The 72089-nt window shown below is 37.9% G+C and overlaps 1 pseudogene; it reads left to right on the top strand.

The window, feature by feature from the left end:
• Window positions 1-40045: 40045 nt before the first annotated feature.
• On the top strand, window positions 40046-66357 carry LOC103228345 (uncharacterized protein NECTIN3-AS1-like; annotated as a pseudogene).
• Window positions 66358-72089: the final 5732 nt, after the last annotated feature.

Here is a 72089-nt window from a genome sequence, read left to right as displayed (position 1 = left end):
TTTTAAATAGTCAGGGAATATATTATGGCAGTTAACATGTATTATAAAAAACTTTATAACAATATATTCTCAATCCTTCACTCTCATTGTACTATTGTCATACATTTTATTTTTACATATGCTATAAGCATAAAATACATTGCCACTATTTTTGCTTTAGGCAGTCAGTTATCTTTTAGAACCAATTAAAAATAAAAAAATAAGTTTATATCCACATTCATTATTCCATTTCTAGTGCTATTCATTTCTTTCTGTATATCCAGGTTTCTGACTGGTATCATACACCTTTGCCTGAAGAACTCTCTTAAAATTTAGTATAATGCATTTCTGCTGGCCATGAATTTATTTATTTATTTATTTATTTATTTATTTATTTATTTATCTCTGAATTTATTTATTTATCTGAGTTTATTTGTTTCAGGAAGGTTTTATTTCTCCTTTAATTTTAACTGATACTTCACTAGATATAGAATTGAGAATTAACAGGTTTTTTTTTGGTGCCTAAGATGTCATTCAGTGTTTTTCCTTCTTGCATTGTTTCTGATGAGAAAGCTGGTGCAATCCTTATATTTGTTCTTCTGTACATAATGTATCTGTTTTCCTCCTCTGGTTGTGTTCAAGATTTTCTCTTTGTTTTTGGTTTTCAACAGTACAAATATGATATACCTAGTTATTTTCTGTTTCATTTTTGTATTTATCCTGCTTGATGTTCTCTGCACATCTTGGATCTATAGTTTGGAGCCTGTCATTAATTCAGAAAATTTTTTTACCCATTGTTTCTTCATTTTTTTGTCCTATTCTATCTCTCTTCTCTTTTTGATATTTTAATTGCACACACTTTAAAAACTGTTCGATATTGCTTCATTACTCTCAGATGCTCTGCTCACTTTTTTCTTTTCTACCCATAGTTCCCTTTGTGTCTTTTTTTTCTTTTGGTTAATTCCTATTGACTTATCTTACTTATCTTACATTTCATCTATTCTCTTCTCTGCTGTGTCAAGTCTATTGCTGAGTCTATTGAAGGCATTCTTCATCTCTATTATATTTTAATTTTTTGGATTTCCATTTGATTTTTTGTTACAGTTTCAGTTCTGTTACTGAAATTACCTATCTGGCTTTGCATGTTGTCTATTTTTTCCACTAGAGCCTTTTATATATTAAAACTGAGAAGTCTTATGCCTTTTCTAGAGGAGAAGACACATCTTGTTGAGACTGCTTGTAAGAAGTGGGAAGAGTGATTTCTGATCTCCTTTAGAGTAGTGACAACACAAAGAGTTGGATTTTACAATTCTTGTTTTCAAGTGCCCTTGATACATGTTTAAACAAAAAGAAGAAAAAAGATGATAAAATGACAACTGAGCTCCGAATAATGCTAAACGTTGCTGGAAAACCTCTTGGCCATCCCAGTTATCTCATATCACAGGATCCATTTACCTGTAATCTTAAAGGTTATTTGACAAATTCAACATGGTTAATATGTAGCAATGATACAGACAGAATGCAGGACAATACTGGGTAGAAGAGGGTGGTTCTCTGACAAAGGCTCCACCCTCAAGCCTGGAGACCCATGACCCTAAATGGGGACAGGCATTCCTGTTTTTGTGCCCCAAAAGTTGCCCTTTAGCCTGCCACACCCACTATCCTGTACCTATACAAATCTGAACCCCAGGCTCCAGAAGCAGACAAACAGACGAGGAGACAAGCAGATATACCATGAAACGACACAGCAGAGAAAGAGAGGAGAAATGTCTGAACACTGAGAGAAATTTGACTGGGGGGTGGTCAGAGAGGAGTTTGGCTGCTGGATGGCCAAACTCCAGGGGAAGATCATCTTCCCACTCCATCACCACTTCTGGCTCCCCATCCATCCTGATGAGAGCCACTTCCACCACTCGATAAAACTCCCATATTCATCCTTCAAGTTCATGTGTGACCCTTTTCTTCTAGGACACTAGACAAGAGTTCAGGATACAGAAGACTGTCACACTGGTCCTCTGCCTTGCAGAAAGACAGAGGGTCCACTGAGCTGGTTAATTGTTGTCTTGCACAGACAAGACTAAAAGAACACACTGTAACACATACCCATTTGGGCTTCTACACCTGTCTGTCTGCGTATTCCCCCTCCCATCAGGGGTTTCAGCAGTGGCAACGATGGAACAGATGAGCCACACCCCTGTCACATGTCCTGTGAGGGGGGCCTGGGAACTCTCCTGTTTCAACAAGACTGGTGACTTTTTGGCATATACATACATACCAGCTGGATAAACAAGCATGGAGCCCTGTTGATTAAAAGACAGTACAGCTATTATTTATTGTGAAATTTAGCCATCTCATTATAGGCCAACGAAACTCAAATTGTCACAGTATCAAGTATACAAAAAGCTTTATCTGCTTTCCTGTCCTTCCTGTCAAATATACACTACGAACACACATTTCACTTTAGGAAAAGACTTAAAAGTACTCTGAAGTGAAAACTATACAAAGGTCTCCAGTTTCTGCAATAAGAACACATAACAGCAAGGCAATTGCAGATCAGACTGATTTTTAAGGTAAAAGGATACTCTTTAAATCCCTTAAACTATGTCTATTTTGTATATTGACACTACAGAAGTATCAGAGAAAAGGACGAAGAATCCCATAGTACCTTTGGATCTTAAGTTTTAAAAATTGAATTCATTTTATATTCAGTCATAAAAAATGTAGGTCCTTAAAACCTAATGTTCTGTACAGTTTACTTGATGGAATTGTATTGTTACTGAACACTGCCAGTGATACTCTTTAAATAGTAGTCTTCTTTGTTCTATTTCTCTGCCTTCTGTCACACCAAGGCCCATCCTTTGTGCCTTAAAATTTCTGCACAAACTCTCCATTTTTATTCAGCTTTCAGATACATGGCCCCAGAGCCGGGTCTCTCAGCGACGGTGCAGCCCTCATGTTTGATCCTTTGCATAGCTGAAACTAGCTGTGTGTTTTTTTCTGTGTTTTTATATACTTACATATTTATGTTTATTTTATCTAGCAGTAAATGATATGCTTTTCAAGTACAGAAGACGTATCTACTCCACAGCTTTCTACAACATCTGTTGTGCTGCTCTAGTATCATATTTTTCCTTGGAATTAGAAATAGATATAAAAATCAAGCTACAAAGTACTGACATTTTGGAAAATCTTACTAGCCAATTATAATTGCAAACGGACTGGCTGGGGTATGCAAAAGAAAGATACCAATGTTTATTGAGCACAGGGTAATGGACAGGCAGTAATTTAACTTAATATTTATTGTTCTTTAAATTCTCCATATGTATATGTGGTGTGTGTGTGTGTACATGTGTATATGGCAGTTTTTGTTATTCTAATCCTTATAGATGGGACAAATGAGCTCAAAGTTAATAAACTTTCTCACGATCACTCATGTAATACTTAGAGAGAATTTAAACAAAGAAGTGTTCACCTATTAATATATAGTTTGTGCTATAGCCATCTACTGCCTGTCTATATAAACTCACCAGTGATTATCTTGAAGTCAAGATGGGAAGCCTATTCAATGAATTACGTATTGACCACTTCCAAGGGTAAGAGCTTGGCATATTAGTTTACGTAGTAATTAGTAATTTTGTAAAGAGCACATGACAGGGTACCAATTGTAGAGCAGCCTCTTTCCTGTTGGTCTTATTGGTAATACCTGATGCGTGAAAAAAATACACCTGGGTTTAGAAATTTCTGCTAAAGTTTATACTTAAAGACATTATTATATTGGGCCTTTGGAAATAAAAGTGTAAATCAACACATTTTACTGAATAGTTGTCTTACACACATGTATAACATTCTATAATTGGGAAGGAAAATTTATGTTTAAAATAAGAGCCAACTACAGAAGTTTTAGTATACAAGGGAAGTTGCAAGATTCTTGTCAGTGAGCTGCTATTGGTTTGGAAATGGAAACGATGACAGATATAACAGACTCACCCTTTCTGAATTCATGGTTTAAAATAAGGATTTGGAAGCACCTATAAAATTTTAAAAATCCTAATATCTGAGGCTGGAAGCCAGACAGCAGTAGTTTCTAAAGATGTCCAGGTGATACTAATGTGGAACAAGTTTGGAAACCACTGGTCTAGAATCTTGCTACTCAAAGTGTGGTCTTGAGTAATTGTTAGAATTGCAGAATCTTGGGCTCCACTCTAGGTCTACTAAATCATAATCTGCCTTTTAACAAGATCCCCAGGTAGTTCTTACGAACACTAAAGCTGAAGAAGCGCTGGGCTAGAAAAGGTTTTTAGCCTGTACATTAGAATCTCCCGGGGAAGTTTTAAAGTATAATGATATTCTGGCCTTCCTTACTGAGACTGTAATTCATTTGATGTACGGTGGGGCCTGGTCTTTGATATGCCATATGCTCCTCAGATGGTTCCAGTGTGTGGTCATGATTGTGAAATAGAGGGCAAAGCTGAATGCTGATTAACTTTACATAAAAAATCTACAGTTTGCTCAGGTAGCCTGGGAGATTGAGGTTAAGGACACTTAAAAAGGAGAAATTTAAGGATGCATATGGTGGGGGATACGGCAATGTATTAGGAAGCTTCACTTGGAGAGAAAATGTTTTCCCATGAAAAATTTCCCTGGGGAGAGGGCTTGGTGGAGGGAGGAAGAGGGGTGGGTTGAAAGACTTTAAAAACACAGAAGTATAATAATGGATTTTAGGTTGTTGGTAGTGCTGTTATGAAGCAGGATAAGAGGTGACTATGAGAGCATTCAACTCCAGAAATTCTCAGATTTTTTGTGAAAAGAGTCCAAATTCTCACAAGATAAAGTAGGATGGAGGCTTGAGTTATTTAAAATATAGCTAAGGGAAGACTGACCCCAGAAGCCAGGAGGACCTAGATTTGGAGGCATTTTGTCATTAGTCATTTGGGAAACAAACATATTGTGTAAGGAGAGTTCTTCCTTTTACCACCCGCTGCTTCTTTAGAATAATGAGTAGTATCTCTCTGACCTGACTCTAGGTTAGTGTCTCATTCTTGTCTGTTGTTATCTAGCCTTCTCTTCTTCGGTTACTCATGCTGATGACTTCTTGAGTACCATGTTGCCCTTTTACTTGGAGGAATTTTCAGAGTTTCATGTCTAGTTATTAAGCCATGATAACTTTTCTATAAATTGAAAACACTTAATGCTGCTCTTTATGGCTCTTTGCTATTACATTCAGATACTTCCTAAGCAATGATGAAACTTGTCTGGCTAAGTTCAGGATACCTCACTTCTAAAAAAGAAGACAAAATAACGCAAAGAAATGACAAACTCAAAATTCTTTCTCTCTAGAATAAAAGGGGTTATTTATCGCTACCTTCTGATTTCAGAAGGAATTGTAAAAATAAAACCTCATCTTGAGGCACTCAAGTCATTTTCCTTAAGTTTGAGTATACATTTACATTGTGTGGCTATATCCTCTAACAAATACTCTTAAACAAAACAAAATAAAACAAAACAAAACAAGAAAGAGAAAAAAGCTGTAGTAGCAAGAGCTCAAATTATTGAGCAAACAGATTTTCAAGTGGGCAAAGGCTTTACCTCATTGCATCTAATTCCTCCTGTCCCCTTCTGAAAGAAGGAAAAATGAACAAGAAATAGGTCTCGGGAAAAATTTTGCATTTACGGTTGTGATATGTTTCCCAATTGTGTTATATTTGTGTAACACCTATCCTGAACTTCATAACAGATCAGGGCTTCCTTGGAGCTTTTGCGTGAACACAGAAGTAGCCATGTGAAAAATAGGAAAATGATCAAGGCTGAGTATGGACAGTTGGAACAAAGTTGAATGCAAGGGGAAAATCAGAGATGAGGGAAAGCAAGGTAACACCAAGGCACACCACCCCTGTAGCTATCAGTGTCAAGTAGTATATAACTTTCATTATCCAAAATTTAGTAGGAAATACCTTTAAATAACAGCCAGTGCACGAAGATATGTTTTGCTACCTAAAGTAAAACCACAGTTTTCCTTTTTTTGAGTCAATACTACATAAGATAAAAACTAATTTTACCACTGTCAATCTTTACTTAATGTGAAGTTACAACCAGAAAGCAAGCAAGGTGGAGGGGGCTTGTCTAGGAAGCCAGCCTGGGGATTAAGGGGAAAAAACTGATTAAATAACTGGAGCAGCAGACAGTCTAATGTCATTGGTGTTGCGAACTGCCCTCTATACCATTGTACTACCACATAGGGAAGAGATACCAAAATTGTCAACTTGAATAGACTTAGTAGGTGGGAGGAATTCGGTGAATCTGGTCTGAAATCCGTAGCCCTCACTGGCGTTGAGATGTTCAGAACAACATGATATGCTCACGATAAGGATTCTGTGTTGCAGGAAAAGGTTAAATCTTATTCTGTATGCTGATTTGAATAGGAAAGAATATTATACTTGGTGAGTTTTGTTTTGAAATATATTTTAAAATTATAAATTTACAAATTATAGTTGTATATATTTATGAGGTACAAAGTGATATCATAAATTATGAATTATGAAACAGAATAATTAAATCAAACTAATTAACATATCTATCACCACAAATACTTAACTTTCTATGGTGAGAAGATTTGAAATTTACTCTCTTGGGAATTTTAAAATGTACAATACCTAATTATTTACTATATTCATCATGCTATGAAGTATATCTCAAAAAAAAAAAGTCTGTCTTCTAATTGAGCCTTTATTGTCTTTGACAATCATCTTTCCACCCCACCCCAGTGGTCTTTCTGGTAACCACCATTATTCTCATTGCTTCTTTGAGTTTGATTGTTTTAGATTCCACATGTAAGTGAGAACATGCAGGAGTATCTGTCTTTCTGTGCCTGGCTTATTTCACTTAGCATAATGTTCTTTAGTTCCATTCAGGTTGTCACAAATGACAGAATTTCTTTCTTTTTTTAAGGCTGAATAAGTGTTCCATTGAGTATATATCACATACTTTCTTTATCTATTCATGTGCTGATGGACACTTAAATTGATTTTATAACTTGGCTATTATGAAGAGTGTTGCAGTGACCATAGGAGAGGAGTGCAGACAACTCTTAGACATACTGATTTTAAATCTTATGGATAAATAACTAGAAGTGGAATTGCTGGATCATATAGTAGTTCTGTTTTTAGTATTTTGAGAAACCACCATACTGTTTTCTGTAATGGCTGTGCTAACCTACCATCTCATCAACAGTATACAAGGATTTCCTTTTCTCTGTATCCTTGCTAACACTTGTTTTTGTTTGTTTGTTTGTTTGTTTTGATAATGGCCACTCTGACAAGTGTGAGGTGCAATCTCATTGCATTTCCCTAATATTTAGTGATGTTGAGCATTTTTTTTTTTTTCATTTAACAGTTGGCCCTTTGTATGTATTCTTTTAAGAAATGCTTACTCAGGTCCCTTACCCATTTTTAATCAGATTGTTTTCTTTCAGTGTTGTTTATATTTTTATTTTTCTTTCTCTTGTCTAATTGCTCTGCTGAGGACTTCTAGTATTATGTTGAAGGAAGTGACAAGAGTGAACATTCTAGTCTTGTTCATGATCTTAAAGGTAAAGCTTTCAACTTTACAGCATACAACTATGAGCTTCTTGTATATGGCCATTATTGTATCGATGTACCTTCCTTCTATACCTAATTTGTTGAGAATTTTTATCATGAATGTATGTTGTATTTTGTTGAATTCCTTTTCTGGATCTATTGAGATGATCATCTATTTTTTTCCTTTGTTCTGTTAAGGTGGTGTATCACGTTTATTCATTTGTTTATGTTGAGCCATCCTTGAATCTTGGGGATATACCCCACTTGAGCATGGTGAATGATCCCTTTAAGGTGACATTGAATTCCATATACTAGTATTTGTTGCAGAATTGTGCATATATATTCATGAGGAATATTGGGACTGTAACTTTCTTTTCCTGTAATGTTGTTACCTGGCTGATATGATTTGTCTGTGTCCCCACCCAAATCTCATCTTGAATTCCCACATGTTCTGGGAGGAACCCTGTGGGAGCTGTTCTCATGATAGTGAAAAAGTCTCATGAGATCTTAAAAGGGGAGTTTCCCTGCACAAGCTTTCTTCTCTTGTCTGCCACCATGTGAGACATGTCTTTCACCTTCTGCCATGATTGTGAGGCCTCCCTAGCCACGTAGAACTGTAAGTCCATTAAACCGTTTTTTGTGTATAAATTACCCAGTCTCAGGTATATCTTTATCAGCAGTGTGAAAACAGACTAATATACTGACTGTGGTATCAAGGCAATGCTTGCCTTGTCAAATGAGTTTGGAAGTATTTCCTTGTATTAGTCCATTCTAACATTGCTATAAGTACGTGAGACTAGGCAGTTTATAAAGAAAAGATGTTTAATTGGCTCATGGTTCCACAGGCTATACATGAAGTATAATGCTAGTATCTGCATGTTTTCTGGGGAGGCTTCAGGAAACTTATGATTGTGGTAGAAGGTGAAAAAGGAGCAGGCACATCACATGACTGAAGCAGGAGCAAGGGGGAGCGGGGAGGTGCCACATACTTTTAAACAACCAAATCTCGTGAGAACTCACTCACTGCCATTAGAGCAGGATGAAGGGGATAGTGTTAAACCATTCATGAGAAATTCACCCCAATGATTGAATTACCTCAAACCAGGTCCCCACCTCCAACACTGGGGATTACATTTCAATGTGAGATTTGGGTGGAGACACATTCAAACTATATCATTTTGTCCTGACCCCTCCCAAATTTTATGTCCTTCTCACATTTTAAGATATAATCATGCCTTCCTAATAATCCTCAAAGTCTTAACTTGTTCCAGCATTAACCGAAAAGTCCAAAGTCTTTTCTGAGACAAAGCTAGTTCCTTTTGCCTATGAGCCTGCAACATCAAAAACAAGTTAGTTACTTCTAAGATACCATGGGGTTATGGGTCTTGGGTAAATATTTCCATTCCAAAAGGGAGAAATTGACCAAGAGAAAGATGCTGTGGGTCCCATGTAAGTCCAAAACCCAACAGGGCAGTCATTAAATCTTAAAGCTCCAAAATAATCTTTGACTCCATGTCTTACATCCATGGCAGCCTGATGCAAGGGGTGGGCTCCTAAGGCCTTGAACAGCTGTGCCCCTGTGGTTTTGCAGTATTCAACCCCTGCAGCTACTCTCACAGGGTGTAGCTGAATGCTTCCAGCTTTCCCAGGCACAGGGTATAAGCTGCTGATGGATCTACCATTCTGGAGTCTGGAGGGTGGTGGCTGTCTTCTCACAGCTCCACTGGGCAGGGCCCCAGTAGGGACTCTGTGTGAGGACTCCAACCCCACATTCCCCCTCTACACTGCCCTAGTAGAGGTTCTCCATGAGGACTCTGCCCCTGCAGCAGGCCTGGGCACCCATGCTTTTCCATACACCCTCTGAAATCTAGGTGGAGACTTCCAAACCTCAACTCTTGCACTCTACATGCCTGCAGGCTTAGCAACACATGGAAACTACCAAGGCTTATGGCTTGCCCTCTCTGAAGCAGCAGCTCGAGCTGTACCTGGGCCCATCTGAGCCATGGCTGGAAGTAGAGTTACTGGGAAACAGGGAGCAGTGTCCCAAGACTGCATAAGATAGTGGGGCCATGGGCCTGGCCCTTGAAACCATTCAGTCCTCCAGACCTTGGGGCCTATGAGGGGCTGGGCTGCCCTGAAGGTCTCTGAAATGCTTTCTAGGCCGTTTCTTCATTGTCTTCGCTATTAGCATTTGGCTCCCATTTGCTTATACAAATTTCTGCAGGCTGCTTGAATTCCTCCTCTGAAAATGGGACTTTTTTCTACCACATGGCCAGGCTGCAACTTTTCAAACTTTTATGCTGTGCTTCCCCTTTAAATATAAGTTCCAACTTTAGATCACTTATTTGCCCAAGCACATGAGCATACATTGTTAGAAGCAACCACATTACAGCTTCAACTACTTTGCTGCTTAGAAATTTCTTCTGCCAGATACCCTAAACCAAACCTCTCAAGTTCAAACTTCTACAGTTCTCTAGGGCAGGGGCACAATGTAGCCAAGTTATTTTGCTATGTCATAACAAAAGTGACCTTTGCTCCAGTTCCCAGTAAGTTCCTCATTTCTATCTGAGCCCTCCTCAGCCTGGACTTCATTGTCCATATCACTATTAGTATTATGGTCACAACCATTTAACCAGTCTCTAAGATGTTCCAGACTGTAACTAATCATCCTGTCTTTTGAGCCCTCCAGACTTTTCCAAACTCTATCTGTTACCCAAATCCAAAACTGCTTCTACATTGATATGGTTTTGCTGTGTCCCCACTCAAATCTCATCTTGAATTTTAGCTCCCATAGTTCCCACATGTTGTGGGAGGAACCCAGTGGGAGATAATTGAATCATGGGGGCGGTTTCCTCCATAATGTTCTTGTGGTAGTGAATAAGTCTCACAAGATCTGAAGGTTTTATAAGGGGAAACCTCTTTTGCTTGACTGTCATTTCTCTCTTGCTTGCTGCTATGTAAGATGTGCCTTTCGACTTCTGCCATAATTGTGAGGCCTCCCCAGCCATGTCTAACTGTGAGTCCATTAAACCTCTTTTTTTCATAAGTTATTCAGTCTCAGATATGGCTTTATCAGCAGCATGAAAATGAACTAATAGAGTAAATTAGTACTGGGAGTGGAGTGCTGCTCTAAAGATACCCGAAAATGTGGAAGTGATGGTGGAACTGGGTAACAAGCAGAGGATGGAACAGTTTGGAGGGCTGAGGAAAATGTTGGAAAGTTTGGAACTTCCTAGACACTTGTTGAATGGCTTTGACCAAAATGCTGATAATAATATGGACAATGAAGTCCAGGCTGACGTGGTCTCAGATGGAGATGAGGAACTTGTTGGGAACTTGAGCAAAGGTGACTCTTGCTGTGCTTTAGCAAAGAGACTGGCAGCATTTTTCCCCAGCCCTAGAGATCTATGGAACTTTGAACTTGAAAGAGATGAATTAGAGTATCTGGCAGAAGAAATTTCTAAGTAGCAAAGCATTGAAGAGGAAGTGGAGCATAAAAGTTTTGAAAATTTGCAGCCTGACAATATGACAGAAAAGAAAAACCCATTTCCTGAGGAGAAATTCAAGCTGGCTGCAGAAGTTTGCATAAGTAACCAAGAGCCAAATGTGAATCACCAAGACAATGGGGAAAATGTCTCCAGGGCATGTCAGAGACTTTTGCAGCAGCCCCTTCCATCATAGGCCTGGAGGCCTAGGAGGAAAAAATGGTTTTGTAGACTAGGCCCAGGGCCCCCCCTGCTGTTACAGCCTAGGAACTTAGAGCCCTGTGTCCCAGACACTTCAGCCATGGCTAAAAGGGGCCAAGGTATGGCTCAGGTCATTTCTTCAGAAGGTGCAAGTCCCAAGCCTTGGCAAATTACATGTGGTATTGAGCCTGTGGGTGCACAGAAGTCAAGAATTGAGGTTTGGGAACTTCTGCCTAGATTTCAGAGGATGTATGGAAATTCCTGAATTCCCAGGCAAAAGTTTGCTACAGGGGCAGGGCCTGCACTTCTGCAAGGGCAGTGTGGAAGGGAAATGTGGGGTTTAAGCTTCCACAGTATCCCCACTGGGGCACTGCCTAGGGGTGCTGTGAGGAGAAAGCCACCATCTTCCAGAATGCAGAATGGTAGATCCACTGACAGCTTGCACCATGTACCTGGAAAAGCTGCAGATACTCAATGCTAGCCCATGAAAGCAGCCAGGAGGAGGCCGTACCCTGCAAAGCCTCAGCAGTCCAAGACCATGGGAACCCACATCTTGCATCAGTGTGACCTGGATATGAGACATGGAGTCAAAGGAGATCATTTTGGAGCTTTAAGATTTGACTGCCCTGTTGGATTTTGGACTTGCATGGGGCCTTCAGCTGCTCCATTTGGCCAACTTCTCCCATTTGGAATGGGTACATTAATCCAATGTTTGTACCTTTATTGTGTCTAGAAAGTAACTAACTTGCCTTTGATTTTAAGGTCTCATAGGTGGAAGGGGCTTGACTTATCTCAGATGAGAATTTGGACTTTGAACTTCTGAGTTAATTCTGAAATGAGTTAATACTTTGTGGGGACTGTTGGAAAGGCATGATTGGTTTTGAAATGTGAAGACATGAGATTTGTGAGGGGCCAAGGGTGGAATGATATGGTTTGGCTGTGTCCCCACCCAAATCTCATCTTTAATTGTAGCTGCCATAATTCCCACATGTTATGGGAGGGACCTGGTAGGAGATAATTGAATCATGGGGGTGGTTTTCCCCATACTATTCTCATGGTAGTGAATAAGTCTCAGGAGATCTGAAGGTTTTATAGGGGGAAACTTCTTTTGACTGACTCTTATTTCTCTTTTACCTGCTGCCATGTAAGATGTCCCTGGCTCTTCCACCATGTTTGTGAGGCCTCCCCAGCCATGTGGAACTGAGAGTCAATTAAACTTCTTTCCTTTATAAATACCCAGTTTCAGGTATGTCTTTATTAGCAATGTGAGAACAGACTAATACACACATTTTCAGATATCTTTATAGCAATTTCCCACTCTTCGTACCAATTTTCTGTATTAGTTCCTTCTCTCGTTGTTGTAAAGCAATATCTGAGACTAGTCACTTTTTAAAGAAAAGTAGTTTAATTGGCTCACATTTCTGCAGGCTGTACAGGTATCATGATGCTGGCATCCTTCAGCTTCTGGGGATGCCTCAGGAAACTTATGACAGAAAGAAAAGGGGAAGCAGGCACATCACATGGCTGGAACAGGAGCTAGAGCGTGGAGAGGGAGGTGCTACACACTTTTAAACAACCAGATCTTATGAGGACTCATTGCCATGAGAGCAACACCAAGGGAATGGTGCTAAAGCATTCATGAGAAATGATCCAGTTGCCTCAAACCAGGTCCCACCTCCAACACTCAGGACTCTTTCTCTTTCTTTCCTCCTTTCCTTCCCTCCTTCCCTCCTTCCCTTCTTTCTTTCTTGCTTTCTTGCTCTTTTCTTTCTCTCTCTCTCTCTCTCTCTCTCTCCCCGTCCCTCCCTCCCTCCCTCCCTCCCTCCTTTCCTTCCTTCCTTCCTTCCTTCCTTCCTTCCTTCCTTCCTTCCTTCCTTCCTTCCTTCCTTCCTTCTTTCCTTCCTTCCTTCCTTCCTCCTTCCTTCTCTGTTTTCACTCCTGTTCCCCAGGCTGGAGTGCAATGACACAATCTCTGCTCACTGCAACTCTGCCTCCCAGGTTCAAGTGATTCTCCTGTCTCAGCGTCCTGAGTAGCTGGGATTACAGGCAAGTGCCACCACACCCAGCTAATTTTTTTTTGTATTTAGTAGAGATGGGGTTTCACCATGTTGGTTGGGCTGGTCTCAAACTCCCGACCTCAGGTGATCCACCCGCCTTGGTCTCTCAAAGTGTTGGGATTACAGACGTGAGCCACAGCACCCAGCCTGGGACTTTTCAATATCAGATTTGGGCAGGTACACACACCCAAAATATATCATCCCTCCTCTTCAATTTTTTGGAAGAGTTTGAGAAAGATTGGTATTAGTTCTTTAGATATTTGGTAGAATTTATCAGTGAAGCTATCAAGTCCTGAGCTTTTATTTAGGAATGTGTTGTTTAATTTTCACATATTTGTGAATTTTTAGAAGTATCTTCTATTGATTTCGAGTTTCATATCATTATGGAAGGAAAATACTTTATATAATTTTAATCTTCTTAAATTTGTTAACGCTTGTTTTATGACCTGAAGCATGATCTATTGAGAATGTTCTGTTTGTGTTTGAGAAGAATGTGTTTTCTGCTGCTGTAAATGTCTGTTAGGTTAATTTTGTCTGAAGTTGAATGTTTCTTTGTTAATTTTTCTGTCTCATTTATTTGTCTAGTGCTGTCAGAGTATTGATGAACCCCACTGTTATTGTACTGCTATGTATCTATTTTTTTAGCTCTAGTAAAATTTGTTTTATGAATCTGGGTGCTCAGGTGTTGGGTTCATATATATTTAGGATTGTTATATTCTTTTGGTGAATTGATCTTTTTGTCATTAAATAATGACTTTCTTTAATTTATTTAACTGTTTTCTTTAAATTTTTTTACTTAAAGTCTCTTTTGTCTGACCTAAGTATAGATACTCCTGCTTGCTTTTGGTTTGTTTGTATGGAATATCTTTTTCCACCCCTTTACTTTCAGGCTATATGTGTTTTTGCCAGTAAGGTGAGTCTCTTGTAAATAGCATATAGTTGTATCGTGTTTTATTTCAATCCAGTTCACCAATCTATGTATTGTAAGTGGAGGATTTAGTCCATTTACATTCAGGGTTAATTTTTATATGTGATGTTTTGTTTCTCTCATATTGTTGGTTGTTATATATTTGTTTTATTAATTTTTTTAAATTTTTCTGTCTTTGTGGTTTGGTGGAGTTCTGTTTTTGTATTGCCATTTGACTCCTTTCTCTTCCTCCTCTGTGTAATTTTTAAATAATATCTGTGAATTTTATTTTATACTTTTGTTTGTTTTAATGATGGCAAACATGAAACTTTTGTCTTCATGTTTATGGCTTCTTTGAGCAGTTGTCAGTCTGGGTGAGTGTTGATTAATTTTCTGTGTTTGCTTGTCCAGGAAAGACTTTATTTCTTCTTCATTTATCAAGTTTATTTTAGCTGGATATAACATTTTTGGCTGACAGTTTTTTTCTTCTTTTAGCACTTTGAAAATAACATCCAATTCTCTTCAGTCATGTAAGGTTTCTGCTGAGAATTCTGCTGTTAGTCTGATTGGGTTTTATTTATAGGTGAGTTCATGCTTTAGACAAACATGAAAGACAAACATGATGATTATATGGTATTGTCGTCTGTTTTGCAATTTATTTTCTCGGTGATTTTTGGGACTGCTGTATCTGGATGTCTAAATCTCCTGCTAGACTAGGGACGTTTTCATCAATTATTTCCTTAAATAGGTTTTCTAAATTTTTTGCTTTTTTTGTTTCCCTCAGGAATACCCATGATTCATAAGTTTGGTTGCTTTATGTAGTCCCATACTTTTCAAAGGCTTTGTTCATTCTTTTTAATTCTTTTTTAAAATTTTTTCCACCTGCATTTATTAAAAAGGCCTGTCTTCAAGTTCTGAGATTCTTTATTCTTTTTCTACTTTGTTATTGAAACTTTCAAATGTATTTTGTAATTCCTTTAATGAATTTTTTATTTTTAGAAGTTCTTTTTGTTTTTGTGAAAGATATATATCTCCTTACTACGTTTCTTCTTCATATTCTGAATTGATTTTCTGATTTCTTCATCCTGGTTTTCAGATTTCTCTGGCATCTCAGTGATCTTTTTAAAATTAATATTTTGGTTTCTTTATCTGGCATTTTTAGAATTTTTTTTTTTTTTTGGGTTAGCATCTATTGCTAAAAAATTACTGTGTTTCTTTGAAGGTGTCATAATATCTTTCTTTCTTATACTTCCAGCGTTATTATGCTGATTTCTTCACAACTGGAGAAACAGTCTTTTTTTTTGGCTGTTTTTTGAATTTACTTTTTTTACAATGGTGTATTTTTTTTTTTCCTGGAAATGTGACTATCGTGTATACTGAATTGGGCTGTTTGACTCTGCTTCTAGATATGTTCAGTGGCAAAGACTCTGTATGATTTTCTTTGTTATAAATAGCCTTAGTGAGATGACTTTTTCAAATGTCAGTTTTAACAGTAGTGTACCAGACAGATGAGCAGGCTCATAGCCTCTTGAATAGCTGAGGTAGCAAGATGCAATGGTTGTAGTAGAAGTTGCAAAAAGCTTATCTTTTTCCCAAGAGGTGTGCACTTGCGTCAGCAGATGTTGTAATTAATGGGCTGTGTGGGTCAAACTCCAGGCCGATAGATGGCATTTGCAGATAGGAAATGGCTGTGGTGGTAGCAGTAGAATTTATATTTGACCTTTGTGATCTCGGAGAAGTGTTTGGGTGTCCCAGGTAATGATTTGGGCCATGGAACACTCTGTGGTCTGGGTCCCACATTCTGTCTCAGTGGAGGGTCAGGGAGGGAGCTGGTTAGAGCTGGACTGGGCAAGCCTGCACTTGGGCCTCCCAATGGCAGGCGCAAGCACTGGCCCTGATGGGGATCTGGGAGAAGTCCTCGGCTCCTGTATAGATGCCTGGGCAAGGAGTGAAACAACTGTAACTGCACCAAGGTCTCAGCCTGGGAAACTAGGGGTGACCCAGGGTACATAGCATAGGTGAGCAAGAGTGGGACATGCTTCCTTCACATGCACCAGACCCAGCAGGGCACATTCCGCTGTCTCAACTGTCGGAGACAGTTAAGTCACACACAGTTTGTTTCAGTTTGCATAGTTGCCTTGAGCTATAAAACTTGCCATGCAGGTCCAAATCATACTTCTCAGGAAAATAGCCTTCTTCTCTGGTTCCTTGAAGGATGGGGCCAAAGTCCAGCACCCATGAGTGGACACCATACTACACTTGTTTTTTCCATTCTGGCAGTGGGATCCTCTCCCCACCTGCCTGCTGATTTGAGACCCAGATCTCCATTCCCTGGCCTGAGATTCTCTAATGCCAATGGCTACTGCTGCTGCTAGTTTTCAGGATCCTGTGCAGCTTGCTCTAAACTGGGATTGAGAATGGCATCCTCGTATCAATGCTTTGGTCTGGGAAAATGTATGAGATACTGGCTAGTGCCATTCCTTCTTACAGTCTCCCAGCCACTCCTCAAGTTAGATCCAGGGATGGGGAAGGTCAAGGTGCTCTCTTGTTGCCTGGATTACATGGTTCCTCTGTAAGAAGTGGATTGCAGAGAGACACTCATTCCCCTTCTTCTGTATTGAGGATTCACTCACAGTTTTCAGCCAGATTGCAACATGTAGTCTGCCTGCCTACCTTCTCTTTTCTGGTATCTGAAGTTTTCTTTTGCTTTGTTGTTGAATTTCTGTGTTCCTTTTTGGATAAAAGGTCACAGTTTCAATCTCTACACACTATTTCACTTCTTCGAAATGAGTGAGGCACAGTGTAAAAGCCTCTAGCCTGCCAGCTTGGGGTCTAGGATTTCTATTTTTTAATTGTTCTTAGATCATTGCCAAACTTTTCATTTTGTGTATTGTTTTCCAAATTCTATTTCATTTTTATCCATATACTCTTACATTAATAGTTCATTAACTTCAAGACAATTATTCTGAATTCTTTGTCATTTCATAGATCTCCATTTCTTTAGCGTTCTTTATTGAAGCTTTGCTAGTTTAGTTTCTTTTGGAGGTGTCATATTTCCTGAGTCTTTTTAATCCTTGTGCCCTTGTGTTGGTTTCTGTGCATTTGAGGACACAGCCACCTTTTCTGGCTTTTACAGATGTTTTTTGACAGGAATAGATCTTCACTATTTAGTCTAGTTTGTGATTCAGGATGGGCCAACTGGTAATGACCCAGGGCAGGTAGAGTTGCTTTTGGGTTCTCTAGATGACTTCAGTAGTTGTCTCCCTCCCTGGTTGGGGTCCTGCAATAGTGTATAAGGCTAGCTATCTAGGGATTCAAGCCAGGCAGAACTTCTTACCACCCACCACCTATGGGAGCAACTGGCTTGGGTTTTTGGGTGGTCATTGCTTTTAGCTGGTACCTTTGATTGGACACTACTGCTGGCAGGTACACAGAGCTGCCACCAAGATCTGCATGCTGTTTGCTATGGGCTTTGCTTCTTTGCTTTATTTCTACCTGATTCCAGGTAGTCTCGCTGTGCTGTTTTCCCCTGCATTCTCCATTTGGTGAGACCAATTTCCTGGAAAGCATCTGGGAATGCTAGGGAATCTGCATATCTGCCTTTGGTTCTTTTTTTCACTCTGTCAAGACCATGGTCCCTGGGGAATCCCCTCTGTGTGATGTTGTGCTGACTTGCAGATGGGAGAAGGAAGACGTGGTCAGACTGAGACCATTTCTTTTACCTTTTCTATGTGGTTTTTATTCTGTTCAGTGGATCATCTATGCAGGTTACTCAGGCTTATTTCCCATTTTTGGAGTTTTCACCAAGGTGTTATTGTCTGTGGATAGTTGCTAGTGGAACTTTCTTCGGGGGATAAGAAAGGCTGATACTTCCTAATTTACCATCTTGCTCTTCAGTTAGATTTTCAACAAAATAATTACATTGTTTTGTAATGAGATTTAAGGGGATAATATTTCATTATATTAATTACTCGCTTGTAAGACCCACTCATCATCTTCTAGGGATGCTACCTTGGATAACTAAGGTGTCATGATACAAACATTTGGTATTGTCTTAGTTACCAAATAGCATGCTTCTTCCTCATCTACTTTGCTACTTGCATCAGTCCATTTTTTTTTTTTTTTTTGAGATGGAGTCTCACTCTGTTGCCCAGTGCAGTGGCACAATCTTGGCTCACTGCAAACTCTGCCTCCCAGATTCAAGCAATTCTCTGACCTCAGCCTCCTGAGTAGCTGGGATTACAGGCACATACCACCACAACCAGCTAAATTTTTTTTGTATTTTTTAGTAGAGATGGGGTTTCACCATGTTGGCCAGACTGGTCGTGAACTCCTGACCTCAGGTTATCCACCTGCCTCAGCCTCCCACAGTGCTGGAATTACAGGCATGAGCCACCGTGCCAGGCCACACTAGTCCTTTTAACCATATTTTAACATCATGATTACAAGTTAACTTGAAATTGTATTTAATTGGTTGCTTAAGAAGAAAGTATGTTGGTATGGGCTTCTCATTCTTGCCTTCTTTTTATCATGCACTTAGCCTACCTTCCTCTCCCCACACATTTCTCAAATACTGGCCAAATATAATTGGTTCAGAACATTTCTCCTATCCTCTCTCTAGCCTCTGGTTCTGTTTCTCATCTCCTATATTGAAACTAACACCTAGACAATTTGTTTCTTGGTCATTGTCATTGTTCACCTCCAATTTCAGATCTTCAAATGATATCACACTTCTCTTTCAACACATATGCTAGTAATTCAGCTGCTCGACATGTTTACTCCTCACATTTATACAAAACACATTTAAACTCTCACTTCTCAATTTCATCTGCATTTCATCCCTTTTAGAAGAAACATCACATAAGAAAAGCATCTGCCAGAGGTCCAGTTCTTGTTTCAATTTTATTGTACTTATCTTTTTTTTTATTTTTTGACTCATTTAGTAACGGGAGAAACTATGCCAAAGTTTTGTAATACTTGGCCCTTACTGTATCAAATTACTAGTATTTCCTTAATAAATTTATACTTGCGTAAATATATTTGGGAGTAATATTTCTATATGTGTGTATGTGTAATGGATGTAATGGATTTCTATATGTGTGTATGTGTGTATGTGCATATGGATGCACATGTCACATATGTAATATGTTATTTGCAACAAGGTTAGAAGATTGGCATCTTAACTGTCAATTTTTATCAGTGAGGAAACAAACCTGCCTCTTCTTTAGCACAAAACCATCACAGAGACAGTTGTATCTTACAGTTGCTTTCAGGCGAGTGACCAGTTGTTCCTTTGCTTCCAGTTCTACTAGTGAAATTTCTACCCTGGACCAGAAATACTCCAAAGCAAGAATTTACTCTTTCAGTACTTCCAGACTATAACCCAGGTCATAGATTTTATCTTAAGAACTCAGTTTTTCTTTCATTTAATTTTATCCGTGTGATAGTTTCTTGTTCTCTACTTCAGCCTCAGAATTCACTCAAGTATATGTAAGTAACTGCTAATGATGCAGCCGGGAATATATGAATAAGAAGACAGGCTATTTTGGTAGCTAAGCAACAGGCCTAGAGTGATACATTATAATCTGCATTACTTTGTGACCCCCAGCCACTTTTTGCCTTATTTCTGGTAAGTAGGGGCTAGTGGGCTGATAGTGGGTATTGACGTGGCTTGTAATAGGCAAAAAGTATTTATTCCTTAAATCACAGAATCCCACTTTCATCTTCAGAAACTTTCTCAGTCTGAATTTTATATTCAAGGCTCCCTCTGTGCTTGAAGAATATCTAAAAATTACTTTGTATGTCATTGTTTTTTTCTCCTTCAGATGTAGGGTTATCCATTGATTCTATCTGCTGTTGTTAACCTCATTGTATGTGACCCCAGGAAATTCATAAACCTATCTACTTCGTTGGGCTACTATGTCTCCTGCACAATAAAATACACAAATCAGTTTGTTTTCTATGTACTTGCTTCTATTATTTTGTCTTTCAAAGCATCTCAGTTTTCCTTCTCCCAGTTCTGCAATTATTTAAGAGTCCTGGGAAACTTATTGGCTTGAAGCTTTAAAAACACTGCTCTCATATGATGTGAAGCAGCTCTCTTGCTTGCTAAGCATACCCTATTAGTAATAATGTTTGTTTGAACTGTCTGTTATACTTATACCCTCATCTTGATTTACAAGAAAAGTTTCCTTTTGGAAATACAGACATCTAATGAATAAGAATTTTAAGTGAGGGAACTTTAACTTTTCAAACCAGTGGTGTGAATAGACCTAGGAGCACCACCTTAGCTAGATGACTATAAAAGCCCTCCAATAGTGCACGCTAAACTTTGCTCCTCAGGAAATTCTTGTACTTTAGCTCACAGTGCCTGTCAAACATGGTAATGTGTCTGTAAATTTCACCTGACAGAAAACATGTCAGTTAATCAGCAACCTCAGAAAGTAAACAAAGCTGAGTTACAGACAACAATTGCGAAGCAGCCAGAGTGTTTCATGAAGGTAGTGTTAGGAAAAACATACCAACACTAGAAGAGAAACCAAACATCATTCTCCTTAGTCTGTGTGAGAAACTGCCCTCCAGTCACTTCCAGATGCTGTGACATTAAATACTTGTCTGTATCCCTTGGCTGGTAATTAGTGGGTAAGATCATGTACCTCGCTATATCACACTTTGTCCTCAAAATCCTTTCCATCTCTCTCTCTCACATTTGATTTTAGAAACTTTAAAACAACAAGATAAGAACACACGTTGTGAAAATACAGAGAGTAATGTAACAAACACACATGTACTCACCTGGAATTTACAAATGTGGCTGTTGTCACATTTTGCATTGGACTTAAAGTGCAGATAAAATTGACATCTTTGGTTCATTTTCTCAGTCCCGTTCTTCTCCCTACTTCTCTCACAGAGGGAGCCATTTTATGAACTGAATGTAATTTTTCCAGTCAGTTTTAAAAACTTAGTTACAAATGTGTCCCTAAAACAACATATAATTTCTTTTGTTATATATGAAAGTTTACATAAATGATAGTCCCATGTACTTCACCCAACCACTTATTTCCTCACTTTGTAAACTTATACTTTTGTATCCCTGTCTTTCATTTTTTTGTTGTATATTCTTTCTCCTCATTTGTACTTATATGTAGCTTACTCCATACACTTCATTTTTTCCCTCCCTCATCTTTGTCCTATTTTCTCACTTCTAAGACAAACACACTTGATCATCTAAACTGTACAGAGGAAAGATCAGCATAGCAGGCTTCATGTATCCTCTTGCTGATAGACCTACCCAGAGATACCTTGGGTGATATAACCTCTACTACCATAGAAAAGAGCACTAAGTCTGCACCAAGAAAGGAGGAGAAGTAGATGAGCATGGAGTCTCTAACCTCTTGACTAACTCAAGTGTCTAATAATCCTCTTATGGAAAATGAGCCATCTGTGGGTGATAGGTAAGCCTTGTGAAACTTGACCAGTGAATGATGATGTGGCTGCTTAATCTTTCCTGCGGATGGAAGTAGCTGGAGTTTCTTACAACTTGTACAGGGATATAAGGGATTTGACACTTAAAAAGATCCCAGGACCCACTTTTCCCCAATAGTTTTGTGCTAGGTCTTAGAATTTCCGTAGAGAATAATAAAATTATCCTCTTTACTATGTATCTACGTATCTATTTATCTATGTATCTATCTGTATTCTGTTGTACTTTTCCAGTCCACTTACTGAACTCCCACTCAGATCAAAGAGCCATATGTATTGACTCACTGCATTCTTGACCAACTCTTGCCCTCTGCTAGGTTACCTGATGCTTTTGCCATGTGGCTTCTTCATCACATGCTCCTACCTTCAGTCAAATACTGACATTTACTAGTATTTCCTTGCATACTTTTGACTTACTTCTTCTTGTAAGATTACCAGAGAGCATACTCATACTCAGACAAATTGTCAACCTCTTCTAAGGAGTTTGAGTTACATGGGGTCCTGTTCTTCATTTTCACAGAACTTCTTTTATAGTTCATAGAGATGCTGAAGAGAGGAGAAAGGGAGGTGAGGTCCCCTTTTCTCTGACTGAATTAATAATCTTTGAACACTTCTTCTCTATGTAGTTAATCCTTGACTGAGTCACATTTTAGTCTTATCTGCCCAAATGAAGTTAACCTCTTTGAGAGGAAGGCTCACAGCTATGTCCATTCAATGTATTTATATGAAGCAGGCCTTATAAGAAGAACTCTCTATGCTCCAGGCATACTGAATGTTTTCTAGTTTCTTGATTAGAGTATGAATATACCATAGGCCCTTAAACATATGGTTACCTTTGCCTGGAACATCCCCAGTAAACCAATTTCCCCACTCTGTTATAATCTATCCCAAATGTTCATCTAAATAACTCACCTTCATATATTATGTCTCCAAAAACTATTCCTTGATATTCCAAGTCAGAGAAAAATGCTTATGACACTACTTTTATTGCTGGCTTCATTGTATGCCTCCTCAACTAGATTGCAGGCTCTGTGTCTGTCATGTTCAAGTCATACCTTGAATGACTAGCATAGAATCTATAACCTAGTAAAATGTCTTCCAATGAGCTAGCATTCTTAGATTGAGAGAGATTTTCTTTTACTCTGTCCAATAACTTTGTAGAAGCATTTAACTTTTTCCACCTCCCCCTTTTTCTTTCCCTAGACAGTTTTCTCCGGTATATTTCAGAGGAAGGAAAGTTGGTTTGCTCTTAACCTTTTTGTGAGTTAATGTGCACATTTGCCCAATCCAAGAGATTGAGAGAAACATCTTTACACATTATTAGCCACTTAAGTTTTCCTGTAAAATCTTGAGTTAAATGAGTTGAAACTTACCTTGCTAAAAAACCTTCACCTTAAGGAATATGAAACACATTAAGAAGAATCCATATTTCAATGCAAGAAAATACAAATACTGCTGCTAATACATTCACCAACATCTATGTATATTGTTTAGCATTTTTATTTTAGGATATCACATGGGTTACCAACACTAATTAACTGGTAGAAACAAGGTCCCACATGCAGAGATAAAGAGATGGCATCAATAGCTCTTGAATTAAGAAACCTGTAGATGCTTATCCATCAATGAGAAAGTATACATTAAAGTTTTAGCAGTTCAAATAATTTCTTTATACAGGAACCTTTCTTGTTCTTTGGTAGTTAGCCATTCCCATATAGACTATCCATTCCTATATAGGCTACTTGAAAACTTTGAAAACCTTGATCCCTATACTTATAGCCAAGCCAAAAACCCCTAAGAAGAGCCAAGTGATTATTTTTTTCCATCCTTTCCTGTATGGTCCTTTGTATGTGAAAAGAAGAAAACACCTGATAACTGATGTCAAACAAGTAAAGAAAAATGACCGTGAAATATACTAAATGGCAGTACTGACTCATCACAGTTACACTTACATTCTAGCTTATATTAATATAAATTCAAGTTGCTAAAAATTACTCCCACAGGCAGCTGTGTAAAGTCACTTTTTTCACTTATTTTCTTGTAATAACTGAAATTTTACAGTAATTTCTTTAAATAGTTATAGAAGAGAAAATGGAGATTATGTGCCAGTCTCCAAACTAGGAAACTTTACCTCAGTGCATTGCCTATTTCCAGAGAGCTGAGGTTCCCCTTGCTTGGGAGAGCCCACTCCTTTCCAACATTAAGTCTTGGCTCCTGCTAGGCTAGTCTCCTTATTATCTGGATAGGAACCATGGTGTACAGCACAAAAGTAGATTCTGGATTCAGACAATCCTTGCTCAGATATTCTCTCTGCTGCCTTCCAGCTGGGTTACTTTTACAATTTATTTATCACTTATATTTTACCTCCTAGACTTGCGGTGAGGATCAAGTTAGATAATGTAAGTCAGGTGTCCAGTGCTCTGGCTAACATGTAATGTTACTTAATAAACGTTAGTTCTTTCTTCTCTCCTCTGTGCCTTTGCACATTCTTTTTCCCTCTTAGTAGATTCTCTTCTTCCATCTTACCTCAAAGAATAGCACTTATAACACTTACTCTGAGAATTTCCTTATAATTCCAGTCCACACCGAGTGGCCTCCTGCTTTAAAATACTTTTTTTTTTTTTTTTTTTTTTTTTTTTTTTTTTTTTGAGACAGAGTCTCTCTGTTGTCAAGCTGGAATGCAGTGGCACCATCTTAGCTCACTGCAATCTCCGCCTCCCAGGTTCAAGCGATTCTCCTGCCTCAGCCTCCCAAGTAGCTGGGACTAAAATACTCTTATTTTTAATTGGGTCATCAGTTTGTTATTATATTTTTCTAGTTATATGTGTAAGTATATCCAGAGTATTCAATAAAAATGTCTGTAGACTTGTGGCATTTCATTTTTATGTAACTATCATAGTAACTAACATATATCTAGGTAATGCGGGTTCCATAAACTGTAGAATTGATTATTATTATGTAGGACCCACCTAGATTTATAAAATATCTAAAATGCTAACCTCTAATGTGGGACACACAGTGGCTTACCCACTTTGGGATTTATAGCTTCTAGTTAATTAAATAGTCATCCTTTGATTCTGTGAGATGACCTACTTTTTAAGATAAACTATCATCTGGTTGGGGTTTTTTTAAAACATTTTTTTCCTGCAAAAATTAAAACAAAAGCATAACTTCTCATTCTGTTATTGTGTTTGAATTTCAGTGACTTTGGATAGCTAAGCACTTGCTGTGCAGTCACTGATTCTATCCTTGAGTATTTAGATGGTAGATTTAATTTTGGTGGCATGAGAAACAAGTTTCAAGAAAATTAATCAGTAACATTCCTGCCAAATGTGGTAAAATATACTGGGGAAGAAGAACATAGAAACAGTTATTTGAAAGCTTCTAACATAAATTGAAAATATGAGATTCGGACTTAAATGTAGCCAAGTCTATTTATAAATACATGGAAAAGTTCACAGCAAAAAACATTTGCAGATTATGAGGTAAATTGAAACACTGTAATACAGACAATTTATTTGTTTCAGTTAGCTAGTATTGCTCCAAAGAAATTATTATCTATCACTCAATATATAAATTCTTCCTATGCCTCAGTCTAGAACACTATACATGGCATTGCCCATTCCAGAAGCAACTCAAGTGCAGAATAATACTCCTTAGTCTAGTTTTGTGATTTTTCCCTTTAGGGCTAAAGTGACCATTCATTACAGTTTGTTAAGGATAGTTTGGCTTATATCTGTTGTCCTGACATTAATTGTACTCACTGTCACTATCACAAGTAATTTAGTTTGGACAGTAATTTTTTCTTTATTATTTTTAGAGTTCTAATTGCAATCCTATTTGTTTTCTGTGTTCATAGCATCTTATATCCTGGGACCCATCTTCCTAGATTGTTATTTAGAGCCTGGCATAAAGTGGCTTCTCCACTCATGTTGGGCACATGGTTCACGTTTATTGAATTGTGTCCATCGAAAAGATACATTGAGATCTCAATCCCTGGAAACTATGAATGTGATGCAGATGTAACCAAATTAAGATAAGGTCATACTGGCTGAGGGTGGGCCCTAAATTCAGTGACTAGTGTCCTTATAAGGTGAGAAAGATTGGAAGACACAGAAGAGACATAGGGAGTAAGGCCATGTGAAGACCAGGGCAGACATTAGAGTCGTGTTTTCACAAGGCAAGAAACACAAAAGATTGCCAGCAACCACCAAAAGATAGAAGAAGCAAGTAAAGATAGAAGAAGCAAGAAGCAAGGAAGCAAGCTTCCTCTAAAGCCATTAGAGGAAGCATGGAAACATCCTGATTTCAGACTTCCAGTTTCCAAAACAATAAGAGATCAATTTGTTTTAAGTCACTTGGTTTGTGGTAATTTTTTATATAGCAGCTGTAAGAAACTGCTAACAATTTCCTCTATTCATCTGTTCTGAAAGATGACTGAGGGGTTCTTTGGGGCTCAAAAAGTGAAGTTTGTATACTCCATATAACCCACATCTTAATTCACAGCATCCTAAATGTATTCAGTTGACCCTTGAACAACACAGGTTTGAAGTGTGTGAGTCCATTTACACATGGAATTTTTTCAATACATATATTGGAAAATTTTTTGGAGATTTTTGACAATTTGAAAAAACTCACAGGCAAACCTCATAGCCTAGGAACGTTGAAAAATGAAGAAAAAATTAGATATGTTGTCAGTGTTTAAAATATATGTAGATACTAACTTATTTTATCATTTACTTCCCTAACATATATATGAATCTACAATAAAAAGTTAAAATTTATCAAAACATATACAAATAAATGAAGACCATATATGGCACTATTCATAGTTGAGAGAAATGTAAACAAATGTAAAGATGCAATATTAAATCATAGATGTATAAAATTAGCTGTAGTATATACCATGCTACTGTAATAATTTCATAGGCACTTCCTATTGCTAGTGCATTGAGCCCAGGTGTTGGGAGTATCCTCTTAAAAACATCATGTGATGATAATTATTTCCACATGCGCAGATTGTCTCTCCAGTAAATTGCATACTGCACTAAAAAGTGATCTATCATGGTTCTTCAGTATTTTGCATCATGCTTAGTGCAATACCATAAAACTTGAATAACACTATGGGACCCATATGAAGTGCCACAGTGATGCTAGAAGTGCTCCCAAGAAGCAAAGTCATGATATTAGCAGAAAAAGTTGAATTGCTTGATGTGTGCCTTAGATTGAGGTCTGCAGCTATGGTTGCCTGCCATTTCAGATAGATGATTCATCTTGTAAACAAACAATATAATATTATGGTCTTGATAAATACAGTACTACAAATTTATTTTCACTCCCTTATGATTTTAAATAACATTTTCTTTGCTCTAGCTTAATTTATTGTAAGAATACAATATACAATACATGCAACATACAAAATGCATTAATCAACTGTTTATGTTATTGATAAGGCTTCTGGTCAGCAGTAGGTTGTTAGCAGTTAAGTATTTGGGGAGTCAAAAGTTATATCCAGGTTTTTCACTGTGTGAGGGTCAGCATCCCTAACCCCTGTGTTGTTCAGAGGTTACCTGTACTTCAAATGAGGTAACAATCCATCCTCAGTTTTGGCTACCTTAGAAAGCCTCCTGGATTGAATCTGGCATTTGACGGAGTCTATGTTTTAAGTCAGATCATCCCAAACACACTCTTTAAATTTGGTGAAAATCTTTATAGCTAGCTTGCCTCACATGTTATGGCAACCACAGGTAAACTGACAAATTGTCAGAAACTCTTTAAAAATCTTCATATGGATAGATGAACATGGATATATCTATCTGTAATAGTGTCTATTGCCACTATCTATAAGAGTGTCTATTGTCAGTTTTGAAAATTTTATATCTATATCTGTATAGATGTAGCTGTATTTATGGATATCTATATATACATATGTCTATGTCTCTACATATGGTATTTTTCAAACAGTGTCTGTTCATCTGTCAGTTTGACATAGCTATCTGTCATTCATAAGATCAATTCAAGATATAGATATATAGGTAAAAGGGTCATTTATATACCTAGGAAAATGGTATGAATAAAAATCAACTTTTAGAATAGTCCATATTTGGACCTCATTATATTGTATAAAGATATTTCATCTTTTCTAAAGCTGACTCTATTCTATGGGAATAAATGCTCTACTAAGCTGCTGTTAAAATTTAGGGAAGACATTAAGCCTGATGGCACTAATGGCAGAGAGATCAGGAAGGGGTGGATGCTGCTGAAACCCTGCTGGGGAATGAGGAATGAGCCATCTGGACCTCCAGCTGAGACCAATTGGATCCAGACAAGAGCTGCCAGTGGGAATGGTCTGGATTTGGATGAAGTTCATCCCTGCCTAAGGAAGTGGGCTGGCCCTGGAGCAGAGAGAAAAAGATGGTCTTCTCAGAAGAAGGGACTTGGAAGACAAGTTCTCTCGGAGGTCACAGTAGGGACAGACATGTTATAATTATTAACACTGACTGAAGGCCAGCAAGATGATGAGTACTGTTGAGAACATACAAGCATTCTTGATTTCTGTCCAGAGAATCATTCTGGTAGAGAGGTCAACTCTTGGTGTTTTTTCCCCTTAAATTTTTGCTCAGCAGAGGAGTCATTTTACTGGAATCAAAGAGATCAACCATTTTCTTTTATCAACCCCATCCCAGATGTTATGTTTCCATTGAAAACAGCTTTCCTCTGTGATTGCTGTCATTGTCTCTCTACTCTCATTACTTTGTCATCAACTCTAGAATAAAAGAAACATATCCCGGATAGCCTAAATCTTTTCTAGTAGTATCTTCTGGATACTGTAGTTTAGTAAGATTATTACGGCTTCACTTTCATAAATTATGAATTTACTAGGTTTGTATGGGTACCTCATTAATTCTAGAACAGGCAAAAAGGAACTCTGAAAAAACTCTCATTCTTTATTATAGTCCATTCATTGGGTTTGCTATGGTTTGAATGTGCCCCCAAAATGTATGCGTTAGAAATGTAATCCCCAATGAAACAGTGTTGGTAGGTGGTTGGGTCACGAGGGCTCTACCATCAAGAATAGATTAATTCCATTCCTGAGGGCATTAGGGCTTCGAGGCTGCCAGTCTGATTTCTTGCTCTCTTGATGTGTGATGCCTTCTGCCATATTATGACACAGTAAGAAGGCCCTCACTACGTGTGGTCCCTTGATCTTAGACTTCCCAGCCTCCAGAATGGGAAGAAATAAACATCTGTTCTCTATAAATTACCCAGTCTGTGACATTCTGTTTGAGTAACCCCAAATGGACTAAGACCGAGTTCAAAATGTGCTCTTGGTGAAATTTTGTCTAAATATGTGATATTTTTAGGGTTACAATTTTTTTTCTTCCAGCTTTATTAAAGTCAAATTATGTATATTCAAAGGGTACAATGTGATAATTTGATATGTGTATACATTGTGAAATGTTTACCACAATCAAATTAACATATCCACTATCATACTTAGTTATCATTTATATGTGTATATATCTGTGTATATGTGTGTGCATGTGTGTACATGTGTGTGTTGGGGGGGTGAGGACACTTAAGATCTCCTCTCTTAACAAATTTCAAGTAAACAATGCAGTATTAACTATAGTCACCATGCTGTATGTTAGATTTCCAGAACTTATTTTTCTTTTAACTGAAAGTTTGTACCCTTTGACAATCATCTCTCCATTTTCCTCGTGCCCCAGCCCCTGCTAACCACTGTTTTATGCTTCTGTAAATTATAATTTTTTTTGGATTACTCATATAAGTGAGATCATACAGTATTTGTCTTTCTGTGTCTGGCACTTAGCATAATGTCCTCCAGACTCATCTATGTTGTTGCAAATGGTGTGATTTTCTCGTTTTTTATAGATGATTAATATTCCTTTGCATACACAATATGTAATATATATACTATATATAAACACATTTTTCTATGTCCATTCATTCGTCAATGGACACTTAGGTTGTTTCCACGTCTTTGCTGTTGTGAATAATGCTGCTGCGATCATGTGGGTGAGCCATCTCTTTCAGATATTGGTTTCCTTTGGCTATATACTCAGAATTGGGACTTTCATATTGTGTAGTTCCATCTTAATATTTTGAGGAAACTTCATAATGACTGTACCAATTTATGTTCCCACCAAACAGTAAACAAGGATTTTCTTTCCTCCACATCCTTGCCTACCCTTGTCATCTTTTGTCTTTTTTAAAATAGCCATCCTAACAAGTGTGAGGTGATACCGCCTTCTGGCTTTAATTAAATGTGTGATTTTTTAAGTCTAGTTTATATCAAGGTAATTGAAGGTGATTGCTATGTTTATTGACTTGATCTGTTCTCTTACAGAATGAGTCTGTGGTATTAGACACTTCACTGTGCATCAGTATCATGAAAAGCATATTAGCCATTGTCGCCATAAGCACAGGCAGAGGATCCAAAGAAAACGTCTTGCCGAGGAATTTTTGTTCTTTAACTATTCTAAACTATTTTATTAATTTTTATTGAATTAATCGGTTTTGGCACTATGTGGACAATAATTAAGCAGTAGTTTATTATCATTTAAAATGTTCGTCAGACCCACCTGGATACTTAGATATATTGTTTTTAAAATACTTGTGTTTAGGCAACCTCTGGAGCTTTGGGTTCATTCTTTTAGGGTAGACACTAGCTATGTGTATTTTTCCAAAACCAGCTCAAGTGACTAGATGCATACTCCTAAATAAGAACCATTATTTGCAAGTACGTTCTGTTGTATATTATATACTTAGCAACCCAAGGGTTTCAATACTAACCTTGCTTTTGTCTCACTTCTTCCTCCCTCAAAATGCTATGATTGTACTCTGTACCTGGTAACAAGTTGCTCAGTTGTCTCTGTATATGTATGTGTAAGTCTGCACACCTAAACCCCTCAAATTTTGTATTCCTGGTAGTCAAACATTTCCACAGCTATGAACACCAAAAACTTTTATTAATGTGACAGTCTTTACCTTCCTACTACTGACAAAACAAATTAAGTTAGCCTTTACCTTTTTGTTTCCTCCTTTATCCTCTGCTGGATATGATGCTTGAATAGTGAAAGGGTCAAGAAGGAGATTGGCTGTATCAGGATGAAGCACAGGTCCTCATCACTCAGGTAAAATTAGTCACTAGACAGGCGTCTCTTGGGTAATGGAGAATAGATTGAGGAAGGCTGAGATAGATGCAGTAAAGTAAAAACTGAGGTGGCTAACAGTCTGCCATAGCTGTAAACATAAAACCAAATAAAATATCAAAAAAGGATTAACAAAACAATAGAGGGTTAAGTAGTACTGTAATAGACTATATTTCATTTGAGACTGCTTCCACTGGAACATATCAGAAACCCAAATTGGAAATAAAGGCTATTAAGTTTCAGTCAACCCATGAAATTATTACTGCAAACATTCATTATTTTTCAAAGCTGTCTATTGACAACCCCTTTCCTGAAGAATTATATACCCAAGTCACAGTGGAACACAATCACTGAGTTTCAGATTACAAATTCATCATTGTGTTCAGAAGTCCTTGCTGTTGTTTCAAGTAATATTTAGGTAAAATGTATGTTTATTTTTGCTTTTTAAAACCCTTTTGGTGAGATGTATTATCTGATACAAATTATAATATTGAAAACCAAAATGTGTCAGATTATGCACAGAAGCCAAAATTTGAATATCTTTGTATAACATTGAAATGTAGGATAGGGAATAAATAGAAAGGTCTGAGGATACAATTTTGAGCATGTATGCAGAAGGAACTACCTATTAAGTGAATAGATATTGTTTATTTGTCATTTATTTATTTAAACAAACATGTATTGAGCAGCTGCTTTGTTCCACATTCTGAGCTGGCAATGGGAAAACAAAGTTGAGTAAGTCATACTCCTTGTTCTTAAGGACAAGAAAGTGAAAAACTATAGGATAGAGTAAGTAAATTCAGCTTCAGAGTTGTACATAAGAAGCTATGGGAGCACAGAGGGGAGACATTTAAGTGGAACTTGGTACTTAAAGGAGCACTTGCCTGCCATTGAGATGACACTTGAGCTGAGTTTTTAAGGGACATGGTTATTTCATATTTTGCTTTGGTGTAGACACAGCAAAGGGGGAGAAAAAGTGAAAAAAAGTTATTCTGATAGTATGCTAAATGAAAATTTAGATCCCCAATACCCTTTAAGTCTCTTACAAGGCCACAGGCCTGATAGAGCTGCTAATCTTGGAGATCAAGTACCCACCATGCCTTTGGATATTTGAACTTCTGGGCCGCAGGACTGAACAAAATCCATTTTGAAAGTTGTTTGTTATTTTTATTTCTGAGGAGCCTGTTTTTGAGGATGACAACTTCAAAAAATTATATTTTTATTATGATTTATCTTCAGAGAGACATCTATTTTATAGAATTACAAAATTCTACAGTCCTGCTCCACATACTGACATTTTGGTCAACTGCAGGCCAATTATAAGACAATTATCTTATTTCATAAGATATAATACTGTATTTTTACTGTACCTTGCTAGTTTAAGCTATGTTTAGATACACAAATACCATTGTATTACAGTTCCCTACAGCACTCAGTACAATAACATGCTGTGCAGGTTTGTAGCTTAGGAGCAATAGGTTATACCATATAGGCTAGGTGTATAGTGGGCTATAGAATATAAGTTTGTGGAAGTGCACCTTATGATGTTTGAACAAAGCTGAAATCACCTAACAATGCATTTCTCAGAATATAACCCTGTCGTTAAGTGACACATGACTGTGTTTACTTTCTTCATTTTGAGTTTAGTGAGGTACCGTATACTGCAATACAAATCTGGGGAATGGATGATTCTTCTTTGTTACAAAGACACTATTGAAGTGATCTGATACATCAGTTCTGATTAGAACAAAGCAATCTTCAGTTCAAGTTAAGATATCCTTTTACATAGGGCTTCTATTTACCAAAGCAAGACAAATACTTTTTACAGGTCAGTATCCTTTGAGAATAGAATTTGGTACACTTTCAGCATAAACAATGTTAAGAACCTTTAGATTTCTATCTTACATTTACTGTGTCAATAGAAACCTGGTAAATTTCTGGATTCTTTTTCTCTTGACTTGGTAGGGAAATATGGAAAACAATTTTGTTTGATATTTTATAGAGACGGTAAGGCATACAAACAAGAACATACATATTCTAGAAATAATGAAGTAATACTAATGAAAATATATTTGGAAACTTCGTCTCTGAAAAGGAAAAATTGGGTATTTGTTGAATTATTATTTAATATTTGATTATAAATATATAGAATCATTATCATATAGTATATATTTGGTTGACTACAATAATCATATTGTAACTAAATGTACATCTCGTGTACACTTAGTACATACTTGGTATAATCATAGCCTGAGAATAAATTGAGTCATGACATAAAGTATTTTGAGAAGCCTACGAATTAGGGCAAATTTGATGAAGTTTCCAAGTAAGTTGAATTTATGGCAACAGCTGAAGAGAAATTCATTTTTTCTGGTATTTTTTAGTACAAATTTTGTATATCAAATGACTTCTTTCTCCTACCCCATTTTCTAAAACTTTGTCAGTAGGTTAACGTGTGCCAATGATAGAATTTCAAGTGCTTTGAAGACTGTAAGAGCATGATGAATTTCAAGTACTTTGAAGACTATAAGAGCATGAGAATAATCTATGGATTTGATTTCTTTAGGCTCTAGTTTTCTCATTCTCTTCTTTTCCCTCCTTCCTTTTCTTTCTTCAATAAATATTTAAATATTAAATATTAAAATATTCCACTTATTGCTCATCTGATTGCTAAAAACAATGCCAACTCCAACAATTTTAGCCATCTAGTAAGTATTGAGTATCTAACATATATGCCTTAAATGTAGTGGAGTTTTCTTAATTCAAGATTGATCAGAGTGAGGAGGAGACATAGATTAATAACTGGGAGAGTGACTGTGATTTATATTTTTCTAAGATTTGAACTTGTTGTGTCTACATTTACCACTTGAAATGTTTCCAGCCTCATCTTCTGTATCCACTCATGTGTTTGATGCTTCAACCTCATTCAATTTCAAAATTTGCAATGCACTTTTACTCCCCTGTTTCTTTATTCATGTTGATCTCTCTATCTCCATCTATTGAATCTTTCTACGTCTTGATGGATCAGTTCAAAGTTGTCTCCTTGGTGTGGTGACATGGCATTCAACACAGAGAGGCCTGGACACAACTGTCTGTTATAGTTCAGTTCAGCTATCTTGGGCAAGTTTTTAAATCCTGTGAGCTTTAATTTTTAATCTGTAAATTGGGTATAAAACTATTAAGCAAGAAAAAAATAGTTTCTTCTTCTTCTTCTTTAACCTCCTCCATTTGTGAAACCTCTGATTACCCTAACCATTACCTCACAATCAAAATCCTTCCTATGTGTTACCATGCTTGCTTTGCCTCAATAATAAAAGTACTTTGTTTCATTATAATTGGCTATTTACATGTCCAGTTTATTTTATTTTATTTTATTTTTGATGAGCTACAGCCCCATGAGGGCAAGGGTAATATTTTGCCCAGTGCATACCAAATATTCAATAAAAAACATGATGACATATACTAAATCGGAGCTACATGATTCCTTTCCACTCTCCTCCCCATACCACCCAATTTTCTGTATCCAGCATCATTTTCAGGCATTTTCTAGGATAGAATCTATATGACACTAAAATTGTAACAGAGAGTAGCATAATCTCAGTTCAGTTTGTTTAACTGATACTTTGTTTTATTTTTGTTTGTATTTAGGATCAGAGAATTGAGGTATTCCTGAGTGAATTTATTCTTATTCTTATATTGTTGATACATCGTAGGATGCCTTTTTTGTTGTTGTTGTTAGGTTTCTATCCTAAAATGGGTACATTGTTAGGGCAATGATGAGATAAGAAGTATGACTGGCCCTCTCCCTGTGTCTTACTTCTATGGGGAACTCTAAACACTGCACAGCAGCAAAGCCTTCTTCCTCACTTTGACTTTGTAGTCCCCTGCCAGAAGTGCAGGGCAGGAGAAAAGTGTGTAGGTGGTGTGTGTGTGTGTGTGTGTGTGTGTGTGTGTGTGTGTGTGTATTAGAGAGCAAGGGTGAGCTTGCATGCATGTGATTTAGGTGATGTTGGTGACAGAACATTTGGCATGCGTCTCCTACATCTGTTGGAAAAGCCAGCCAAGCCACCTGTTGCATTTCAATTCCCCATTCCTCAGGGACGTGATACTTGCAGCAAAAGGTTTAAGATAGCAGAAATCCACAAGAATAAAGAAGTTATAGGTCACCCAGTTCTTTACCCCAGGGATCCCCATCAGATCTTTCTCTACCATAAGCTCTTTAATACAATATAGAACATTTCTAAAACAGTGCAGTCGCTGTCTAGCCTAGTTTAAAACATTCTAAGGGACAAAGGCTTCACTCTCTTCTAAAGGAGATGAATCCAGAAGTTCCATTGTTTACAAGGTCAAGAAGTGTGTCCCTGATTGTTAGCCGATAGAGTCACTTTTAAAGCTTCCTAGTATTCTCCACCTCATTTCTTTTGTACATTGGGTCTTGAATGGAGAAGGCTGTGATTTGTCTTGGCCCATAAAATACCCTACAGGCTGTTTTAACACACTAAGGAAAGGTTTAATCTGTTTCTATTAAAACCTGGAGAAGACCTTTCACCCCTTTCTAGCAGCTACTAACTTTGGGATGTCTTTTCTCTCCCCGCTCTCTTTCTGTCATCTGTTTTACCTTTCTTAGAGTCACTAGAGTCACTGCAATCCTAAAGCCCTGCCTCTGTTAGCTTATTTTTGAAATGTTAATCTTTCTTTTCCTTCTTTCCCTCACTCCCCTCCCCTCCCCTCCCCTCCCTTCCCCTTCCTTCCTTCTTTCCTTCCTTCCTTCCTTCCTTCCTTCCTTCCTGCCTGCCTGCCTGCCTGCCTGCCTGCCTACCTGCCTGCCTGCTAAAAGTTTATAGTAAAAATATAAAAACTGCTTTCCCAGTTTTCTAATTCAGAGAGTCTTTCTTTCTTTGTCACACGGAAATTCAGAGGTGAGCTGTTCCAACTCTTTCATTTTATAACAAAGGAAACTAATACCTAGAGAGAGGAAGTAAGTTTGTAGGAAAAATCAGGAAGAATTAAAGTCTCCTTAAGCCTAGCCCAGGTAAGTACCAACAGTGGCCTTCCCAATATGCAGAGAGTATCTACCTCCTGCTCTGTCCACATCAAGGGAATAAGAATTCCCCCCAGGTGAGCGCAGTCGCTCACACCTGAAATCCCATCACTTTGGGAGGCAAGGCCGTCTGATCACTGGAGGCCAGGAGTTCGAGACCAGACTGACCAACATGGTGAAATCCCATCTCTACAAAAAATACAAAAATTAGCCAGGCCATGATGGCTATTTGGGAGGCTGAGGCAGGAGAATCGCTTGAACCCGGGAGGCAGAGTGAGCTGAGACAGCGCCATTGCACTCCAGCAAGGGCGACAGAGTGAGACTCTGTATCCAAAAAGAAAAAAAAAGAAAAAAGAAAAAAAGAATTCCCAGTATCTGTGAGCAGTTCCCATGGAGTCTCAGACAGTGTAGCAGCAGCTGCAGGAATGCTGAACAGTCCTGTACTGGCCTCAGCCTATCCTGCTGTATATCAGGCTGCCTGCTCTGGGATGTTTCCTTACCAGGCTATGGAGATTTTTGTGGCTCATTTTAAGAGTGAGGTCCTATCCCCTACCTAGCTGTAGTACATGCTTACCTAATGTTAAACAGCTGTACCAATTTTAACCTTTATTGAAACAAATAATTTGTATTTAGCTTTTATAACAAGCCCTCCTAACTCCTTCCATAGTGCGAGCAAATAGTAGCTTATATTACTTGTGGCTATCCATCAGGCTCTGGAACTTCATTAAAATCTCTAGGCTATTACTGATCAGCTCCTAGCTTTAGGACCAATTACTTCACCTTTTTAGGACTCAGGTTTCTCACCTCTGAAATGAAGACGATAGTAGTACCTTTCTCATAGAATTGACTTGAGGATCAAATAAACTAGTAAGTAAAAAACGTCTGTTCAAAGCACTCAATAAACATTAGCTATATTGTTATTAGTTCCACTCAGTGCACCCTGAGTAAAAATGGGATCAGTTTGGTAGTTTTATGGTATTTCACTGCTGTCACTGGTCATTGCCAGACTCTAGCCCTCTAAACACCTTTAATCACCCTTCTCAGGTATTTCTGAGAAGGCAACAAGGGTGACTGCCATGTGCTTGTGACCAAGATGATCATAAACTCTATGGTGTCTTCTGGGCGCCGCTGGTGCATTTACGCAGCATTGTTCCATCCTCTGGGTGCAGGTGGTGCTGATTGCTCACATTAGTCTCTCCTGCACTGCTGCCTCTTCTGCTGGGGACTACCTTTTCCATTTTGGGAGCTATCCTTTATTAGAGGTTCTTTCAAAGTAGTAGTAACTTGCACCCCAATGTTATTTAGTCTTTACTCAAAGCCTTCCGTTTTCTTTGGACCCGGATATGAGTCCCTGGGGAGATGGCATGACAGAAACCATGCTGATTTTTGTCAGCTGAGGCTTTGGGCCTGATTCCTTCTTTTCTTAGAAAGAATTATTTTCCAAGAGGTTCCAGACTGCCTCGGGCAGATAGACTAGCAGCCAGATCTCTTGTCCGCAGCATCTCCCAAGGATGTTTGAATCTCAGCTGTGAGACCCCTACTATGCCCTTTTAATGTGACATAGCAGAATTCATATCAATAATACTTATCTAAGCTAAAGAAGTTGTTAACCCACTTAAGAGGAGGACCATAAGGCACAGTGTATGTGACCAGCCACTAGCTGAGCCACTGTTAAAACTTCTTTTAGGCATTAAAACCTGCCACACAGGAAAGCTATGGGACTTAGCTTTTTGATCTTAACAGCAAAATCCTGTATCTGTCTCAAAATGGCTGGCTTAAAGCTCCAGTCTGCCTAAGGCCTGTCAGTATTTAAATTAATGATATTGGTTTTCATTTTTTGCTTCAACTTTCAGCATCCCTTAGAGCTGTCACTTAGTAATAGGCTAGGTGTGGAAGATGCCAGGGATAACAAGGAAGTGATTTGTCAGCTTAAGGGATGTCACTGGTCATCAAATAGTCTTTTTTTTCTGTGGTATGAGCTGCAAAATCCATTTGAGTCACAAAGTCAGATTGTGACACTTGGTACATCTATAGACACTGAACATTTATGCCAATTACAGACTCCGTACATGGAGACTAACAGAACTCCACCATGGGGCCCTGAAAAAAAGAGCTTTATGTTAAGTAACAACTAAAATAGGAGCTAAATTTGACCTAATTCCAATCTACTGCCATCGCTCTATTTCATTTAAGGTCAGGGAAACAAATCTCACAAAGGGGAGGGTTTCCCAAAATAAGTTAAATGGAACTTTATGAGGCAGAAATAGTAATATTTATATGCAGTATATTTATATACGATATAGAATTTATACTCAATATAAGAGTATAAATATATATGTAATAAGAAGTGCCATGAAGAATTAACAACATGCATGATGTAGTTACTACTCTCAAGTTTCTGCAGTCTAGTTCAAATAAAGATATATACATGGAAAGAAACTGGTAATTCCATGAAATAATTTTTTGCTAAATAAGTGGAATAGACACCTCCCATTTACAATGGACTATCTATTTTATTTGGCATGGTCATAGCATTTTCCTATAGGAAATACGATCTAAGTTGAACTTTGAAAGATGGAAGAGGAATGACTTTAGGAGAACAGAGGTGAAAGGGGAGATAGAAATGCAGGTTGGGGCTTGGTTATGGGTTTTCTTGAATATTAGGCTAATGATTTAATATATTCTTGAATAGTCAAAAAAGCTCCATTGAAACTGATATACATGGTATTTGGTGAGTCAATTTTGGGATCGTATGGTATGGATCAAGGAGGTAAGACTGAAGATAGGCAGGCTGATGAAGAGCCTTGGGATATAATATGAGGTGATCATTAGTAGAATTTATAGTGGCTAATATTTAATCTAGAAAGAAAAGTCACCTCAAGAATGTGGGGTAATTAAATAAGTAAGTAAAAAGTCACAGGCCTTGGTGTGTATATAAATATGAAGGAAGAAGGAGAAAGAGAAGTGACCTCAGGGTTTTAAGCTTGGATTAAATGACTAAGAGCACAGTGGGACCAATAAAAGCAGTGGGAAAATAGGAGGGGAAAATGGTATTTGCTTGGGTTATTGCTAATACTTCGAAAGTGTCCTTCTTTTTTTTCTTTTTTTTTTTTTTTAATAAGAAATAAACCTTTTTAAGTTGGCAAGTTAAACTTTAATTCCAATCAAATTGCCACCTATGGAGAGCAATTAAAATTACATATGGGAGGGTGGGTTATACAGTGTAAAACGTATAGAAGGATAAAGTATTAAGTGTACTGACAACATCATTGACTGCTCTTCACTTAGAATTTCTTAGAAATTATTCTCTGAAAATATAAGGTTTACATTGTACTGCGTTCATTTTTCTCTAATAAATCAGGATTGGTTTTAAGAGATTAGCTAACGCCTTAAATGAACAGGGCTTCAGCTATTTATTATTTTCTTTACTAAGAGAGTTTCATAATAGCATTTGAAATTTGCGATTGATAATGCTGGCCGATTTCTTCTATATTGCTAAACTGATCTTGAATCAGATGGGACTGAGTTTGAATGCTCGCCTTTCACTTAATGATTGCATGATCTTTTGTCAAAGCATGACATGGTGAAGATAAGAACAAGACATGATGAAGATTAATATGTGTGAAGTGTTTGCTGCTGTGTCTGGCATACACTAATCTTGGAATAAATGTTAAATGATGTATTTTGGCATAGATTCACTAGCAGTTATGAACCCCAGAACCAAATGGGGACATATCTCTTTAAATATTCAATTCAGTTTGAGCTGGAGCAGCCATCTTAGCATTATAAGGATACCACTGTTCTAGCAGAGCTCAGTAATCCAGAGACTATCTCAGATTCTGTGGGTAATTGAGATTATAATCAAATTCCATCAAGAGGAAATTAGTTGATTGGTTGTCTTCAGCCTCTGGCTTCAGTGGGTAGGTGCTGGCTGTTGAAAATGGTGCTGCTTTCTCACTGTGCCCTGCTGAGATTCCACAGGTGTAGGTCTGAGTAGGGAGAGGAAGCCTTCTTAGCCTCAGCCATGGTTACCCCTTGCCAGCAGACAGTGGGCCCAATATCATGCAGCCACGTACAGACACCCATTCTAAACACACAGGTGCTCACACAGCTTACTTATTTATTTTCTTTTTGTGGCAAACCCACTGTGTCAAGGTGGTTGGTTCAGGAAAGTTTTCCATGGAAGAAAACTGTGCCTAAGAAAACCCAGGCCTAATCTGCAGCCTGACTCCATAGTCCGGAATCTATTCTTTGTGGTAAGTTTTTCAGGGGCTTCTAAACTTCCAGCTAACTTCAGCTACATCATCCTCAGTCAACTAAAGGTATGTGAACAACCTGCAACCTCAAAGGAAACAGGGGTGAGGTTTTCCGTTACTTTCTTTCCAGAAATCATTTTAGAAATTTGCTCATCCCCCTCATGGCATTCTTAGAATTTCATATTCTAAGGGATTTAGAGTGGAGCAGCTTCAGTCACAGGGGAAAAATTAAAAAGAAGCCTAATGCACTTTTGCCCCAGAACAATGGATGCCTATTTGTCTTACATCCACTTAATTAAAAATGGTTCTTCCCACAGCGAAGTAATGTCTACACTGGTAAAAGTCAAAGTATTTGGCAGTTTTTAAAATGCATAATTTCTCATTAGAAGACTTCAAGTTCTGCCTCAATAGTCATCCATCTACACTATTATTTTTATTCTTACTGTTTTCATTTCAAAATTGAGGTGTTTAAAAAGTCCCTTGAGAAGACAACTTGAGATAAAGCAGCAAATCTGATTCTTTTAAAATCCTGTACTCTAGTCAATTACCATTCTGACTTTGGTCTATCATACACAGGAAGATACTTTAGCCTTTCAATGAGGTTTCTCAAATGATATATTGAATTTTAGGTTCATTTCACATGACCACAGTTATCTATTTTTTTTTTTTTTCCAATTAAAAATTTCCTGGTAGTTTGTTCCTTTAAAAAAGTCTTTGGAAATTCTCACTTCTCATAGTTCACATGAAATCCAGGTAACTTCTTTTGACCTGTGGCTTTAATAAAGGAAGAAAAAACCTAGTTGTTACAGTATGATCAGTGTGTTAGTTTGACATCCACATCAAAGAAAATAACTCTCTAAGCAAGGCTGTCCTTAAAGCTGGAGACAGACTTGTCAGTAACTCACAGCCGGAAAAACTTGATTTCTAGAACCGTGATCAAACTGTCAGGACAATGCTGCTTCCATAAGAATCAAGACAAGCCCACCTGTCTGATTTTTTCCAGACATAACTAAGAACTCCAAAGGTGAGCCAACAAACCAAGTGAAAGACATCAAATAATTGCATCACTATTTCCCTTGAGGGATTTTGTCCTAAAGACTAAGAAAACCCTCTTAAATTAGCTCTAATTAAATGTTGTGAATCTGTGGTTCCACCATTCAGAAAATGGATTGCCTCATTGTGTTTTTTCCATGTTACTAAGAGAGAGATTGGGATTCTTTAAAGGAAGATTAAAAGCATGGAAGGGACAAAAGGAAACAGAGTGAAAACAGAAAAAAAGTAAGTCCAAGTCTGTTCTGGATACTGCATGGATAGATGGTGGCCGTAGGTAATCATTTGGTATGCATTGACAGAATTGGTTTACGCGATCACTCTGGCGGTGTGCTAGCCGTATTGATTATGGGGTGATACATATAGATTAGTGTGATGAGTAACGGTGTTTTCACACCACACTGGCTGACTGCATATACAGACAAGATCAAGTTATTCTGTACAGACTATTCCTTAGGGAGTGTTGGGGGAAGTAAGGGTAGTGGGGCTCACCAGGCACTCTGCTGTTAAGTTATCCTGACAATAGGGTTATTTTAAAATTTATTGCGAAGTGTTTCTATACAAAGGAAATGTTTCGTGGAAGGAATTCGTGATATTATACAAGTATGTTTCTTTAATTGGAAACCAGACACACTCTACTAAACATTTTATTGGAAAATTTATTTCACACTTCACAAAGGATCCCGAGAGAAATGCTTTGTGATTAACTGTGATTGTCCATATATGAAAAATGAGGGCAGGATAAGAATAAATATGCAATTAATAGGGCAGGCCTCCTATTCTTTATTTGTTTTCTGACATTTCCAGCAGTATTTTCTCCCAAAGATGATAATATTAAGCAGGGCATCTAATGCCAAATCTTGTCAGATTGATACCTTGTTATCCTTTATTGTTGTTTTAATCTTTAATACAATTTGGCTGTAAATTGAAAGCTCTGTATAACATTATAATCCTGCAAGCTGATTCACTTGATTGAAGGGAAAAATGAGACACAAAACCCATGCTGCTTTTATGTTCTTAGACAACACTCCTTACCCACTTGCAGACTAGTGGCTTTTCTTTAGTTTTAATTTGAGGGTTTTTTTTTTTTTTTTTTGGTTGGTTGGTTGGTTTCTTTTTAATTCATAGATTCTTTAAACTATGCCAGTGTAGTCTCTGGATGAGCAGCAGCAATATCACCTGAACACTTGTTAGCAATACAGATTTTCAGGTGAATTATTGACCTATTGAGTCAGAAACTCTGTTCTGGGGGTCCAGTGATCTCTGTTTAACAAGCCCTCCAAGATGATTCTAAAGCCCACTAAAGTTTGAGAACCACTGCATTACACTGTCAGACTCCTTCCTCTCATTGTTTTGCATCTGGAAGCACACCATGCGTAGAATACAGTTATAACTTAACACAAAATGTAGTTCACTGCCTTTAACTAAACCTGATGGCTTTGTAGTTTCATTAGCACAATACTACAAACAATTGGGCTACCTATGCATTGACCAAGGACATAAGTGAGTTTCCTCCCACTTTCCCTTTTTTTGGGGGGGCGGGGGGGAGGAAGCATGGTATTTAAAGGCAGACAAGTCTAATTGCAAGTTCTGATGTATCTCAGCAGGTGGGCGATTTAACCCCTCTAGCTCTTGTGTTCTTCACCTATAAACATATATTCTTTGAGGTGTTGTTCTGAGTATGAAAAGAGATCAGCACTAATACTAGGTCATACAGTGAATTAGAAAAAGGTGCCCTCTCTGGGGAAACCAATTAGGAAAAAGCATTCATTCCTTAGGGCTAACATTGCCCATGTCTCTTCTCAGACTTGGCAAAGAGAACCCGAACTGGATTTCAACCCTGACTTCTGCCTCCTCATCTGGACAGTTTCGTCCAAGGTAAGATTGTATGCAGAGTACTTGATTGAAATAACGTACGTAAAGCAGTTGGCATATAGCACTTGCTTTTCATACAGTGTATTACACACATAACACATATTCCACATAAATATTTTTTCTTAGATGTATCAATTATAATCCAGGGAGAGTAACATATGTAATCATTTGGTTATCAGTAAAGATGCTTAGACTACCTCCTATAGTAAATCTAAAAATAGTTATTTTATTTCTCAATTCTCTGACTCATGGACCAAATTAAGAATTTAATTGAAAGCATTTAATTTTATCCTTCATGCAGTGTAGATATAGCCTCTACCTGGATCTTTAAAAAACAGAGAGATCTGAAAGAAATCCGCTTGCACATTTGCTACCCGGGTCCTACCCAGGATGACTAGCTGATTAAATAATTTAAATGGGAAACTGGTATTTCAAAATAATAAGACTGAGATACACATGAAATAAGGAGAGTAAGTTCTCTGACACAATATTTTCTAGGTGCTAAAGCCTGATTTCAAATCCTTTCTTGAAGGCAGGGGTCAATAGGGAGAAAAGCCTGGATTTCTACAAAAGAGGATAAGGACAGAGACCCAAGAATGGGACGAGTAAAGCTTTCTGCTTCGTCACAAGATTACCGAGGATTAATTCCTCTCGGAGTTTTGTATTTAAGAACTTGAGTGTTGTTATCCTCGGAAAGACACATAACCCACCGTAACGTTTAGTTTTCTTAGATTTTGGTATTCACTTTAGCACGACTCATTATCAGTTCCCTGGTATAAGGAGCTGGGATTCTGCCTAACACTTATCATTACATAGTAAATCAGCGCATTAAAAATGACAGAAGAACGCATTGGCTTTAAAGGCAACAAATTCTTTTAAGGCTACACTAAATCCTTGTCTATCTATACAGTACTAAGTTACAGTAATGCTACCATAATTAGATGCTATATGAGGAAATGTAACAAGATATTATGTGGCCAAAGTAAAATCCTAACCTAAATAGCATTGTTAAAACGTAACACATGAAATAATATTGGAAATCACTTTTAGAACACTGCTAATGTTACAAGATGTCAGAATCATGCATAATGCAAGAGTGGAACTGCTTACAGAGTTTACACAAGAGAATTTAAACTTGCTTCCATGGACATGAGGAACTGCTCTTTGAAGCATGGGCTCTGATGAGATTCTGCCTGGCTCTAACGATATTCCAAGGGAATGTTGCCGTTCTATCTGATGCATATTTATTTATAGGGTGCTGAATGAAGGAGCATTCATACTACATGGCAGATTGCACCTTCACCATATTTTTCATTAATCACCTTTTCTTCAGCATCTTCACCATTGCTTTCTTATTGATCTGTTTTTTGAGCTCCCTTTGTGAATAAACCTACAATCACAAAATTACCCATAGATCAATGTCAGCAAACACATTCCTGCAAACACAACCTTTAACTCGTTTTCTCCCTCAACCTTCATTCCATTTCATCTCTTGGGCAAAGGCCTGAAAAAACAGATGATCCTCGTATTATTCCCTGAAGGGCAACAAATCCAGACCTTGCTAGGTTTACAAGGCTGAACATAAAGCCCGTCTCAATGACAATACTTTTTCTCTGCTGCTCAGATTTTAAGTCAAAAGGTCCTTCTTGTTCACTGTAACAATCCCCCATGCTCTGCGTTAAAGACTATTGATCACATGTTGTTCTTTGTTGCCACATGCAGAGAAATCACCATCTCTAAATACATGAACCAAACACAAACATATTTATCCACACACTAACCTCTCTAATTTGGACATAATTAGAAAAAGGGCTATTTAATTAGTGAAAAGTCTTAAATTATAGATGGCTGATTACTTTTGAGTACATAAAGTAATAGCAGGAAATGACTAACAAAGTGTTGCCAAGTACAGGACCTGCCAGGCCTGTTTTAATGAATAGCTAAAGATCACTGAAATTAGCACATTAATTGTATGCATGTAAATTGCTTCTGCTAAGTGCATTAAAATGTTGTTCTCTTTGTAATCATGTTGAAATTATTTATTTGGTTAGTACACCCTTTTCATAATTATTCATGAAAGACAAAAAAGTGAACTTCAACATAGTTCCTGCCTGAGTCCGAACACTATCATTTACAAACCTCCACATTTTACTATGCTTGCAAAGGAATCATGACTTAATTTTTAAAAATTCAACATGCACATTTAATAAAGCCTTTCTTCAAGTTACCCATTTCCTTTCTTAGTGTCTTCTTTTCAGTGTCTTGTAGAGGGTAATATCTCAGACTCCAGGTCAAACTCCCTCACTGTGAATCCCTCTCTATCATTTAATAGCTATGTGACTTTGGGCACATTGCTAAATAACTCTGAACCTCAATTTTCTCATCTGCCCTACAGGATTGTTGTGAGGATTAAATGAAATGATGTTTTGGAAAGTATTCTTAAACTTCTATGATGATAAAATTCACCTGGGGCACTTGTTAAACCCAACTTTCCCAGGCTCCTTGTCCAACTACCCCAGGTGATTTTTTCCTCTGGGAAACAGTTTGGAAGCACCTGACTCATAGCAGCTTCTCTTCTGTCATATACTGTGTACTGTATATTGCATTCGTGAGCCAAGAGAAACAAAGGAAAAATAAATGGAAGATATAAGGAACCAGAAAAGTCATCACAGTGTCCCTGCCAGCTTTTCCTTAAATGTGTCCAGGGCAGAGGCATTCACTCTCTTATAGAGAGTAGTTTTCTCCACATTTGAACAGTTCCATTGGTTCAAAAGACAGATCTCTTATTGTGCAGGAACCTGTTTCTTTTGAAGTTCTATTCATTGTTCTTGCCTGATATTTGGAGCAATGTGGAATGAGTCGGCTTGTCTGTCCATTTGACAGCCGTTCAAACATTAAAAGAACTCTCTTATCTCCTCTTGATCTTCTCTTTCCAGGCTAAATATACCAAATTCCTTCATCCATTATTGGTGATAGAACATGGCTTCTATAGTTCTCACAGTCTTGATCACCCTCCTCTGGAGCCAACTCGAGATTGTCAATTTTCCATTTAAAAAATGCTTTGTGACAGAGTTGGACAGAATACCATACATTTCTGAACAAGATAGAATATAGGCAAACCACAGTTCTCTTAAAGATACTTAAAATAAATTATTTGAAAAGAATGATGTGCTTACAATAAAAGTTTCTGACCCCAGTTCTTTGGCTTACTGTGTGAGCGCAGACCAGTCATTTAACATTTCCAGAATCTTAAGGACCTTGTCTCTGAAACTGGGATAGCAATATTTCTCTGCCTACACACAGATCTCATAGGGTTGTTCAGAGAATAAGACAGAAAACAAAGTGGCTTGAATGATTATGTGCTACTTTTATCACCAAGTCAACATTAAAACTGTATTCAAAATAATAAATAGTTATTAAAAACTAAGATATAATTTAAATACTGTTTTTTCCCTGTAAACTTTATGTTAAAAAGTTTCTGAATTTGTATTTTCCAAAGTATGAAGCCTCCACATTTCAGTAATGATGGGGAGGAGATTCCAGCCAGATTTTTAAAATCTCTGAATTTGTTGTTAAAAGATAGATTGTTGTCTAATCAGGTTACTTTGTGCTATATTTGTGCAACCAAGTCTTTGAATTGAAATTCCAAACTTAAAAAAAAAAAGCCTTATATGCTTCTAGGATGAAGGTCTATAGTCAGGACCCTGGACTTTACTATAAAATCGTAAAGACCTACCTGTTAGATCTGAAGAGAGAATTGGACACTACCCTCACCTCTTGTGACTTTTCTGGAGTTCTCTTCAGGAAGGAAAGTGAAGTTTGCAGAAACGTCCTATTTCTTAATTGATTTCAGAGATTTTTATTAACAGGATTTTCCTCTTTTTACTTTTCCAGTTGATGTGTTCTCAAGGTAAAGTTTAACATAAATGAGGAGTAACTCTGTCTTTCTTATAAAATATTTGGACTTAGATTAACGGGAGAAATAAAGTCATTATAAGTATGAAGATAGCCTTGCTGATGTTTTAAAATAATATTTAATTGTACAAACATGTGTTTTATATTTAATGATGAGAGAAAAAAGCAGGATACAAATCTATACATATATGGCATGATAACAGGTATGCAAAATATTTGTATGTTTGTGAATACTTATTTACATAGAAAAATGAAGAACACTGGAAGGAAATAAACCAAAATATTAGAAGTGATTATCACCGGTTAGTGAGCTTACAGGTTTTCTTCTCTTTATACTTCCCTATATTTTATAAATTGTCTACAATGTGCATGTATTATTTTTATAATCATAAAAAAGGTAGCAAGAAAGTGAAAGAAAGAGCTTTGCTGCTAGGTGAAAAGTTGGTGTTTGTATTAGAAACACAATTTCATGAATACATTTTTCACTAGTGCCAACTCCGGAAGTTGGGAAAAAGACCTTCTCCTATTCTTCCCCCCATTTCACTTCATCTGACATGTAGGAGTTTCTTTTAATGATAGATTTCACTGAGGGAAAGGCACCTGGGGTAACAATCAAGGGAGATTGCATTACACTGTGACAAAATCTTTAGAACCGCCTTTCTGTCTGGACCATCAAACAGACTGAAAAAGGTGTAAATCCTTTCTGTTTTTTAAAGTAATTTTTAAGGAGACTTCTTACACATTGAGATACAATTTAATATTTTTAAACCTCTGGCCTATTTCCAAATAGGATTATCACTTCCACATTAATATTTCTGGTCTTATATATATATTTAGGAAGTCAGGGCATTGGTGTCTGCCCACTAGACTGAAAGCTCCATGACACTAGGAACCATGTTTCTTTGCTTGTTTGTCTGTAATTAATCTTTGTATCCTCAGCATCTAGCCTATGGCCTGATAACTTACTAAGTGCCAACAGAACAAGGTGGAAGCAAGCCCTTCAGCCAGCCGACTAGGATACAGAACAAAGCTCTTTTCCCTTCTCCCTGAGGTGTCAGTACCCTGATGGACAGAGAAAACCTGAAGGACAAACCTCGTCAAAATGGAACCGAGTAGATCCTGCCAAAATATGGGCAAATAGGGGAGGAGCAGGTAGAGGAAGGCTGAGGAATCTGGCTGGAATCTCCTGCACGTCGTCACTGAAGTATGAAGGCTTCATACTTTGGACAATACATAGCAAAGAGCATTGATAAAGCTCTCTAGCTTGTTCTCCCCTCCCCACTTTTTAATTGAAAGGGATGGATTACAGATGACTGTAAATTTACTCTAAAATGTTTCAGAAAGGGTTGGGACACGGCCCAGGCTGACAAAGTGACAAATGTCTGTGTCAGTAGGCCCCACATCTGCAAGAAATGGAGACAGGGACTTTGGCATACAATATGAATGACCAGAACAGGTGAACAAAGCAAAGAGGGGCCAGGTCTTGGGAACAATCAGCTTAATGTGACTTCAGATAGACCCCCCTGTTATTGAGTGAAATTCTGTAAACTTAGGACAGAGGTCAGGAATGGCCTTTGGGTTTGGGGTGAGGGGAAGGGCAGATGTATGTCAAGTAGCTAAGAAAAGCTGTTGGGATATTTGGCTTGAGGAGGCTGAGATAAGAGGTGGATGGTGTGACATGGTGCTAAGAGGCCTTAGCTGGCTGACCTGAAATAATAAAGCAAGCCACCTTTATTATGATGATGATGATTTAATATTTATTATTATTCCTCTCTTTTGAGGGAGAGCGAGAAAAGACAACTTGGTAACCACCACATACCTTCAATTTGCTGACATGCATATAACATGTGTTCAAAGACTTCCCTTCATGCAGTAAAGCTGTGGAGATTCCTATGTCTTCAGTTACTGGTTGGAGTATGTGAGGATCCAAATGGCTCACTATGAAAAAGAACATTATGGAGAGCTGAGTTCCTAAAGCTGGAGTTTCAAGAGAAATACCACTTTTGTTCCCTAGTAGTGACAGAAGGAACAAGCGTTTAAGGTGCAACTTTAACAGGCCTTAGGGAGTCAATGCCTTTACCTAAAGTAGTGCCTCAAATGGTAGGAGTTTATAATGTAGGGAGAAACTTGACAAAAATATGAATAGAGGCTTCTGAACCTCTTCTATCTGGATAATCTCAACAGCTCCATGTTAAGGCTGTATGTGGTTTTCAAGAGATTCTCTATCATCTCTGGAGAGACTTGGACACAGGAGGGCCAAATTATCCTTATTCAATGCCTAATCTATTCCAGGCATTAGGAATCCTTTTGAACTAAAGTCACCAAATGGCAGCTTTGTGCTAGTCAAGCCAGATCTTTGAAATCTCAGCCTTCTGTCCTGGATCATTTCCCTCCCTGGAGCTGGCTATAAATCTGTCACTCTCCTTCTACCAGATCCTACCCATTGTCTCTAGATAAAAACACTGTTTTCATCATATTGCTTTATTTGCCCCCTCTACAGTAAGTAAACCTTAATGGCTTCTTATGGAGCACTGAGTCTCAAGATGTTCTTGAACCAGTCCCATGAGCATTACCTGGAAAGTTGTGAGAAATGTAAATTTTGGGGCCCTACCCCAGACCGACTGCACACCTGTAATCCCAGCACTTTGGGAAGCCGAGGTGGGTGGATCACGAGGTCACGAGAACTAGACCATCCTGACTAATATGGTAAAACCTTGTCTGTACTTAAGAATACAAAAAAAGAGCCTGGCGTGGTGGCACACGCCTGTAGTCCCAGCTACTTGGGAGGCTGAGGCAGGAGAATCACTTGAACCTGGGAGGTGGAGGCTGCAGTGAGCCGAGATCAGGCCGCTGCACTCCAGTCTGGGGGAGAGAGCAAGACTCCATCTCAAAAAAAAAAAAAAAAAAAAAAAAAAATCTGCTGGTAGGGCCCAGTGATTTGTTTAACAAACCCAGCTGTGTACTAGAGTTTGAGAACCACTGCCATAGAGAGCTCTTCAACTTAATATTCAAAGCACTCTCCTCTCTGCTGTCTTACAACACTTGCCTCTTGTATTGCCAATTGTATGGCACTTATTCATCCTGTCATATGTTATTGTTATTTTGTTTGTATAATCTGATGTCACCTTCAGAATTGTAAACTTCTTGAGATATTGGTCTGTGTGTTTTCTTAACTATAAAATCATAAAGCTAGAAAGGACCTGGAAAAGCAACTCCTGAATTTTGCAAACTTTTGAATAGTACTATGCATATAGTGGACATTCAATTAACATTTGTTGAATGAAATAACATGCCCACAGGGGCCCCTGAGGTGAATTGAGACTGCCGAGACTTCAGTGTCATCATCTTAATTTAGATCATTGCTTTGGATACCCTCCAAGGGTTTGTGAATACCTGGGGAAAGCCTTGGATGCCATTGCCAGCTTTTCCCTCATGGTCTTTGCATGGGCTTTGGAATTTTCTTACTGAATGCAAGGCAGTGTGGTGGTTTGAGATACAAATAGCAGAGCATTTGAATTGAGAAGAAAATACAAACGAAAACAACATTGGTGTTTTTATCTTATTGCTGCTTTGAGACTTGACATGAAGTATAAATCCATCATACACAAGAAATATATCTTGCCTGGATATCTAAAGCATAAATAAAAATTAATTGCAGCATGCAGCTGTTAATTATCAGGCTTTGGAGCATTCCAGAAGCAGTTGCTCATGAATACTTATTCAGCTAAATATCACTTGCTCATTAGGACATGCCGACGTTGGCTATGAAGACACTTGCCAGTTGTTGATTCTTGTTGCTTCTGTATAGTCTAGGGGTCTAGGCTGCCAGTGGTCTGGCTGTTACATTTTAGGGGTAGGCCGTCACAACAGAAATGGGCATGTATGGCATATGAAACTAATCCTTCTTCATCTTATGCGTGTTCATACCGAAAGAGGAGATCCTTGACTTCCAAGGATGGCTATGTGGTGATTCTTCTCCAAAATGAATTGGCCATGGGTATGACATTTTGTGTGTGCATGCCACTTTGTGGCAGGCAGTAACACATAGTGGTGTGCTAAATACATTAATAACTTCGATATTGCATTTTTATTATTAGGGTTCAATGCTTTAGGGCCCCATTAGAAGATGTTGCTCTCAGAAGAATGAAAAAACTTGAAAAATGTATTTATTGTTTTTTAGAGAGAGGACAGGGCCAAAAGATGTCTTTGTATTTCAGAGATGAGAAGAAATTCAGGAAGGCGATTCATTTTCATAGGTTAAATTTATACACTAATGAAAAGGAGAGAAAAATAGGAAAAGGGTTACTTTTATTTTTCATCTTCTGCAGACAGTGGACTGAGCAGCAGAAATAACCTATCTTGTTAGTATAGGTCAAATTCATTAAAACAAACGTACATGAATTTTCTTGATTATATGTTCAACTGTTGTACTGAGATTTGATTTAAATAAGAGTGCTGCTACTTGTTGCTTAGAAAGTTTCAGGGTAATTATATTGATTACAAAATTGGAACTATGGGCCTGGTTTTCCTGATCTTGTTATTGTCAAGTCCTTCCTAGTTTCCAGTCTCTGCAGACCTCTGCTTACCATGACTTCGGCCTGTTCACTCAGCCTTCTAAGCTCCCTGTGGCCAGGCTTTACCTGGGAGAGGAGGCATTTAAGGGAGTTCCAATCCAACACTTTTGTTCCTTAGCATCAAGTTAGTTTGGCTTCTGGTCTGCCGTTGGCTTTTGCTGTAATTTCTAGAGTCATGTATGTCTCTCATTCCTTGGATTCAGTGTCTACCTTATGCTGAAGTTCTCATACCTGCATTCTTCTCCCATTACCCAGAATTGAGTTCCTGTTTTAAAAGTTTGCCAGGTCTGCCCAGGTCCTCTGAGAACACCTAAGACCCAACATTACATTTGCTGTTCTTTCTCTCAGCCACCGGGGTCCAGCTCCTGCTCCACAGTCTGACTGTGGCTCTACTATTGTAGATAAGGCTTTCTGATGCTGCCTGCCTGAATTTTGGGACACGTTTAGCTGCTTCTTGGCACCAAGCCGTGCTTTCGTATTGAGTGAACTTCTGCTCTTTCATGTTTGCCTCCTGTTACCAATTTCCTGGCTGCATTTTCAATCCTTGTGTTCTGCCATATTCTTCAGATACTTTGTTCTGCTTGCCAGACTGGACATCCTCCCAGCACCTGCAACTGAGCCATCCTCTCTAATGGGTAGGTCTAGTTTCAGGTCCCAGTTTCTTCCCTCGTGACCTGACCGGGCAGGTGTCTGGTTTACCAAATTCAACAAATGTAAAACATGCCCTTCTAAATGTTTGTTTTAAATACAATTATTTAATCATTTCTGTTTCAATTAGGTTTACATTTAAAGAATTACTCCCATACTTTTTATTACTCTATGTGGACTGTGGAAATTGTTGCCTTTCTCTATCTACAGTTCTTTTAGTTAGTAGCATGCAAATGAACCTCACTTTTAATTGAAATTCTGAGAAAAGTTCTTAGGGTAACTTTACATTTAAGAGTGCTTTAATTTGACTGAATTGTACCTGTTTATGGCCTGATGTCCAAGGCAGAAACCCTGGGCCTAGTTATTGTACTTATTTACCGCTCTCAATTATATTCTAGATATGAGGAGTTGAAGAGCAAGAAAAGAAAAAGCAAAGCAAATATATGTGTGCATGAATGGTGTGTGTGTGTGTGTGTGTGTGTCTTGTGTTGAGACTGAGGGGAAAGTAAGGGCAGGGGAAAGCAACACTGTTCACTTGACAAATGTAAAAGGGATCCCTGTTAATATAACCCTATCACTGATGTGAGCACTTATTATAGTGTTTCAGGCAGTGCGCTAATAAGAACTGGGGTTACTTCATTTAAGTTCAATTAAATAGTTACTAATTTTATTCCTACTTCACATGTGGGAAAGCTGAGGTTCGGAGAGGTTAATTTAGCTGAGTTCACACAGAAAATAATTGCTGAATCAGGGATTTGGACCCCTTTGGTGTGACTCTAAATTTGAGTCATTCAGATTATACTGCTTTCCTCTTCTTTAGTATGATGTTTCCAGATTATTCTTGTGTAACCTGAGAAGTGATCGGGAATATGGAGGAAAATAAGTGACACTAACTAGTTATAGTAACATTTACTAGTTATAATTCTCTAAGGGTTTTTGCATGCAGTATCTGCTTTGTTTTCAGAAAATAATAAGGTAAATGATATTGTCTTCATTTAGGAGGTCAAAACAGAGACTCAGAAACATTAAATAGCTCCATATTGTTGTGTGTAGCTGTAGTTTCTTCATTTGACTCTTGTTTACTATTCCTCTGTGAAAGTCTGCTACAATATCCTGACAATGGACATCTGATTTTTCTCCAGGTTTTTTTTTATTGTAATAGTACCACTATGAACATTTGTATGAATACTTCTAGTGCATATTTTGCAAAATTTTTTCTCAGCTACACACCTTAGAGTATGTGTGTTTAAAATGCTAATTTAAAGCAATAAATTAAAAAAGAGGGCCATGCATGGACCAATGGCCAGAGGGTGTCATAAAGCAGTGATTTTGATTAAACGAATTCTATGAACTAAGGTAAAAAATAAATATCTCTAAACCTGAGACCTCACTTTTCTCCCCCAAAAGCAATCACCTGACTTGGTGACTTATCTAGGGCAACAAAATGGTAGAGCTGGTTCTAACCCCCAGTTCTGTAATTACAGACAATTCTTAGGCCTGTCCCACTTTAATACATGAACATTATTCTCTCTATTCTACCTGGGTGCCCTGAGAACTATAAACTTCACAGGTTCAGAGGAGAGATTACACACCACTGAGTTGCCAGTCTGTTTTTGAGAAGAGATTTGGTTTTGAGAAATTACTCCAGAGTGTTTATATTGCTTCACCCGTGGGCCTGTGTGCTGTTAAGCTTGAAATGAAAAGAATGACTCTGTGGTTTAGTTTTATGAGGGAACCAAAGCCATAGAGTTATGATCCGGTGCATATAACATTGAAGGATCACAATTTAAAGTCCAATAATTCTTGCCATTTGTCTTCACAGGAGGATCTCAAAGAGTTTTATGAGAAATTATAGACTAAGAATTTGGGAGAGTTATGTTCAATTTATGGTTAAAAAAGGAAGTGCTAAAGTTTTCTGGAATGCTTCAAGGCTGTCATTAGAAAAGGCATGAAGAGAGCCTAGGATCATTGACTCCTTGGCTAGGAACCCTGGCAGGATTAAATGCAACCAAACAATTCAGTGATTCTGAATGACTTCAGCTTTCTTTGAGTGGCAATTTTGTTTTTCTTGGGGCCCTACTAATTGAAGGAAAGCATAGAGGAGCCAGAGTAAATTGGTTCTTCAGAACCTTGAAGAAATATTGTGGTGGTCATATTGATACAGCTTTTGTAATGTATTCTCTTTCTAATTGTTTTTTTTTTCTCTCTCTCTTTATTGAGAATTTTAAGGACTTCAATGGCATGAGCCAACAGAGATTTTTAAATAGCACAAATATAAATGGTTACTCTAAATTATACTTGGAAGAAACTCTACTTGAGGTATTTAAGTAAATAAAGAAACCAAATTAATATAGGCTATTTTAAGAATAAATATGGAATGCTATAAAACTTTGGTGATCTGTATACTTTCTGGTGGCTGGCCAATAGAATTTTTAATTGAATTACCACAGAAAATTCAGCACAAAATATTATCAGATTTAACCACCCACTCAGTACGTTATTTGTTACTGTTTTATTAGGCTAAATCAAAGGTTATAGCATCTCATCTTCTGCATTGATTTTCAGCCCAGAGGGGTAAAGTTTTAAGCAAGTACTTAATAAAAGGATAATACTCAATTATTTTATTTAGAAAAGTAAAACTATTTTATGACTACTTTATATGTGCATTCCTAGCCTTTAAATAGTTAGACAACTTCATTGACATTCACATTCTGGAGCTTTGTAACTAGTCTGAGGTTGAACCTGGGACGGGAGGTGCTGGGTGCAGAGGTCCTCATGAGAAAAGACCTGCTGGCAAATCCAGTGTCAAACATACCCACATTTCAGGCATATAGCCTTTGGCTATATTCTCTGAAAAGCCCCAAGATGGTGGACAGCTTGGCTGGAGTTTACAAAATTCCCCAGATAATCATTTCAGAATCCATGCATCTTACATTGTACTTACATTGGTCATTGTAAGTGGTTAGAAATTCCTCTTTTTTTACTTAGTTTATGTCAGTGTGCCTCATCTTGCAGCTGTTCTCAGAGTACAGTCTCTAGACCAGTAGCATTAGCAGGAACTTGTTAGAAATTCAAATTCTCAGATTTTTGTTGGCTGCATACATGTCTTCTTTTGCGAAGTGTCTGTTCATATCCTTCACCCACTTTTTGATGGGGTCTTTTGTTTTTTTCTTGTAAATTTGTTTAAGTTCCCTGCAAATTCTGGATATTAGACCTTTATCAGATAGGTAGATTGCAAAAATTTTCTCCCCTTCTGTAGGTTGCCATTTCACTCTGATGATAGTTTCTTTTGCTGTGCAGAAGCTCTTTAGTTTAATTAGATCTCATTTGTCAATGTTTTAGTCATGAAGTCTTTGGTCATGCCTATGTCCTGAATGGTATTGTCTAGGTTTTCTTCCAGGGTTTCTATGGTTTTGAGTTTTACACTTAAGTATTCAATCCATCTTGAGTTAATTTTTGTATAAGGAGTAAGGAAGGGGTCCAGTTTCTGTTTTCTGCATATGGCTCATCATCACTGGTCATTAGAGAAAACAAATCAAAACCACAATGAGATACCATCTCATGCCAGTCAGAATGAACAATAGATGATGGTGAGGCTGTGGAGAAATAGAAACACTTTACACTGTTAGTGGTAGTGTAAATTAGTTCAACCATTGTGGAAGACAGTGTAGCAATTCTTCAAGGATCTAGAACCAGAAATACCATTTGACCTAGCAATCCCATTACTAGGTATATATGCAAAGGATTATAAATCATTCTACTTTAAAGACACATGTACACATATGTTTATTGCAGCATTATTTACAATAGCAAAGACTTGGAACCATCCCAAATGCCCATCAATGATGGACTGGATAAATAAAATAGGGTACATATAAACCATGGAATACTATGCAGCCATAAAAAAAGAATGTGATCATGTCCTTTGCAGGGACATGGATGAAGTTGGAAGTCATCATTCTCAGCAAACTAACACAAGAACAGAAAACCGAATACCACATGTTCTCACTCACAAGTGGGAGTTGAACAATGAAAACACATGGACACAGGGAGGGAAACATCACACACCAGGGCCTCTCGGAGGGTGGAGGGCAAGGTGTGGGAGAGCATTAGGGCAAATACCTAATGCATGCAGGGCTTAAAACCTAGATGATGAGTTTATAGGTGCAGCAAACCACCATGGCACATATACTTATATAACAAACCTGCACATTCTGCACATGTATCCCAGAACTTAAAGTAAAAGAAAAAATCAAAACAAACAAACAAAAAGAAATGCAAATTTTATTGGATCAAGACCTACAGAATCAGAAACACTAGGGATGGAGCTCAATGATGTGTTTTAAAAATGGCCATACTGCCCAAGGTAATTTATAGATTCAATGCCATCCCCATCAAGCTACCAATGAGCTTCTTCACAGAATTGGAAAAAACTGCTTTAAAGTTCATATGGAACCAAAAAAGAGCCCGCATCTCCAAGACAATCCTAAGTCAAAAGAACAAAGCTGGAGGCATCACGCTACCTGACTTCAAACTATACTACAAGGCTACAGTAACCAAAACAGCATGGTACTGGTACCAAAACAGAGATATAGACCAATGGAACAGAACAGAGTCCTCAGAAATAATACCACACATCTACAGCCATCTGATCTTTGACAAACCTGAGAGAAACAAGAAATGGGGAAAGGATTCCCTATTTAATAAATGGTGCTGGGAAAATTGGCTAGCCATAAGTAGAAAGCTGAAACTGGATCCTTTCCTTACTCCTTATACGAAAATTAATTCAAGATGGATTAGAGACTTAAATGTTAGACCTAATACCATAAAAATCCTAGAGGAAAACCTAGGTAGTACCATTCAGGACATAGGCATGGGCAAAGACTTCATGTCTAAAACACCAAAAGCAACAGCAGCAAAAGCCAAAATTGACAAATGGGATCTCATTAAACTAAAGAGCTTCTGCACAGCAAAAGAAACTACCATCAGAGTGAACAGGCAACCTACAGAATGGGAGAAAATTTTTGCAATCTACTCATCTGACAAAGGGCTAATATCCAGAACCTACAAAGAACTCAAACAAATTTACAAGAAAAAAACAAACAACCCCATCCAAAAGTGGGCAAAGGATATGAACAGACATTTCTCAAAAGAAGACATTCATACAGCCAACAGACACATGAAAAAATGCTCATCATCACTGGCCATCAGAGAAATGCAAATCAAAACCACAATGAGATACCATCTCACACCAGTTAGAATGGCGATCATTCAAAAGTCAGGAAACAACAGGTGCTGGAGAGGATGTGGAGAAATAGGAACACTTTTACACTGTTGGTGGGATTGTAAACTAGTTCAACCATTATGGAAAACAGTATGGCGATTCCTCAAGGATCTAGAACTAGATGTACCATATGACCCAGCCATCCCATTACTGGGTATATACCCAAAGGATTATAAATTATGCTGCTATAAAGACACATGCACACATATGTTTATCGCAGCACTATTCACAATAGCAAAGACTTGGAATCAACCCAAATGTCCATCAGTGACAGATTGGATTAAGAAAATGTGGCACATATACACCATGGAATACTATGCAGCCATAAAAAAGGATGAGTTTGTGTCCTTTGTAGGGACATGGATGCAGCTGGAAACCATCATTCTTAGCAAACTATCACAAGAACAGAAAACCAAACACCGCATGTTCTCACTCATAGGTGGGAACTGAACAATGAGATCACTTGGACTCGGGAAGGGGAACATCACACACCGGGGCCTATCATGGGGAGGGGGGAGGAGGGAGGGATTGCATTGGGAGTTATACCTGATGTAAATGACGAGTTGATGGGTGCAGCACACCAACATGGCACAAGTATACATATGTAACAAACCTGCACGTTATGCACATGTACCCTACAACTTAAAGTATAATAATAATAAATAAATTTAAAAAAAAAAAAGCCCTCCATGTGATCCTGATGTCTGCTACATTAGAAAACAACTATTTAAATTATGCTGATGAGTGTAAGTTTTTTGATAACCATCTTGAAGAGCTCCTATTCCAGTGTCTGATTCATGGTAGACTCTCAGTGTTACCCTGAAAATGGAAGATGCACTTAATTTGTAAAGCAACAGTCTGTGATGTTTACTATTATATTTTAGTGACTCTCTCTCTCTCTCTCTCTCTCTGTATTTTTTTTTTAACTGTCTACTCAGGAATGAATAGTTGCCCTCACAGATTATTCATTTTCTTTTCCTTCGAGACTAGCTTTTCAGCATTTCATTTAATATGAAAAAGGTCATCTTCAAAGAAAATGGTTGTTTGATGCTTCAGTTATTTAATTCTCTAATGAGTCACTGAGTAGCAGAGTTGGTTCATGCCAATCATTTCTTTCCCATTAAAGAAGGAAAGTCACTTCATTGTCAATAATGATTAGTGAATTTTTCCTCTAGTCTCTACTTCAGGACCATTCAAAACTTCAGTGGCCAAAAATTTGTTGTTTAAGACTTCTAAGTCGGCTTTGAGTCTGCTTAAGCAGCAAATTTATCCAAGGGCTGTGAACCTCTCAGCTTTGCCTAAGGTAATAGATGAAAATGGGGAAAAAAAATTTCAGAAAGAAAGTTGAAGTGCAACAGGTTTGTGGAGACAAATGGACTCAGATTGTGATGTGAATTAATATGTTTTATATACCCAATTATTTCTAATGTGTGAAATCCAGGGAAATTATGTGCTCCAGACGCAGCGAGATTCATGTGGTACAAACCTCTTTTGCATCTTGCCGGGTAAAAGATCCATGTGGTTTGAATAGCATCCTTGCATGTCAGTACATCTAGTCCTTGGGGAAGAGGTTCCTCAGGATAGGGACACCAAACAATGGGCATGTGTTCTCTGGGGATGAGATAACTGATTCTGGGTTAAAAACTGAAAACCCAGGGATCATTGAGATTTCAGGGAGGCTCCACATGGACCAGCATAGGGAGGTAGGGATGGCCATAGCATGATGAGAGTCTACCAGGAATACAGAGAAATCTGGTAAGGCAGGAAGGAAGTGGACCTGCAGGGGAGCCAGGGGTCTGAATGACCAAAGGACCTCCTTAGGCAGCATTCCTTATTCATATGATTCTAGTAGGTAGGTGGGTAGAATAATGCTTCTAGGATAGAATTGGACTGAGTGATGTTAGCCACTACCTGAGCAGCTCTTTTCTGAGTACCTAACCAGACCTGTTCAGCTTTGTCCTCCTCAGAAAGAGGACCAGATAAAGGGGAGAATTCGTCTCTAGAGCCCAGGTTCTGGGAGGCAGTCTATAAAAATTTGCATTTTGAAGTCCAGAAACATTGACTGAATGCCCTCCTGGTGCCAAGCACCATGGAGATGCTAGGGATCAAGTAATTAGAGAGTTCCTGCCCTCAGGGAACTCCAGGCCTTATGAAGGTGATAGATATTTAAACACCTTATTATAATTCAGTTGAATGGTATCTTTGGGGACAGAATGTTATGCAAGAATATAAATCAATTTTTTTCTGCCTGAAGAAGTCAGCTAAGTTTTCTTAGAAATGATAATATAGGTAGGCCAGGTAGTGAAGAGGGGCAAGGGCATGGCAGGTAAAAGGATGAATGTTTAAAGAAGTATGGTGCTCTCAGGAAATGGCAAGCAGTCTGTTTCTGCAGCAGTATAAGATACCTGAGGGTGAGTGGTGGAGTTGAAGTTGGACAGGTGGCATGGAATCAGATCATCAAGGACCTGCAGGGAGCAGAGCTTTAGTCAGAGGAGTCACATGATCAGATTTCTTTTAGAAAGATACATTCTAGCTCTTTTATGGAGGGTGGATTCCAGAGAACAGAGGCCAGACTCAGACTAGAACCTTGTAAAAGTACGCTTGAAGCATGATGCAGGCCTAACTCAGGGCTATTGCTAAGCTGATGGAGAAGCCAGGTTGACTTTTTGAAGCTTGAATTTGTCATGTTGACTCCCTTTTTAGTCCTATCTCCACCTCTTTGGGGGCTTCTGTGGTTGATGCTCTTATAGTTGCTCTTGATAGAGGGAGCAGAGAGAAGGTGGGCCAGCATTCTCTCATATTACATGGGCCTTTTTCCCTCTCAGAGATTTTACCAAACTTTCCTCACAGTGTTAAACTAAACCCAATTACTAATACAAAGATTTTCATGTTAATATGTTAGTAAATAAATTCGGTCTTTTGATACCATGTTTTGTGGCAGGTAATTATAACTGAAGTGGCCTACATCAAATGTATTAATTCATTCATGAAACTTTCATTGATATTTGCGATGTGAAGGCACTGTTAGCTTCACTGAAGGGTAACAAAAAAGCACTGAATATCATCCTCTGGCAGAAATTGCCAGGCCTGCTTTATTCTCTATAGCCACAAGCCAAGGAACTTTCTCAAAGCATTTGGTTCATTTATTCACTAATCCTTCAATTTATAAGTCAACAAATATTTGTTCAGCATTTACTATGTGAAGGCAAATTAATGGCATGAGGTGAGGAACACATTAGAGGTGGAGTAAAAATAGAGCAGAAAGTTCAAGGTGGACTTCAAAGTTCTCAGAAATTCCCAAATTTAAAAATACCCTCAAGACTTTGGGCAACTTAATCTTTAATACTCTGACGACTTTCGTTATTAAAGAGCATCTTGGTTTAGAAAGTAAAGTTTTAGCTTCTTTGATAACCTAGGAATCATATCTCTGTTTTCATGTTTCTCTGATAGTTACTTGAAACTTTGATCCCTGGACTCTGCAATGTGGAGCCATATTCACAGGTCACAGTAATTTTGAAAGATGAGCAAAGAAAGTATTTTTCATTATCTATCTGTAGGCTTTTCTATTGCTTAAAAAGAGACTAAATAGCATGGTTTTCTAGGCAAGTGTGATAGAAAATGTGGAGCCTAACTCCCCTCCCTCATCCTTTTGAAGGCCAATCTATGAATTTGTTTGAAAATTGTCCAGTTTCAGAATTTAGCTAACTAGTTGTGTAAATGACTAAGGGTCATCAGAGAGCATAGAAGTATTATTTGCCCAGGCGTATTTTGACCTCTTCTTTGACAGCCCTTCTTTTCATTGAAGAAAAATTCTTTCTCATTCTAGTCTTCTGCTCTTTTGTAGGAAGAGAACTTGCTGGGAGTTAGGTGACTTGACTTCTGATCTCAATTTTGTGGCTAACTAGTTGTAGGACTTTAGGCCAGAGGTTGTCAAACTATAGCCTGCAGGCCAAATCTTGACCACCATCTGTTTGGGAAAACAAAGTTTTATTGGCACACAGGTATGACTATTTGTTTACTCATTGTTTACGAATGCTTTCTTGCTATAATACTGAGATGAATACTTCTGATAATACCATATAGCCCACAGAACCTCCAATATTTACAGTCTGGCCCTTTACAGAAAAGGTTTACCAACCTCATCTTTAGGCAAGTCACTCTATTACTTGAGCCTCATCTTTCCCATTTGTAAAATTTGGGAGTTGGACTAGGTTGTTCCCAGGGCTCATGTCCTCTTTACATTGTTACTCTAGAACTCTTCTTACAGAGCAGTGTCATCTCACGTCAGTCATTTTATACTGGGACATAAACCTATTCATATTTTTATTCATTCAATTTACTAAACTCCTAATACCAGAGTGGAACACAAAGTCTAAGAGCATCCCTGCCTTTGAGAAACTTATAATCTGGTTAGAAGATATAACTACAAGGTTTCAAACTTAAATTAAAATAGAAAGTAATAAGGGATAACATATCAAATTAAGTGATAATGTTTAAAAGATTTTAGAGGAGAAATATCTTTATGGACTGACATGATTAGGGAAATATCTGTAGGGGAGAGTGAGATTTTATATTTATTTACAGTCATCTTCATAGCCCTGTAAAATACTGGATTCAGTGTCCCTGTAAAGCAGTAGTTTTCAAATTTTAGGATGCATAAAAATCACCTGAATTAGTAGGAAAAAAAATGCAAATTCCTTACATCCAGCTTTCAAGATTCGAAGTAGGTCTGGAATACTGCTTATAAATGAGTATTTTCACAAACACCCTGGATAATTCTGATACACATTCTGATAAGTTGTTAAATATATTACTACCCAGGAATTTATGATGTTTGGTAGAGTTTTTGTGAACTGTGGTTATGTGTGACTAGAAGGAACTCCATTGTCCATGGAGTAAGTATTTCAATGACTTTCTCTTTTTAGGAAATGTGAGATCTCTGCGGCCAAGAAGAACAACCTGAGGACTCTATTTCTGGAGGTAATTGAACTCCTTCAGTAAGTCCAGAGGAGAAATCTGAGATCGGTATGTCTTTTGTATCTATGATAGCTAAGGATACATCACTTGAAAGATTCGCTGTACTTACTACTTCCTTCAGCATTTGACTCTTGGTCCTTGTGAGCTCCTTGTTCCTGCAAAGTTGGCTGGGGTCACCATAGTCGGTCAAAAAAATCCATCAATGACAGAGATAGGGAATCTCCAATCTCTATCCCAAGACATGTTGTCGATGACTTGAGCACATCAACAGAAGCTCCAGATGCAGAAGAGAGATTTTATCTGTGGGAAAATGACCCTCTGAAAAGAAGTGTGAAATCATCGAAAAAGCCATTGGAGGGGACACTTGGGAGTCATGTGGCTGAGGTTTCACAAGATCCCACCATGATTCCAGTCCAGAGGAGAAATCTAGACCCACTCCTCAAAAAGTATAGGCATCATAAGAAGGCCACAAGGACAAAAAGGAGGAGGAAGGAGAAAATGGAGGCCCAGTGCCCCCCTGTTCCTCCAACACCTTCAACACCACCACAAAGTGAAGAAGATGAGGCTGTAGACAAAAAGCCAACTCTACTCAGTGCCCAGGAAGATAATCCTGACCTTCTCCATGAAGTAGGGGTGGCAAAATCCTGGGATTGTCACTCTTCCATAGGAAAAATAATGACAGCTCTTCACCTGGAGTAGAAAGAATTGGGGGTAAGGAGCTTGAGAAACAAACTGGGATCATTGGTCCCAGAGAGAACATATGAGAATTGGTGGCCTGGCACGGTGGCTCATGCCTATAATGCCAGCACTTTGGGAGGCCGAGGCGGGTAGATCACGAGGTCAGGAGATTGAGACCATCCTGGCTAACATGGTGAAACTCTGTCTCTACTAAAAATACAAAAAATTAGCCGGGCGTGGTGGCAGGCACCTGTAGTGCCAGCTACTCAGGAGGCTGAGGCAGGAGAATTGCTTGAACCTGGGAGGCAGAGCTTGCAGTGAGCCGAGACTACGCCACTGCACTCCAGGCTGGGTGACAGAGCAAGACTCCATCTCAAAAAAAAAAAAAAAAAAAAAAAAAAAAAAAAAAAAAAAAAAAAAAAAGGCTTGCTCAGAGAGTCATGTCCTTTTTCCTTTTTGCACATGGTTGTTGTCTTTGAGGGCTTTGAACTTATTTATTTTACTTACAGGACAGATTACAGTGTCTGCAGGAAGAGCATTCTAGTGTGATGCATCAGGAATGTCAGATCGAGTCCTGAGAGCTCTCAGTGGCTCAGAAGTCCAGGCCCTCTTCTCCTGCAGTGACATCCTCGGCATAACCACCACTCTGCTTTGGCAGTTTCCTAAGCTGTGTCTGCCAGACCTTCTCAAGGTCTAGAAGCAGAAGGTGCCCAGAAGAAAGGGTAACAACCAGGCTGAGGCAAAAGGTGATGCTGAGGTCCTGAGACCTGGCCAGGCAAAATCAGAGCTGAGCCTCAGCAAAACGTGTAGCCACTTGAAATTGATACAGCTTTCCTTTGTGTTTAGTTTTATGGTTCTCTCTGTATGTCATTGTTCCTCTTAGTTGAGTTCTTGCCTGTCAAAGAGATAGAGAACTGCTTTTATGCTGAGATCCTCAAGCTAAAACCCATAGTAAAAGCAAAGTAAAACTTTGAGGCTTTCAACTTTTACTCAGTGATGGAATTACTTCCTACTTCCTTCCCATTAGGTTGAAGGTGTGATTCTCTCTGGAGAAAGTTGTTCCCAAAATTCATGTGTATTTCACTCAGGATTGAAGTGATACAATTTCATCATTTTTGGTAGTGTTTCCTGATACCAACAACCAAATGGAGACCTTTCATGTCCAACTCCTTTCATTTTCTCTTACCTTCGACTACAGATTCATTTTGTATTCTTCTTCACTATTTTGTTGAAAGTCTGCCACTTTTTTTTTTTTTTTTTTTTTTTTGAGACGGAGTCTCACTCTGTTGCCCAGGCTGGAGTACAGTGGTGTGATCTTGGCTGACTGCAAGCCCCACCTCCCAAGTTCAAGCAATTCTCTTGCCTCAGCCTCCCAAGTAGCTGGGACTACAGGCAAGTGCCACCACACCCAGCTAATTTTTGTACTTTTAGTAGAGAGGGGGTTTCACCATGTTGGCCAGAATGGTCTCGATCTCTTGACCTCAGGATCTGCCTGCCTCGGCCTCCCAAAGTGCTGGGATTACAGGCATGAGCCACCGCACCCGGCCAATTCTGCCACTTTCTAACTTGAATAAGCCTCAGTATGTCCTGGTTGCTACACAGCTATCACTTCCTCCATCTCTAACCAATATTTGGTTTCTTTTTTGTCACTTGGCAGTAAGGTACCTAGCTCTCCCTTCTGAAATGTACCTTTGGTGTTCTGTAGCCATCTTTATTGAAAGCATAGTCACACAAGGTAATGTTTCTTCCTTGTCATTCTGTAGTCAGACTTTCACAGAATCCTGAGTTCTTCTGAGAATCCTAAAGAAGATAAGTTCTTTAAGAAAAGTTCAAGATCATTTCATTTCCCTCTTGTTCCAGTATGCTAGGTTAATCCTTTTCCCAGGATGTAAGAGTTTAAATTAATCTTACACCTTCTTTTGAGGGAGTATGTTTAAGAAGAGTTGAGGAGTTTCCCTGTAGCTTTATTACTTGTTGTTATTTCCTAATTGTCCCAGTTTCCCAATTCATGTAAGAATAATAAATAAAAATGCAAATATAAATAAATGTGCAAAGTATCTGCATAAGAAAGAAATAATAAAAATATTTCTTTTTTCCTTAGCACTGACTCTGATGATTACTATACGAAAATTGGAAATGTGACCAGTATGTTGGTTCTTTTCATTCCTGGAGCAAGTCTTTGTACTGTTGGACGAATACAGGTTTCAGATAAGGAAAGATCTACACAAGCACTTAGTTTTGAAACTTTTCTGCTCCCATGTGTCTTGACCCCTTACTCACAACCAAGAGAAGGGGAGTTTACATCTCCTCTGATGCATTTGTAAAGGAGAAAGTATATGTTTCCAGGTTTCAAAGGTTGTGTTACTGTAGTTGGAAAGGGAATAGAATGAGTTGCAAGAGTGGTGCCAAATATCCTCAAGGATGCTTTGGAGGTAACAGGTTACAACCACATTTGAAGAAATTTCATGGTTTGGTGAGGATTTCAAATTAGAATTAGAGAAATTTTGCAAAATGTCATAGTACTTAGAGTAAAATAGGACACCTTTCTAAAGTCAGTCATGCTTTGATACTTTTAGTTGTCTAAAAAGTGGTTGGTTTCTCATTTTAAACAGTATTGAGTTTTCTTGAGTTAATTGACCATGATAAATGGGTTTTATTACATAAAATTTCAAATTATCTAAACTATATCTATATTTACATACATATTTTCTCCATTTAATACAAGAAGCACACTCCCAGGTGAGGCATAATGTATGAAAGTCCTGAGTCAGAGAGCCTGTTATTAAAAGCTCACCAGAATGCAGATATTGGTGCTGCTATTATATTTTATTATTGTTATTATTTATCATAATAAGTGTTTCAGGTTAGTTGTTCTATCATAGAAAAACTATTAGTGGGAACGTAGTTAGCCATATCTTCAACCCCATCTACAATACTGATTTTCACATAAAAGTTATTTGCTACAAATTTGGTACATAGGTTTAAAATAAGGAAAGATCTATATAAGCACTTAGTTTTGAAATTTTTCTGCTCTGTGTCTTGACCCTTTACTCACAAACAAGAGAAAGGGTGTTTATATCCCCTCTGATGCAGTTTGTAAATGGGAAAGTGTATGTTTCTGTGTTTCAAATTTTGTGTTGCTGTCTTTATGGTTTGAATTACTAAACATGATTTATGACTTAATAAAGCTGCTTTTGAAAAATATACTTAGAAAAATAGTATAGCTGTTTCAAAGTAAAAACAAATTTAAAAATAAAACTTGCTACTATTGATGATAGAGCTTATGAGTCATTTAAAAAAATTGTTTCCCCTGCAAAGCAGATAAACAGTTTTGCACATGTATTATAAACAGACATAATTGACAAGTATAGAAGTGATCATATTTAATGTATTTAGTTCTCTTTTTTATCCCCAGGGGAACTTAGATAGGTATCAGATGTTGCTGTACTCATTGCTACAGGTTGATTAAGCTAAGATTAAACAGGTCAATAAAACTTTTCCAGCAATTTTTCTAGATCACTTGTTTAGTCTGAAAAAGAATTATAATACAAGTTTTTAAACCAAATTATCGAACTACTAGTTTTGTGCTTTTGTCTTGTAAATGCGACTTTTTTGCTCTGGGTTCTTGTCCTAACATTCAGTATCAAAACATTTCCTACTGATCATTTTGTTTTTGTCAACTTATTCTCATATTAGTGTCCAAATTCCAACTAATGCCTTTATTATTCACTGGGAAAATTTTAACATGAAAAAACCCTGACTAATGTAAAATTATACCCCCCAAATAAACCAATTAAAAGGGTTTACTTATTATCTGAATTTTGACAGAAATAGTAGAAAGTATCTAGTCCTTTCCTCTTATTTATCAGAGGAACCTGAAGCAGAGAAATTGAATAGCTCTCTCAAAGTGACATAGTTGGTTAGTGACAAAGCTAAAACAAATAATAGCTACCATTAGATTAAATCTTGTGCTTATTCACACATCAGTCATCTTCAGGCAATCTGCATAGGGTTGGAATGATAGTTTAAGTTCAGAAAGGTCCCAGGACTGGCAAGTTTTGATGCAGAATCCAAACCTAGGTCTGTTAGTCTCTGAAGCCAATACTTATTACATTGTACCTCTCAGTATTATAATATAAAATGCCTGTTGCAAGTCTAACTGTAATATTAAGAATAAATAATTTCTCTTATTTGCCAAAATTTAGATTTTAGCTTTAGCACATATACAATACAAAGAGTCTAATTTTTAAAAAGTCCAATTAAAAAGACTATTTCTTTGGGTAACATTTCTGTATTGAGCTGTAAATAATAACATAGAACCTAAGGGATTGAAAAAAGAAAACTTCAGTGTAATATAAATAAACTTTTAATCATTACAACCAATTAAATTGAGACAATTACTTAACTGAAAAGTGATTAAGGAAAAAGGAATAGCACATAATCAAAGCAGGGTCTTTGACTTGACACGGTCACAAGACAAGGCACAACAAAGTCGAATTAGGCTCCATAGAAAGCTAATGGACTTAAAGGCATTTCTAAACTGTTTTCAGGTGAAGAGTTTAGCAGAAAGACAGGCTCTTCACCATAACCCAGTGACCCTTGAAATAAGTAAGTATACTCCTGCTAATGAACTCCAGGCTTTACATAAGAAATTTGAATTTTCTCACGCTTCAAAACATTCTTTTCATTCTGATTTGACAAGGCCTTTTTCAAGACAGAAGAAAAGAACAACAGAACTGGAAGGTTCAAACCACTTGGCTGTGTGATCAAGGGATTTGGTTCTTCATTTTTGCAGATTCAAGACACGAGGACAAGTGCTGTTGTATGTGGGAGAGCAGATTGGTGCAGATTTCTTGAACTATTTTCTGACAGCTATAAAGAATTATAGCACTGCCCCCAGCCTGGAAACTTTGTGATGGACTGTCTCAGACACAGATATAGTTATCACCCTCCCGGTTCACAGTGCTCACCTAGAGAAGGGCTTTGACTATGATCCTTGGTTCTCCCATCCCACAACACCTTGTGCCTTAGAGTTAGTCCTGCAGTTGGTGGCAGGGCCATGATGGCTGTTTTAATAGGAGTTTCAATACTCTACATAAAAAGATAAACTTCAAAACAAATGACAAACATTCTTTACACAAATTACATAATTTTAAATGAATTCAACATTCTGTGATTCTATTACAAATGACTTCTAACGTGAACTTCACTTGTTTTCTAGTTGTAATCACCATTCTGATTTTAGAATGCCTGTGAAAGTACTCAGTACTGGATCCTTACGATGGTAACTCTTCTGGTGGCTGACACAAAACATCCATTCGCAGAAGAGTGATGAAACAGCAGTTGAGATTTTTAATAACTACTGTGAGAAATATTCCATTATACTTCTCCTTTTATTTGGAAGAAATAATTAAAATGCCTTGAAAAGTTTTTAAAAACACACACACATTTCAACCAGTATGTAGTACCAAAACTTCTTGGCCAACAATGCTCAAAAATCATCTCTGGCTAAAATTTATATACAAACAATAATAGATTAAAAAATAGAATAGTAATCATGTAACCTCTTCTCTAAAAGCTACCATTCACCTTAATTTAAAACGTAGTCTCATTTTAAAGTTAAAATTATGAAGTAAAGGTCTAAATCCAATTATATAAATTATCTAACCCTAGATATTTTGCAATTATATAATAAGTACTTGGGAAATATCTGCCTAAGTCTGGACTTAAAAAACAGATATTAGCTCCTAGTTTTGCCATTTACTACTCTGTAACTTTGGCTATTTATTTAAACTCATTTATCTCTAGTTTCCTCCTCTAAAAAAAAGAGGGTATTAACATATCAGGTGGTTTTTCTGAGGATTGTATGAGATAATATCTCTGAAAGAGCCTAGTGACTCTTTTATAGTAGAAAGCTTTTGCCATTATAATGTCTATTGAATTCCTATAAAGCAAAACGTTAACTCTGCTAAGTGCTACAGGAGGGTAAGTTACTCATGTAAATTCTTATTTGAAAGGAAAGGAAATTTATATCTCAGGAAATAATGTGCAGGCAAATAGATTTAATATGTGTTTATTCCCAATTTGTGTGTATCTAGAAAAATATTTTACCCCAGAATTAGACAACTCAAAAACCCTTTATTGTTGCAACCTGTGAAATCCATATTAGTTGGGCCTTTGTCTTCATTTTTTTTTTTTGAGGCGAAGGCTCACTCTGTCGCTCAGGCTGGAGTGCAGTGGCGCGATCTCGGCTCACTGCAAGCTCCGCCTTCCGGGTTCACGCCATTCTCCTGCCTCAGCCTCCCCAGTAGCTGGGACTACAGGTGCCCGCCACCTCGACCGGCTAATTTTTTGTACTTTAGTAGAGACGGGGTTTCACCGTGTTAGCCAGGATGGTCTCGATCTGCTGACCTCGTGATCCGCCCACCTCAGGCTGGCAAAGTGCTGGGATTATAGGCGTGAGCCACCGCGCCTGGCTGTCGTTATTATTTTCTAAAAAGACTTAATTGTAAAGACAGTTTATTCAATGGCTGTCATAATCTAATGGTTATTTTGTTTTGCTTCAACCCTCTTGAATGATAGGAGCTATTCTATCAAAAGCAATACTTTCAGTATGGCAATGATTATTAATAAAATGAGGATAGAAGGACCTCTAAGATATATTAGATTTTGGAAGAAATTTTCATTGGAAAAGCTCCCCTATATTCAATTATCCCCCTTTTTCATTTCTTCTGCCCACCTGTTGAATTTTACACCAAGACTGACTATGTAAGGGACCGTTAAAGTTTTATGATCTGGAATTTTATTCTGTTCCACTCAAGAGGCAGTTATGGAACATCTGTGCCTAAACTGAAGCTATTTTATCTCAAAGTCAAGGAAAGTAAGCATAAATAACAAGTAGAAGAACATGTCTGTGCTGTTAAATAATATACAATGTGTTCAGAGAAAATAAGACAAGCACTTACATAATGACCACTGAACAACCGCAAAGGTATCCAAAGGAGCTCAAAAGAATGTTATACAATATGAGTAAGTAAGAACTGATGGAATGCCTTTAAAAGGAAGGATTATTGCAAGGTAGAATATATAGGATGGTTTCTCTGAATAGGTAACTTTCGAGCTGGACCTTGAAGGAAAAGAATATGGTATAGATTTATCCAATCCCACATGCAAAGAGGATAAAACCACTTTACTGGGTAGAGTTGTTTTGGAGCCTGGTCAAACCAAAGCACAACTGTAAACCAGATCCAGGACATAAAGCTGATAGAAATTGTGAAACCATTATGGACAGGTCATTATGCCTAAGTGTAGGCAGACCAAAAGATGGGTCAGGAGCAGAAGAGAGAGCTAGAAAATTAGGGTCTGAATAAAGGCAGAAATGGTTTAAAGGCATTCGCAAAGGCTGGAATAAAGAGAGGCCCCAGGACTTTTATCTGAACAAGAGAAAGGTCTATGGGGTGCTGGCCATCAAATGGTTTTGGTGGAGAGGTCCCTTCCAAATGAAAATAGGGTGGGCAATATTAAAGGACATGAAAGCAAATAATGTAGATGAAGAGCATTATGTACAGATGTAGCAATTTCCGTCATACATTGAAAGCATGCAATAGCATAGAAATGTGTAGTGGGAGTAATAAGAAATAAGTTAGGGGCCAGTTGAATTGGATACTTGAATTCCCTACTTGGCTTTGATTTTATATGTGAAAAGGAGCCACTGTAGATTCTCAATCTTCTCTAAGAAGATAACATTGCCCAAGTTAGTAAGCTCAAGAAGGAACGAGTGTAGGAGAGATGTGCAAGGGCATAGACCTGGATTCAATACTGACCTCTAGGAATATGTTGTTTGGTTAGCTGCCTTTCACTGCATGTGACCTAGATGATTGCCTCTTTTTCACCACTTGCTTGTAACTAATATATTTTTGTAAGAATAGTGGATAAAACTAAAGGAACAATTACCAAAAAACAAACAAACAAACAAACAAAAACCCTTATGTGTAAGCACACAGTATTTTGTATTTTTAAGACTGTGGAAAATTATGATCTCTTGACTTATGGTTTTACATTTTACATTAGTCAAATGAAACATAAAAATTAAATGTGATACATTTGTTGGAAAGTTCCAAATATTTATTCTTCTATAAGACAACAGAGCAGTATAGCTTAGTATTTGAGAATGCATCTGCAGATAGTTTCTGGATCCAATTCCTGGCTTTATCACTTAATATCTACCTTAAACAGAATTACCTTTTCCATGCTTTAGTTTGCTCATCTGAAAAATAGGAATAGTTATACCTATCTTACGGGGCTTTGGTGAGAATTAAATGAGATAATAACACATTTTTAAAACTTAGAATGGAGATTAGCATAAAGAGTGTAAGCTCAACAAATATTCATCTGTTATCATCATACGGGCAAGAATGTTTTTTTAAAAAGTACTTATTTGTGTGAGGAGAGGTTGTAAGTTCTCCAAGGGGAAGGTTGCATGAAGTACATGAGAAGACTGACCCTAAATGTAGGGGCTCCCAGAGTCACTAAATATTCTGAACATGGCTCAGAGATGGTAGAATCAACAAACCTAAAGGGATTCTATGTGGTAAAACATAAGTTATCTCAGTAAGCAGAACCCCAGTTACTTTATGACCATAGGGCATTTTTGTTGTTGTTGTGGTTGTTGTTTTTTTGAGATGGTGTGTCACTCTATCTCCCAGGTTGGCCTGTAGTATGCAATTTTGGCTCACTGCAACCTCAACCTCCCCAGGCTCAGGTGATCTTCCCACCTCGGCCTCTTGTGTAGCTGGAATTAATTTTTCTATTTTTTGTAGAGACCATGTCTCACCGTGTTGCCCAGGCTGGTCTCAAACTCCTGGGCTCAAGTGATCTGCCTACTTTGTCCTCCCAAAGTGCTAAGATTATAGGCATGAGCCACCACACTG

Source organism: Chlorocebus sabaeus, chromosome 22, assembly GCF_047675955.1.
Source record: "Chlorocebus sabaeus isolate Y175 chromosome 22, mChlSab1.0.hap1, whole genome shotgun sequence".
Taxonomy (NCBI): Eukaryota; Metazoa; Chordata; class Mammalia; order Primates; family Cercopithecidae; genus Chlorocebus; species Chlorocebus sabaeus.
Note: the sequence above shows the minus strand (reverse complement) of the source record. Positions and strands in the feature narration are given on the sequence as shown.